The sequence below is a fragment of the Ziziphus jujuba genome, chromosome 1, assembly GCF_031755915.1.
Source record: "Ziziphus jujuba cultivar Dongzao chromosome 1, ASM3175591v1".
NCBI lineage: Eukaryota > Viridiplantae > Streptophyta > Magnoliopsida > Rosales > Rhamnaceae > Ziziphus > Ziziphus jujuba.
Genome location: NC_083379.1, coordinates 42,889,213 through 42,956,080, shown reverse-complemented (window position 1 = coordinate 42,956,080; position 66,868 = coordinate 42,889,213). Strand labels below are relative to the sequence as shown.

Below are 66,868 nucleotides of genomic sequence, written 5' to 3'. Positions count from 1 at the left end.
CTCTTCTTTCTTTTTTCTTTTTACTTTCTCTTCCACCTAAAACCTCTTCTTTCTTTTTTCTTTTTTCTTTTTATTTTATTTCTCTCTAGTTATATCTCCTAACAGTTTTGTTCTTGTTGTTGCTTCTTGTTTTTTTTCCCTCCAATGAAATGGACAAATGGATGTGTTTGGAAATGCAGATCCTAATGGTTAGTATTTTTACTCCTCCTGTTCTACTTCTGCAAATGGTTTTTCCTTTTTAATTAAATCTTAATTTAATAAAGCCTTATCTGGGTTTTGATTCTTCCTCTGTATTATCATCTGGTTTTTGATGAAATCATTGAAGAAAATCTGAAAAGGCAAGAGGAGCCCAATATTTTGGCACGTCTTAGTTCTCTTTTTCCTTTTGTTGTCTGTTTCCTAGAACCAAGTAGCCGATCACTTTTTGTTAAGATTTGCTAATTTATATTTAAACAGTATTATTATTATTATTATTTTCTCTATCCTGCTTTTGGGTTTTCTTTTTGGTTTATCCAACTTAAAATGTAAAATCTTAATCTTGCTACAGGACCAATGATTTACAAAGGACTTTACCATCTTTTCTATCAATGGAATCCAAAAGGTGCAGTTTGGGGAAACATAGTGTGGGCCCATTCAACATCAACGGATCTAGTTAACTGGATCCCACATGATCCTGCAATCTTTCCATCAGAGGAATCTGATATCAACGGTTGTTGGTCAGGCTCAGCAACAATCTTACCCGATGGTAAACCAGCAATGCTCTACACCGGAATAAACCCACAAAACCAGCAGGTTCAAAACCTAGCCACACCCAAAAGCCTCTCAGACCCATTTCTTAGAGAATGGGTTAAATCCACAGAGAACCCATTAATGATGCCCACTAAAGAAAACGGTATAAATGCAACCCAATTCAGAGACCCAACCACTGGTTGGCTTGGACATGATGGAAGATGGAGGGTCATTGTTGGTTCCAAAAGAAAACATGGTGGATTAGCTTTTCTCTACAGGAGCAAAGACTTTGTCCATTGGACAAAAGCTCAGCATCCCCTCCATTCTAATAAAGATGGTGGAATGTGGGAATGCCCTGATTTTTTCCCTGTTTCAATCAAAAGCCAAATTGGTGTTGATACTTCTTTGGTTGGTCCCTATGTTAAGCATGTTCTTAAGGTGAGTTTGGATGACACCAAGCATGATTACTACACCATAGGGACTTATAACACTGACAAGGATATCTATACCCCGGATAAAGGACATGTTCAGGATACTTCAGCTTTGAGATATGATTACGGTAAATTTTATGCTTCAAAAACTTTCTTTGACGGCCCCAAACAGAGGAGAATCTTGTGGGGTTGGATCAATGAATCTTCATCCGTTGCGGATGATGAAAAGAAAGGATGGTCTGGCGTCCAGGTAATGCTTTTGCTACTACCAAAATAATTGCTTTGCTTTGCTTTGAAATTTCAATTCATCACCGTCCAACATTATAAAAAATTAATAAAATAGAATTTATGATTGAGTTTAAATATTGGACTGGAATATTGATGATATAATTTTTTTTTAAAAAGAAATCTTAAAATAATTGAGTTGACTCGATGATTTATTTATAATAATACATATATTTTTTCCTCTCTTAGGAATCTGGGAAAATGTTATCCACCTACTTAATAATTCTAATAATAAAAGATCCATTGAAATGATAAATGATAGAAAAACCCTTTATTTTATAAATAATAAATAGAATTGGTGGAATCAATTTGCAGGCAATACCAAGGACCCTTTGGCTTGATAAATCCGGAAAACAGTTGGTGCAATGGCCGATACCAGAAATTGAAAAACTACGTGTAAACCCAGTCACCTGGCCTAGCAAAGCGCTCAAGGGGGGTTCAGTGGTTGAAGTTTCCAAAGTTACAGCAGTGCAGGTTTACTTTTTATTTTTTATTCATTTTTTAATTTTATTTTTACCTTCAGTAAATAGAAATTTATTTTTAAATAAATAGTAATTTTCACGACGACCCACTATGCCGAACATGTAATTTTATTTCTTTTGGGTGTATTTCTTTTTCCACTTTACAGGCAGATATAGAAATTTCATTCAAAATTACTGGTTTTGAGAAAGCAGAAGTTCTAGATCCTAGTTGGAAAGACCCACAAATTATCTGTAGCCAAAAAGGTGCATCAGTTAAAGGCGCTTTAGGACCTTTTGGTTTACTGGTTTTGGCTTCAAATGGCTTGGAAGAATACACAGCGGTGTTCTTTAGAATTTTCAAAGCTGACAACAAATATGTGGTGCTCTTCTGCAGTGACCAAAGCAGGTCTCTCTCTAATTCTGTTCTGTCTTTCTCTAGCCATCAATGTCTTACCATTGTTAATTCAAATTTGTCAAATATTTTGCTTTTTTCTTATCTTTTGGTCATTGGCTTATTAAATTGTAGGTCGTCTTTGAATGAAGATAATGATAAGACCACTTATGGGACTTTTCTTGATGTTGACCCTGTTCATGACAAGTTGTCACTAAGAAGCCTGGTAAGTTGAAAAAAAAAAATCGTTTACCCAAAAAAACGCAAAAAATGCTTTTGCTTTCCATGCACTGCATTCATTAAGAAACTTACAAAGAAACTCAATATATTTGTTGAAAATTCTTAATGCCCACAACCTAAAAAAAAAAAAAGAAAAAGAACTTAGTTTCCATCCTTGACATTTACCTTCCATTAGCTAAGTAAACCTCTCTACAAAAACCTTGTTTGCTAAAGGTTTAACCATTTTTGGGGCCCAAAGCTCTACATTTGTTGACATGAAATTTATATGAATGAACTAGAGCAGAAAGTCTATAAAGCAGATAGTCTACATATATATATGCTTTTTTTGGTGAAAGAGTATATAGTATATGTGCACTCATTTTTCACTTGAAAACAACATCACATATGCTATTGGATTCGAACCAACATTTGATGTGTCACTACCCTAGCCGTACTAAGAACTTGTTTGCTAAAGGTTTATCAATTTTTGGGGTCCAAAGCTCTACATTTGTTGATGTGAAATTAATACGAATGAACTTAGAGTCTATAGAGCACATAGCATAAATATATATATATATATATATTGGTGAAAGAGTACATAGTATATGTGAAAACATTTTTCACTTGAAAACAAAATCACAAATGCTATCGGATTTGAACCAACATTTGATGTACGTGTCACTACCCTAATCATATAAAGAACATGTTTGCTAAAGGTTTATCAATTTTTGTGGCCCAAAGCTCTACATTTGTTGATGTGAAATTAATATGGATGAACTAGAGTAGAGAGTCTATAGAGTACATAATATGTATATTTTTTTGGGTGAAAGAGTGCATAGTATATATATACACATTTTTCACTTGAAAACAAAATCAGATATGCTATTGGATTTGAACTAACATTTGACATATCACTACCCTAAACATGAGTAGGCATATTCTCAATTTCAGCATATTGGATTTCTTTTTCTTTTTGTACAAATGCATTTTTCAAACTTTTATATCCTGTTTTCACAGATTGATCACTCTATAGTGGAGAGTTTTGGCGGAGAAGGGAAGGCTTGCATAACAGCTAGAGTTTATCCAATAATGGCTACTGAACGTGGAGCCCATTTATATGCTTTCAACAATGGAACTGAGAATGTTCAGATTACAAAATTGAATGCATGGAGCATGAAGAAAGCAAAAATCAATTGAAGCGTGTAGAAATGAAAACAGAATAAGAGCGAGATGAAAGATGACCATAAAATCATATTAATATTATTCATAAAATGTCCTATTGGTAGGTATGCTTTTAGATCCATCATATTTATGAATGTTAATATCATTCTTATTGACAAATGATGAGAGATTTGACAATTTTTTATGAATTTTTTTTTTTTTTTGTTTTTTTTTTAGTTGGTTGTTGTTGATATGAGGATGGGGATTCGAACTCAGTGGCTTTTATTGTTGGATGATTCCCACATATGAGTATTTAGAAGGCTGCCTATGTTAAAGTGTCTTCTTAAAAAATTCTGAGTGTTCAATAAATCTAATAAAGCCAGTGTGCTCAGCCCTGGCATGTACTTGTATTAGAGTCCCAATTATGTTGTGAACCCAAAAAATTATTTTATTTTATATATAATCCTCCATTTTTTTTCTTTTTGGTTTTTTAATTTGCTGAATAGTAGCATGTTAATTCTTTGAATTTTACGGAAAAAAAAACTTACATCAAGGGGAAACAAGCATTATATAGATTAAAATCAAAATCCCAATTTGTTTACGCACAATAGTTTAGCAAAAAGTTCATTTCATATGAAACAAAAAATAATTAAGGGACAATTTAAATGATCATTGTAAAACTAATTTCATATATCTTAGAATTCCATTGACTTTGTAATATAATTTTTCTTACCTTAGTTGATTTGGTAAAACTTTACAAGCATCTACCAATTTCTTTAATATACCCTATAATTAACTTTTTTAATACTTCTTTTACTAGTATAAGCCTACATACCTTTAAGCATAATCTTTGTGAAATGGCCATGCTATTGTTAGCTATTCACATGTTAACATGTTCAGGATAATATTAATTTTATGGTCAACCCAATGTAACGTACAAATTAACTTACCAATTATTTATGAAATTTGATCGTAATTTGCTGCTTAAGGTGTGGCTAGATTTATTGCCAAAAACAACAAGGTGTGACCCGATTGAATTGAAATAATATATAGACCAAAAAAATAAATAAATAAATAAAAGAATAATTTTAAACTTGAATTTTACACTTGCCGAATCTAACATAAAATACAACCAAGCGGTAAAAGTGTCAGTCTCGGATAACTTGTATGAAAAAAAAAAAAGGCAGAAAAAAGGCTATTAAGTTAAATAATTCTATTTGAACATCATTTTAAAGATTTTCAGCTCGTCATGTTCAAAAATGGCAGTGGCAGAAATACAATTCCATTTTTGTTATATAACTTTGGACCATCACATCCAGGTCCCAATACTTATCATGTGCCATTGAGAATCTCTACTTGTTAAAAGTATATATATATATATATATATTAGTAACAAAATTTTTATAATTTTAGTTAAAGCAAAAAAAAAAAAAAAAAATTATAATTTTAGATATGAAAATATTTGTATGTTAAATTTTTGGTTTTTCATTTTATGATAATGTTAATATATTTAAGGGATTTAAGATTAATATTCACATATATATCATAACACGTATAAATTAAAATATTTTAATGCAAATGTACCAACGCAGCTGGATATGATATCTCTCTAAATACTGAAGATATCAATGTTATTGCCAAACACTTGCTGGTTTTGAAATCTTTTTTATTCTTTATTTTTTTTATTTTATCTTTTTTACATTGATTCTAATCTGAAAAATGTTTCTTAAATCAAGGGAAAAAGAAAGAAAAAAGAAAAAGAAAAAAAAGACAATGACAACTGATGGTGCTCATGCTGTTGTGCATTTCGCTGCTCGTGAATGTAGGTGTGCTTAATATGCTATTCAAAAAGTGATGATGATGACCTCCATGAATTGCATTCATGATGATGAGAATATGTATTGAAGAGAAGGAAGGTTTTCGTGTCTTTCCCACCTAGAAATTTCCATTAATCAAGAACTTCACAACCTGTCCCTTTCTCGAAGCACAACCATTAATTAGTAAACAAAAGATTCATCAAGTATAATTAGTTAGTGCTCGGTTTTTTTTTTCTTTAAAAAAAAAATAAATTTTGGTGGGTGAAAACACTTTGAAACTACGCTGAAGGTTTAGAATACACTAAGGGTGCACCCACAACCCAAAAAAAAAAGAAAAAAGAAAAGAAAAAAAAAAAAAAGGAAAAAGACAGAGCATTTGTAGTTTTCATTGTTTGGTTAGAAGGAAATTGTGGAGAAAAAAAAAAAAAAAGCACCCTTACCATGTTAAAGAAGAAGAAACATGCATATGTTCTAGGAGTTCTCATTTTCTTTACATGTATGTTGGAAATTGTTTTTCCCTTTTCTGTTTTGCCTATGAGATATCAAGCTTCAAACATCATCATACAGATTTATTAATTTAATAAATAAATAAATAAAAAGGTTTATGTGCAGTAATGATTTAATCGAATGCATCAACAAGTTCTAGTAGACTAATACCCACCATATGAGCAAGTTTTAGAAGAAAAAGGATTTGCAAACTGTTGTTCAGTGTGCATGATGTTCCATACATTCAAAATTAGTTTGTAGTTTCCAATCAACAAATGTGGTGATTCTTTTTCCCAAAAAGCTCTTAGAAACAACCCGTCTCATCATTTTGGCTTTTATTCTTATTTTTCAACCCATGTTACAGACACATATGGATAAGGGAAAACCCTTTACTTTACTGTTCTTATTTACCTTGCATTGGCTTAACATATATTGCTGATGGGGCATTCTTGTATGCTTTCAATAATGTAACTGAGACTGTCAAATCAATCACAGGGTTGAGTGCAAGGAGGATGAAGAAAGCAATATGAAAGATGGTCCTTCATGGGGATACTATATGTAGACATTAGTTTTTACTTTTTTGCTTTTTTGAGACTATAATATGTTTGTGCAAAGTGCAAACCATCTCTCTAGAAACCTGGCAAGAATTGTCTGGATTCTAGATATTTTCAGTGTGGCACGAAAGAATTATCAATAATTTCTTCAACAACAATGAACATGTACGTCAAAGTGGACAAAGTCATCATTTTATTGCCAACGCAGTCATCATTTTATTGCCAACGCCTTTTGATTTACTCATCTAGAACCAAAATTCTACCCCCCTGACACTTGGGATTTATAACCTATAAGAGCAAGTTAAGCCTAGTCCCTGAAAACCTACCCAACTATTTAATTAGTTTATTTAATTAATAATTATATAAGATTATTATTTTAACTTCTATGACCAAAATTCCAACGGCAAGGATTGAGCTTCATTCAAGGCATCAACTTAAACCCGCCCCTCACCATCTGGAAGGAACAAATGAAGATTTATCTTGTCAAGCTCTATAATTTATTGATGACAATGAAAATCTAATAACAAAAACTACCAGGTGGAAAAAGGACCACTAGTTGTAATAAAAGTCTTTTGTTGATCTGTATTATTATATATTCATTATAAAAAGGTTTCTAAACCTCGCTATCTTGAATAAAATCTTCTTCTTCTTCTTCTTCTTTTTTCCCTTTATAAATGGCGTAAGTCCAGTGGCCAAAGCAATAAAGGCCGTGTAAACTGTAATTTAAAACAGAAAAGAAACACTACATAACACGATGCATTCGCCACATATGATAAGTTTTCATTAAGAGAAACCTAAGTACACAGTTTCACAGGAAAATTCAGCACTCCGCAACCCAATATACCCCAGCAAACTACATGGCTCCTTCAAGGTAAAAAAAGGAGAAAGAAAAAATTATGGATCATGCTGAGATAATTTGCTGCAATGATTTTACCACTCATAATAACAAAGGCTGAATACAAAGACCAAAAACTTTCCACAACCGAAATGACAACTTTACAATCGCTAGCCCCTCTCCTAGGGTGTTTACTATCCGATGCTACTGTTGCTTGCAGTCAGGAGGGCGCTCAACTTGCTGAACTTCCCCAACTCTTGCTCTGCCACTTTTCTGCAGTTTCCCAGAACAATTCATATATATAGAATATTAAAAAAAGATAAGGCACTCACTAAAAATTTTGTGGTACATTTTTTTTTTTTTTTTAAAAAAAGAAAATATATATATATATATATATATATCATAGCATGGTAAATTATCCATACCTTGCGTCCAGCGGATGACTGCAATGATCAACAATAATGATGGAATTAGAACACTGAACAGTCAAAGATTGTTTAAAATGTTTATGCGATATAATAAAAGACCATAGTTCAGATGGAATCTTATTTATACCTTCTTCCTGACCTTTTCCTCCTCTTCTTCATCTTCATCATCATCCTCGTCATCCTCATCTTCATCCTCATCTTCATCCTCATTCTCATCACCATCCTCATTATCTTCTTCTAAATCTTCGAATTCATCCCCATGAACAGCCTCCCCCGTAAACCATGAAACAGCATGAGGAATTATTTTGTCCCGAATTGTTGAACTGCACACAGCACCAGATACATGTCTTTAGAAAACTAAAAACAGAGAAAATAAAACTAAAACTCACAATGCATAATGAAATTCAAGCATTTAGACATCTCAAAAAAAAACAATCATATTAAGTGGGTTTTAGGTAAATTATTTTGCTTTGATTTTCATGTACTATGTAGTATGTTGACAAAATGTTTAAATCAATTTTTAGATATTTACAAATCATTGGGATTCTTCTTGACCACTTATGTTACATCACCAAATTTTTTGGAACAACTCCACATTTAAGTTTTAAGTTGCATTAGTAGTTCATAAGATGCAATAGAAGGATAAAGAATTTCGTTCCTATCAGCAGCCTAGCCACATCCAAAGCAACTGATCAGGATCAAATCACATTCTCACCGTCATTATCATTTTAGAAAAGTATTGCTTTACTGAATTCTGTCACTTAAATGGTGTCATGCCAGAGTGCTTCTCTTACACAAGAAGAAAATTACAAAGATCAGTTCACTCTAGCAAAAGTAAATTAAAGGCTATACCCAATGTCATAGTCCTGTTCCATTTGACTCTGTAGTTCTTCAGCCTGTCAATACATTTATTAGATGGATTAAGAAACTCACTGATATCAATATTAAACTAGCTCATACATAGTAAATTGCATAGGCATCTTAAATGAAGCAAAGCTTACAGTATCTTCATCAATATCGTCATCATCCTCGGGAACCTGAGGGGGGTTAAAGAAGTTGAAGAAGCTATCACAATCTTCAGTTTTAGTGATGGGTTTCACATTTTTTGATCCCTTTCGCGGCTTCTTCTTCAAGAGTTTCTGAGTCAAGATTTTTCCAGGATACCATTCAATCTCAGTCCTACAAGGTATCCCAACATAAGACGAGGTTGTGAAAGTGTATATTTTTTTCTTATTGCAACAACAGAAATTAGACTTACCCAATAGCCTTCTCCAAAATAGGCTCATCATCATCAATCATATGATATGTTTTTGTGAGGACAGAATTTTTGAAGTAAGGATTAGGATCAAAAAAGAACTCCAGCTTGAATCCTTTGGGACTGTCAATTCTACACCATTTGATATCTTTGAGATACTTGAGAGCTCCCTCATCACGCTCTGTTATCTACTCCACGATACAGTAAATCACAGTTCACTATCAATTTGAAAAATGAAGAACAGAAAAGACAACAGTCTAGAATATTCTTACCTCTTCAGCCAGTACATCATTAGTCTTCATTGCAGTAAGCCAAAAGTCAGGCACTCCTTTCTCTGCAGTATAAGATGTAATTAATGCAATGTCAAGATCAAGGGGCAATACACATAATTCAGCAGAGCTTTGACTTCTTAGCAGGTACCTTCAGAAGCTTTATCTTCTTCTTGGTTCACTGTCGTTTCATTTGTAACCCCATCAACTTCAACCACACCGTTGACAATCTCAAATCTCTGTAGTCAATAGTCAAATAAAACAGAAAGGATATTTATGTCAGCCTTGCAAATCAACAGAACAATAAACTCACTTCATAACATCAATTATTTTCTATTCTAAACTATCATGGTGATTTCTCTAAACTGAAAAGCAATTATTTTGCAACAACAATATTTTGTAAATTAAAAAGAAGTAATTGTCTGTCGAATCATATTTACAAACCTTTGTATAAAGAGGTTCATAAAGCTTCTGGTATTTTGCTTCCAATGCAGCTCTCTCCTCGAAAAATTTAGCCTCCAAATCATCATGTTCGGTCTGCCAAAACCCAATGTGCAAGAGTATTCTTCAACTTTACATCTCAACCAAAGATGAAAACAGTTGCCAAACTCCACAGATGATGATCCTCTAATTAATTAATTCCCAGTTCATGAAAATTGAATCAAGCGACTCTTAATATTACTAAGGAATTAAGCAAATTAGGCCCATACGTAACTTAGGCTAAGTTTGAATTTCAAAACAACAGTAGTCCAATATCAAAATAAAAATACAATAAGTCCTAGCTTTCAAAAGGGAAAATCCAGGGAAATAAAAGTAGGGCATAGAAGAGATAAAGTTATTTCCCTAAAAGAGTACACTGTATTCTTCCTTCTGCAACACATCAGCAAATAACATTTAGAATAGCCAAATTTGTAAGAAACCCAAACCTGTATTTCTCTAAGAACCTCAACACGCTTTCTGACATTGGGAGTTAAATTTTCCAATACATCCGAGTGCTGTCCAGCCAAGGTCTGAAGTTTATTCTGCAAAAAGCACACCATAAAACCATATTATTAATACTCATTATAGAATAATAGGATCCCCAACTATGCTGTAAGCAGAATATAAAAGGTACATACAACACTAAGCACTTATTGAACAAAAAGGCTCATACTTTTTTTTTTTTTTTCCCTATGAAATTATTCTCAATCCATCAAGAATAGAAAACCAAAAGGAGTTTACAATCAGTAATTTGAACTTGCCTTCAAAGCATTCACAAGACCAGCACGATCCTCTGCACTAAGAGCTATACACAAAACAAACAAATCACAGTAGGTTAAAATTCCAACTAATTTCCATTTCCAATACCACAACGTTCTATGTGACAAAAACAAAACTTTGACACAGATACAAAGCATACACAACGAGAAGGTATTGTGCTTGATTAAAATATAAGGAAAAAAAAAAAATCAACCCTGGAGAGAGAGAGAGAGAGAGAGAGAGAGAAGGGGTTGGGAAGTATTACCGGCAGCAGCGGCGGGGAGCGAAGAGCCGAGGTCGGGCATATTGAAGTTGTTATCGTTGTTAGACATTGTTTGAGGGGGTGTTTGGTTGACGAGAAAATGCAAAAACCCTAGACAAAGAAACAGAGGGGAAAAAAAAAGAAAAAAAAAAAGGAAGCGAAAGCAAAGTGAGCGAGAGTGTTTGCCTCCCTCTCTCGCTCTCTCTCTCTCTCCCTCCCCCACTCGCGCCTAGCGGGTTAACCAACCTAGGCCCTTCACAAATTTACGTTATTAGACGGAGCGTGGAATACACGGACCAATGGAATGCGGAATCAGTGGGTTCGTCAGTTACTTAATATGGTTTTATTTGTTTTTTAACGTTCTCATTGATTTCTTATCTTTTTGGTTGGTCTCCTTTGGTTAAGATTTTAATGCAGATTTTCTTTCTCTTTTTTACTCATTTATTATTTATTAATTTGTGACTGCTTTTTCTTTATAAAAAAAATTTGAAAAAAAAAACAGCTAGACGACAGCTCTCATTTCTGAAAATAAACAAAAGCATATCACACAATTTATTTATTTATTTTAAAAACAATAATATCTCTTCTAAAGTATTAAAATATATGATTTTATTTATATTGTACAAGAAGATCAAGATCATGAAATTGTAGAGGCTTATTTATTTATTACCCACCATGAATCAATCATATAGAAATATGTGCCACTTAATGAAAATAATTGATTCATTAACATGAATTAACTCCAAGATATGTGTTATTGCTGCAACTTTCCTTTCAATGATTCAATGACTGCTGAAAAATCCTGGTCGCTAAGGCCATGAGATTTTGCTACTTTATATAGTTCATTTGCAGCTGCAGCAATTGGAGTGGGCTGAGAAACAGACTCTGCTAATCCCAGAGCAAGCCTCAAGTCCTGTCACCACCCACATTAACATTAACATTAACATGGTGTAAGATACAACAGCTTGTGAGGATGCATTATGTTTTTTTTTTTTTTTTTTGGCAATTCAAGGAAAAATTCACAAACCTTCTGCTGGTGCTTTAGCGGAAATGCGGTAGGATAAAGGGATTGGATCATTGATGGACCTTTCATCGAGTACATTGGTGCGCTGATCGCACCCTGTGAGACAACCTGAAATACAAAAATTCATAACTGAATCTTTCCTTGTATAATGAGAAAAGCTCAAAAACAAAACAGATGAATCAGTATGAGAAAAATCTTGAACAAAAGTCTCTCCTAGTTGATTTGAGCCTCATCTATCCTAGTTGATTTGAGCTCACTTCTATACTTCAACTTGCTTCTTATGCTTCTTAACATGTTTCCCCCATGTTGTCAGGCCTAGAACTCTTCTTATCTGATTGGTATAAAACAATTGTTCTAGACTTGATATCTAAAGATGGTGACCCTGTATTATGGCTTTATATTCCTATTTTGCAAGCCGTCATCTTAACTGAGTCTCAACTCTTAAGCACCTCAAAATTATGAGGTTGAATATTTTGGCATCCCGTTTAAGCAATTTAAGAAACATAGAGATAACAAATATATACACATTTACATTATAGTCCCACTGAAAGAAAAATAATACTAGCTCATGAAAAGAATGGTATAGTAACATATGAGATGCTCTGGACTGGAGGATACCTCAACTAGTACACTTGGGTCCAGTCCCACTTTCTCACTGAGAAGTAATCCTTCAGAGAATGATGCCATCATACTAGAAATTGGTGACAAGTGTTAAAATGAACAATCAGGATAGTCATCAACACAAGTATGGAAAATAGAAATAAGTAGATTGAAATTTTGCAGCACCTTCCCATAATCATGTTGACAACAAGTTTCATAGCAGCCCCATTTCCAATGTCCCCGAGGTAAAATCTTGACTGGATGAAAGCATAAACATAAGCATCAAGGGAAACTAGTAACAAAAATGCTAGACCGGAGAAAACATCTGCACCAAAGAAGACATAATACCTTCCCCATAATGTCCAAGAGAGGAGCAACCGTATCATAAAGAGATTTATCTCCTGTTAGATTCGATCATGGAATTGAATCCTGTTAGAGTCCCTTAACTCACTAGTTATAAAACAAAGAACTTTAATGGGTAAGAAAAAGATAACTTTGAACAATGGATGAAATAAGATATTTGAATTTAAAGATGTAATGCTTAATAACAAATACAATCTTCTTAGTGCCGCTCATAATGGACACCAAAGCAACCATGTATTCATAATCCTGCAGTACTTTTTTACAAGAAAGCAAAAAGATTGCTTACCTGCAGTAAGAAATATCAATTGCCCATCTTCTGCTGGCTTTTTTGAACCTGAAACTGGAGCCTAAAGGAAAAATACAAAAAGCTTAAACTAGTTATAATTTAAGAACACAGCAACAGCCAAAGTGTCTTGTACTTTAATAACATTAGAAAGATCTAGAAAAGAACTTGTTACCTCCAAAGATAATGCCCCAGTTGCTTTAATACGTCCATAAATCAATTTGGAAGTTTCACCATCAACAGTTGAAACATCCACATACCTGAAGATGTCCAGCATGGGTAACATATGTGCTGTTCAGTGGCTTAGGAATAAAAGGCAAAAGAACTGATACACCAAATGGTGAGGGTGTGTGCATAGAACTGTCAATCAGAAAGCATTTAGACTTTGGTATAAAGGTTAATTCTATGCTTAAAGTTACATAAGGAAACAGATCTTAAAAAGTCATTAGAAAGATTTATTGTTTACATAAGCCTTCTACTTGTGCTGATTGTTAAGGTCACTGACTTGAAACTTGTAATTTTGAAATAAAAATTCCTTCTTGTAGAGAATGTGAGGAAATACCCTTTTCCTGGACTCATACCATTTGCAGCACCATGCTTTCCACAAGCAACATCAACCTGGAATATAGCAGATATAAGTTGCCATACTGGTAGAAATTAGCAAAGAAAACCTTTAATTAAAACATACGCACTGCACTTTCAGGATCAGCAAGCATGGAAAATGTGACATCACAAGATGCGGCTACTTCCTCAGGAAATGATTTATATCTGCAAAATCATCATGATAATTGAGACGTTCCAGAATGAATTGTTTACATTTTACGGCTTTTCAAAATTTTAGATCAAAGCTCCAAGAACCGTCAACATAGAAAATAATCTGGTAAGTAAAATACGGTAAGCAACGTGTATCCATAAATCAAATCTAGACATGGCAATACTATGAGTGATACTGTTAGAGAATATGATATATCTTCTCAGAATTGCTTTTACTAAAATAGCACTAGAAATATAATTCTCAACAAGATAATCTTTATAAAAGATATGCAGCTTATGGACATAAAATGACCACATACAATGATCATAGATTTTTTTCTTTTTAAGGTAAAAATAACAAAATGTGTATCTCAAGATTCAAAGATGCACATATCAGGTGTACGAAATTCCCTTACAATTATTGACTAATTTTTTTTTTTTCAATTTTTCTTTTAGAGACCCATGAACTGACAATGCTAGGATGCACTTAAATGCTGCATGTTTACTTTTCCTGAGCAAGGTCATAATACAAGAATACCATTTATCCAAGTATAGTCAACAAAATCAACAAACCTGACCAAAGGTCCAAAGTTTAAGTATGTCAAAGTGTGAAGCTGAGGCTCTCATAAATCGCTTCAAATCTCATCAAAGTTCAAGCTCTCTAGGACATTAAAAATGTGAAATATAAAATTTTATTTGGAAGCAGTATACCAAGAACTTACTTTGCACCTAAGCTTATGAGGGGCTCACATTTGCTCTTGGTCCTGTTCCAAACAGTCACATCACACCTGCAATGCGCCAAACACGTGTTTAAAGTTCATACTCCCGTTTCCGAAAGGTATCCTTCAAACTACTATGAAACAAAAGTCATTCATTCATAATTAAGTAAACTTTGGTCCAAATAGTTTTTCACCGAACATTTCAAAGACAATCACGTCAGTTCAATCAAATTTTGATACCAAGATCACATATCTCAACGAATTACCAAAATAAAAATCATCAATGCTGTGCTGGTTTTTCTATCAGTAGTAGAAAGTAAAGACCGATTCATACCCAGCTTTTATGAGATTCTGTGCCATTGGAAAGCCCATAATTCCAATACCAAGAAAACCAATTCGTGCTGGCAATTGGTCTTCTGAAAATGTAAGAAATTGTACAAAATGTCACGAGATATACTTTTAACATTTCACGGATGGCAAAGCCCAAGTCCCAAAACCATTAAGAAGCTCTGTACAAACTTTCCAGTCCATGAGCATAAAAAAAAATACAAAATTATCGGGAAACATGACAAAATTACCTTTGATGTTCGCTTGAGAAGTGAAAGCCTTGAAAGGAACAGAAAACGGTTGTCTTGAAGGGAAAGAGGAAATGGGTCTCCCTCTAAATTGGTTAGGAATCTGAGGACAGAAGCTTGAGCACATTGCCATGGCAGTTGATGCTACGTTGTGACTGTAACTGGTCTTGACTAAGGAGGACATGCCCAACAAAAAAATCACGGTTGGTCGTTGTTGTTGAGTTTCAACGGCTGTAAGAAAAGCCCGCAATTCTATGGGAGTCCGGTTGTTTGGATAGACACATAAGTGGAGAGACCAATATTTTGGACACGGTATCAGACTTGACCGATACAATGCTATTCTCACACCGGACAAGTCTAATCCCAATTTGGAACTCCATTTGCTCACTTTATTGGCAGGTTTCTTTGATTTTTTTTTTTTTTTTTCAAATCACTCGACAGATTATGTTATTTTCCACTTTGATGTTGAATTTATTTACAGATTTAAAGACTAAAATGTTTTCCTATTTCACTCCCGAAAAATATATAAAGATGATTTAAAGATTAATATATGATATGGATTATACAACAGAACCCAAAGTTCATTTAGGAATATTTTTTTATTCATCTCCGATCCCAAATTTGCCCCGTTTTAATACAATGAACTTTAGCAGTTACATAATGTGTTGGTAACACATCTTGAAAAGGAAGACTTATAAGACCAAGTAAAGCAAATTCAATAATTAAAGCTTCTTTTTCTTCTTCTTCTTCTTCTTTTTTTTTTTTTTTTTTTTTCTTTACAATTTAGAGAAATTCTAAGCAATACACATCTACTGAAAGGTGGGTATTTTCCAAGAGAGTAACCTAGAAGCTGACACTGAAGTATGAAAGTCAACAAAGATTTTCCTCACTTAAGGTAAGGATGATATCTTCCATTCATATAAACATCGCTCCTATCGTATCCTTTACCAGTATCAAAACCGCCATTGCCAGCACCACTATTATGGTCAACAAAACCATTTCCATACCCTCTACCGTTATTGCCACCATATGCAGTCACTCCAATGTAACCACCAGGAATGCCATAACCATTGCCTCCGAAACCAGCACTGCCATACATGGTTCCTCCATATCCAAATCCATATGGATATCCACCATAAAAACCAACATAGCTGCCACCGTAGTCTCCCACATAATTGCCATAAACGTCATAGGCACTGTACCCATCATAGCCCCTTCCCATTTTTCCATTATACCAATTTCCAGAATTATAACCACCATATCTACCTGCAGCACTATCAAAACCACCATGAGACTTAACAGCATTGCCATTGTAATCACCACCCTTTCTAGGCTCAGCCCTTTTTATTTCCACCTACAAATAATTTAAAGTGCACGGTTATAAACTTTTCAGAGTTAAAAAGCATACCGGGATAAAGTTCATTTTTCTTTGGACTTTTGGCATACCTGTTTGCCTCCTAGTTCATGAATTTTTCCCTCCAAAAATATTTTTTCAACAGCATCTTCATTTTCGAATGTAATAAACCCAAATCCTCTAGAACGCCCAGTTTTATAGTCTAGCATGATCTGATAATCAACAATGCTACCATATAAAGAGAAATATTCCCTCAATTCATCTGCAATGTTTTATCAATAGTCAAAAGGAGAAAACTATTTAATAGCCTTATAACATAAAATCAAAAGGGAAGGTTCCACCACAACACCATTGGTCAAAGATGCTGGTAAGCCACCAACAAAGATTTTCTTTGTCTTTATTATGCCCCTAACCTCCATATCCTCCCTGGGGACAGTCCTCTTCACTTCCACCTGATAAAAGAATATAATTATTACCATACTAGGTGCTTAGATATTACCATACTAGGTGCTTAGACAGACAAAGGCACTGATATCCATATTGGAAATTTGGCAAAATTTGGTTATGTTACAATTAAGTATTTAAGCAGAAATTTTACCGCTCGACTGTCTAAGACATGGTCTTCTTCCAAAACCTTATCAGCAACTGCAGGATCAGCAAATGTCACAAATCCAAAACCCCTTGGCCTCCCAGAATGTTTGTCAATCATTATAACAGAATCAATTATCTCTCCATACTTGCTGAAGTAATCAGCAAAGCTTTCTGCAAACAAAATCACCATAAAGTCAGATGAACAGTGGAAATGAATTTAAGCAAGAAAATAAAACATTAGGATCTCTTCTTAGATAAATTACCACCTTGGGTGGTTTTTAAAAAATACAAATTTACAAGGAAGTGATTCAGCCCTTTCCAGACCTAACCTATTTAATTCAAAAATTTACAGAACACTAGACCAACTGACACTTGAAAAGACAAGATGCATATTATAGAACTGGTCTTACAAACAAGCAGCTATATTACTAGTCGCGATGATTCACATAACAAATTGAGAATACAGTAATAAGCATACATGACAACCCTTGTTGATATTTCCCACCAAATTATTTTAACATCCACAACCATGAATCTACGATAACCACGAGAAATAGTCATATCCCATTACAGAAACAAATCCTTCTATTTATAGAGGCTGTTAATTCAAGTAGTGCAATTCATGAGCTGAATAAGAGCAAAACATAAAACATGCCCATCTGCAAACCCAAAAAAAAAGAAAAAAGAAAACTCTGTTTTCCACTAATTTCAAGTCAACGTTATGATTATCAAAATCTTAACCATGTACCTTCAGTAGTCTCCCAAGCAACCCCTCCAACGAAAAGTTTTCTACCATATAAAACCAAAATAAATATATAAATAAAATCCAATATTTCAATACCAGAAATTCAAAAAACTGCCTTGCTCTGTTCTAAAACCAGATAATCTAAAATTTTTAAATAAAAAAAATGCTAACTTACCCTGAAGCTGAATCACGGTGACCACCAATTGAATCCCTCATTGCGAAACCAAGCCCTGAATCATGTTGCTGCTCTCTCTGTTCAAATTCCTTGTGAAATTCTTGGTCATTGTAATGCATTGTATCATCTCCATATTGACCCTGTTCTGAAAAACCATCCATTGGCCTCAAAGATGTTTCCTTTCCAGCTTTTAAGACCACTATACCTGCGAATGAATAAATATTGAGTGCATGACAAGCCCTACAGCCCTACTTTGTATTTCTGACACATCTTTGAGCCCTAAAAATAGCACTTTGATAAACCCTAAGTTACAATATTTAATTTTGGGGGAAATTACCTTTTTTGGTGGGAACGGGAAGGGAATGGATACACGAATTTAATTTAATTTTGATATACTTGTGCTTTCAGAAACCCTAGCGCGAGAACCGGATGTGAATTTGAAATTTCAATCTTTAGCATTTTGAGATTTTTTGCGTAAGCCGAAGTTACCCATTTAAACGATATGTCGTTCTTGAAGCTTTTCTTATCCTTTCCCTAATATTTTTATTATTATTATTATTAAAATCCAACTGTAAATTTGGTAGGATAAGAGAAATCCAAAATCCAAAATTATTTTTAAACTCACAAATAGAAAATGATAAAGCTCCAAAATCTCATTTCTTTTCCCGTTGCATTATCATAAAAACAAAACATCTTTTGTATTCGTAAGTTTAAATAAAGAATATATATGTTTTTTTTTTTTTTTATGTGTATCTTAAAGGGGGAAAAAAAATTTAAACCAATTAATATTTATAATGCGAAATTGAAAATTTTATTTTATATTTAAAGTTTGAAATTCATTAGAAAAATAAGATATTTTAAAAATTTAAATCCTTACGTTTGTTTATAGAAACATAAAAATTTCTAATATACAGGCACTTAGTTACCATTTTCAACTCTTTTTGTTTTCTTGATAACTTTCTAATTAAAGAAAACTAAATTATTTATACTATTCCTACTCGAAATAGTTACTTTCAATTATTGGCAAATACTTTTTGCTTCCTATTACCTGTAAAATCATTTTAAAATACCATATTATTTTGAACTTCAAACAATGTAATTTCCACAACACCAATAATTATAATTCTACACAGCAACTAAATTAGAAGGTTTAGAGTCTATCTTCTTTTTATCATATAGTTCACTGAATAGCATATAAGGAAAAATCAAATTGCAACATATCTTTGGGTATTTTCATGATTTTTCATAAGAGGCCCCTCTCTCCAAGCATGGTCAATTTCTTCCTTTAATTTCTGATGTTGGTGAGGTAGTAAGTTAACATCAAATCAACAAATCCTAATTTCATTTCTTTTTTCATAGTCTTGGAGATAAATGTTCAAAATAACAGAAGTCTATCCAAAACAAGAGGGAAAAAGGGCACAAAATTTATAACATTATACACATAATATGACTTACAAGGCAAAAGAAATAAACTCCGCTACTCATTACACTTCTATTAGAATTAATCATCTAATTCATCATCGTCATCTTCCACAAACTCTTCTTCTTCTTCTTCTTCTTCATCATTAGTTTCTTCTTGGTCCACCTCATCATCACCAACAACAAATCCTCCAAGTGTTTCTTGATCTTCATCTTCATCTGCAACATAAGTTTTCTTCTGTTTAGAAATTTTACTACTTTTTTTATACTTCTGAGGCTCATCACGATCTTTTGATCTAGTAGAATATTTTGGCCTATTAACTTTTTTCATATTCACAACAAGCTCCTTATCATCTTCACTCTCACCGGTCCATTCATCATCATCATCATTTCCTTCATCCTTTCTCTTCTTTCTTTTCCCTGTCGTCCTCACTTTCTTCTCAAACTTCTCATCGTCGCCTTCGCTCTCTTTCCTAGGTTCTTCAAGGAACCAATCCCAGCTCTTCATATTACGGATCTTATGTTTGGGATAGAGGTCGAACTCATGCCCCATCACAACAAAACCAAACTCTGCATTTTTGCAAAAGAAGATATCACAGTCATCAGAAGCATAAAACTGGCCGCTAAAATGTAATTCAACAAAACTATGCCTTTCAAATATTCATCATTTACCAAACAATTTAATTGCCACAAAACCTACAAGTTAGCTTCATCATGGAATAACAAGTTCTTTTAGGAAAAAAAAAAATGGTAAATCAAGTTAAAAGGCAGAATAATATAAATGAAAATGAAGGAAATCTTATGAATTGTGGACCTCTTGTAATCCTGCAGGAGTTTCCCGCCAAAAAGGAAGAAGAAGAAGAAGAAGAAGGATTTCTTCATTCTTAGGAGATGTCAGTCAGCAGTTTTTAAACGTATTTTTCAACAAACTAAATTGAGCAACATTGCCAACATCCCAAAGCAAACAAACCATTCCAAAATGCTTAGCAGTCAATGTTTTTGGGAAGTAAAGGCATGAAATGTGATATCTCATAGACCCAAACAACATTCTCTATGCTATATTTAAATTCAAATAAATTTTTTACCGTTATAGTAAGTGAACTACTTAAAAAACACAGCCCAAAACAACATAAATCACAATTTTAAGGAAACCAATTTCCTTTACATTTACCAAGGCATAGTGTTGAGACAATATTTGAAAGATTCTAAATTATAAGGCAAAAATAAAAATAAAAAAAAAAAAAAAATCATTCTCGTGATCAAAAAAACACAAATCTCAAAACAATAAGATTGAATTTTTATTTAGTTTAGAGACAAACCTTTAACAGGGTCAATGCCGGAAACATCAAAATCCTCAAAACTCTCAGCCAATTCACCTTCAACCGCCAAAGCTCTCGTTTCTCCTTCTTCAACTTCAACTTCATCCCCAACTCCAACTTTTCTCAGAGAAAACCATGTGGGTCTATTTCCAGAAACACAGAACGAATCCCCTGGCACCATCTCACCCTTCTCCAACCTCCTAAAAACCCTAACTTCCCCATCTGTTCTGCTCCTAACCCAAATGGGGTTCTTCCCCAAAACCTCAAATGAAACTCTGGGCTCAGTCTGTGAACCTCCTGCTTCGTCATAAACTTCCAACTCAACGTGGCGACGAGAAACTGTTCGATCGTCGGTGTTGAACCCAAATCCTCTTCCAAACACGACCTTAACACCGTTTGGTATTGCAATTTTTGCCCCGTCTTCGTCCACAATCTCCATAGTCCACACCACACAGTAAAAATTGAGTTACAATAGGTGTTTTTACAGATTTACCCAGTTTTGGGTGTGCACGTGATATGCACGTGTGGATCTTGCTTCCCTAAACCAGACCGAAACCGACACTGTTCTTGCTGTCCTATTCATTGTCGTTGGCCAATTTTCAGAATCGCAACGGTACCGTATTACTGAAGTTTAAGTAAAAATAAAAGAAAAAAAAATAAAAAATTTTTGAGATCTCTGGAGTTTATCCACTGGGCTCTCTACGACCTCCAAAACTGAATCGCATCGGAGCACACGACAACTCCATTGTCGTCGTTTCGAAGGTTTCATCGTCTTGTTCAAGGTCGTTAGACTTCCGATACTTTCCCGAAATTCAGCTCTGCTTTTTCTGGTAAGTGTATTATTTTATTTATTAAGCTGTTATTTTAGGTTATTTTTAGGTTTTATTTATTTATTTTTTCTTTATAGGGTTTTCTGTTTGATTCGTGGGAAAATGTGCGAAATAGCATTCAAGATAAAGATAAAAACTTTTTGACTGAGAAAGTTTTGTTCTTTATGTCAAAAAGTAATTGCACCAGTTGTGGCTCAAATTTTCCCCAATTTTTGGGATCATATTGGGCTTTCAACTTTTATGTTCACTAGCAGACTTGATCTCTGATATGATAATGTTCTGTTTCCAATTTTGATGTCAGTGAGGAAAATTTATTTTTGCTGCCCCTGAATTTTTGTCCAAAGGAATTATTTTTCTTCACTAGCAAAGTGCAAATTATGTTGACAAGGAGAAGAAAATGAAAACCTGGTCTAAGAAGGAAACTTATAGAAAAACAAAAAAATTGCAATTCAGATCTGCTTGAACAGTTCAAGAAATGCTTTCTTTAGGAACAATTTAGAGCTAAAAGGGAGAGTAATCACATTGACAAAATTTAGTGACTTTTATCAATATTCTTAACTATCCGGTCTTGTTGGTAAAAACACACTGATACTTTTTTGAGTGGTTGCATCTGTGTGTTTCAATGCGGCCTAACTCATGCATTCAGAATGCAAGGCAATAAGGTATTTTGTTGGATCCTTTATTGCATATCCTTCGACTTAGTCATCTTAAGCTGAATTACGGTTAACTTGTCTTTGTGGTTCAAGCTAATTAGTCTTCAACCTTAGCCAAGCCACTTAAAGTTTCTATACTTACTACCCTTAAACTCAATACAATTGTTATCCGTTGATTACAGAGAATTTGCGCTGTTATATCTCTTAATGCAAAGCCATTGAGATAATTTGTGGATCTAATTTTTATTTTGTTTTCTTTCCTTTGTATTTTGAATTGCTTTTGTTAGCTGCTCAAATGGCGTCTAACGTAGATCCTGGTCCAGTTGATAAGTCTGTACTTTATGATCAAGATAGCCATGTCTCTTCAGCAGTTTGGGATGGACAGGTTGGATGAGATTTCTGTCTTTATTTATTTTCCTTGTATTTGTAAGAAAATTTTCCAGTATCTGGAAACTATTTATGGTCATAATCTCACTACCACATGTTTAGGAGCGAGGTGTGCTTAGATGTCATGAACACACATCGATGCTTGAGCAGTGGAAGCTCACACCTAAACAAGTTGAGTTGGTTGAGAAGGCTGGTTTTGGATACTTCAGATTGATTCCCACAATTTATCTAGACAATTCACTCATATCAGCACTAGTTGAAAGGTGGAGGAGAGAAACAAATACTTTCCACTTGCCCGTTGGAGAAATGACAATAACCCTTGAAGATGTTGGACTCTTACTTGGGCTACCAATTGATGGAAAACCTGTTATAGGTGTGACATCAAAGACACCAAGCTCAGTTTGTGAAAACCTATTAGGGAAAGTACCAGAGGACCTAAATGGTGGAATGTTGAAGCTAACTTGGTTGAAAGAGTGCTTTTCTAAATGTCCTGAAGATGCACCGATTGAAAAACTTGAGCGCCATACCCGTGCTTACCTCCTATATCTTGTAGGCAGTACAATATTTTCTACAACAACTGGGAACAAAGTATCTGTCATGTATCTTCCATTGTTTGAAAATTTCGATGAAGCTGGAAAATTTGCATGGGGAGCTGCTGCATTGGCATTTCTCTACAGAGCTCTTGGTAACGCCTCCCTCAAATCTCAAAGCACTATTAGTGGCTCTTTGACATTATTGCAGGTAACAGACACATTGTTTTTTTCTTCTTCTCTTTTGCCTCACTCTTTCTCTCTTTTCTGTCTATTTGCTTTCAATTAAAATTTTCCCTTTGATGATGTATTGCTTCCTGTAGTGTTGGAGTTATTATCGCCTGAAGGTTGGCCAACCAAAGATGAATCAAGAGCCGAACCACGGTTCATTTCCCTATGCACTCAGGTGGAAAGGAAGACAAAGTGGATCGAGATCAAACTCTAATATAGTGTCCTACCGCAAGGCATTAGATTCCCTTAAACCTTGTGATGTAAGTCCAAATACATGATTGCTTGACATATATGATTATACATTGATCTGAAGATAACAAATTGTGTATGTTGTTAACAACTGAACATACAGGTTCAATGGCTTCCATATACAGATTTAGACTGTACAGTTATACCGGAAGATATAAAGAATCATTTAAATTTGCGGACATCAAAGACTATGTTAGTATGCTTTGACAAGGCAGAAAGACACCTGCCAGACCGTTGCCTAAGGCAGTTTGGCATGCCCCAACCTATCCCAAAGGATGTCCAGCGATGGGAAAGAAAGATTCGTGCACTTGATCAAGGGGTAGACTTGACGAAGGATGTGCAATCAGAAGCCAAAGGGAAAGTGCAGTCAGAGCTTAGGGAGTGGTTGGAGCGTGAGCTTTATATCATGGTAGGTGAAGATGGTGTTGATGAAAGCAATTACATGGAATGGTATGGGAGAATTACGCGCAAATTTGTGGGAAGACCTGAATCATTGGAGTCTGAGTTTCAGAGGACGGTAAGTCAATATGCATAATCAGTCAACTGATGTTTATAAGTCATTACAAATACATTTTGGGTTATATATCTAGTTACCATTGTTTACAGGTTGCTGCTATGAGAGAAATTGCAAACATAGCAGATTCATTTTCAACTGATAGGATGGATTGTCGAGATAAGAAGTTACTTGACGAAGTGAAGAATGCAGTGAATGAATGTTTAATGGATGTAGTTGGAGAAGCACGAAAGATTAGAAGAAAAGGTTCTTCAAAACGGAAAAGGCTAGATGACTTGAGTAACACGGATGACTTAAATGTAATGCAGTGATGATAGTGAGGCAGGTCAGGTCCATTCTCATGATATTATGCACTTCTTATTCTTTGTAGCAAATGTGTAAGTTGTAAAGAAGTGCTGTCGCTAATTGAAGACATTAATGACAAAAGACTTTTGTCATATTCTAGGTTGCAACACAAGCTTTTGATCATATAAATAACCACCAAAAAAAAAAAAGTTTCAAAAGCAATGCAATTGCTCAAATTAGGATTTTTATCAGTCGGTATCAAAAACTGTTAATTCTGTTTAGGGGGCACGTTGATGAGAAAGTCCAAAATTTAACTGAGTCCAAAATTTAACTGCTTAAGCTGACATTGAAGGTAAAGAGAAAATAGAGGCAGTGTAGCCAAAAAAAGGGAAATGGGAAAAAAATAAGAAGACCAGGCAAGCTGTGAGAATGGCTGCAATGTTGTAGTTTTCTTTTATGGTAATTAATATAAAATTTTACCGACAAAACAGCTGCGGAAGATTGCGTACGCGACAATCTGTTACTTTTTGATTTAAGCCAGCATCGAAGATGGGTCAAAAAGCATATCACAATCACTTGGGATGACAATAGATTTTAATTGTTTAACAAAATTTGATTATTTATACAGCTTCGAATGTTATTTTTTAACAGATAAATAATTCAAGATGTCTAACGCAATCTATCCGGTCAGCATTGTAAAAATCTTTCTAAAAAACCAGACTTTGTTGGAATTGATGACAGTCTTTCTATTGCCTGGTAATTTGCATTCTAATCACATGAACCAAAAATTTTCTATACAAACAAATCTTACTTCGTCGTATTTTTTTTTTATTTTTTTTAAAACAGCACCAATACCAATGATTGTATGTTTGGTAGTTTAATGGCATGTTTTCATGTACACTACACTATCTTCAAGTTCACCTAATTTTGTCGCCTCTGTACAAATGACTCGCAGTTCCCTTTCTCAATCACCTGGTCCAAAAAAGAAAGAAAATAAAAAAAAATAATAATAATAATCTTAATATATAATTGAAAGAGAGATTAAAATGAAAGGAACAGCATCAGCAACTCACTCTTGTCGAAAGCATATGCTTCAGGGCAGCTATAAGCTCCAAGAAGTACTCATATGCAGCCTTGTGAGGCTCCTGCATTCAAACACCTAGAGTATTTTAGATTGATAATAATAAAAGATAGAATGACCAACCCAAAAACAAAATGTTATCACCTGCAAGTTGGAAGACAGAGGCAGTCCTTCCACCACCGGAGCCTTTGGAACTTCGACAACTTGGGTGCCACCTGTATCATCTGTCAATAAAACACTCCACGAAGGGGGATTTGAAATGCCCAATGCCTCAAAGTCAATTCTAGAGCTCATCCCAGCTGGAACTCTCATCTGAGACGAACAGATTGCATCAGTTGCAGATAGCACATGCGTATACAAAAAGCAAATAGATACCCATTAGGATTATTCATGTTCAAAAGACATGCATTTAACAATATTTCATCAAAGTTGTCATTTCCTCTATCAAGTTTACAACTATTGGAGTGCTCTTCACCAAGTTTAGTTGCATATTCACAATAGATTACATATAAGTTTATAACTTGAAATTAGGTGGTCTCTCCCATAAAACAATAAAATATTGGTGTGTGAATGACGCCTGTTTGAATGACCAATTGAAGAAATCAAGTTTCAAGGTTTGGTGTCGACCCTAATCACATGTTTACTTCCAAAACCTAAGAAGTTGAAGCTGGTCCAATAGAATGTTTATAATCTTAATTTTGCAACCTCGCATGTCTTTTCCTTATGTACAACAAAGATTTGGTGAAGTTGGATTATTTTGATTTAACCCAGCAGTAATACAATGTTCAAAGAATGTATAAAATATGTTCAACATAGGAAGAAAAAAAAAGGTTAAAAGCAAATGAAAAAGGAAAATATGTATAAAAAAGCAAACTTTCTTGAGCAAGCAAAACAACTTACCATTGAAGTCCATTCCCGTTCACCGGTATAGGTTACGTCTTCAATATCCACAGCAACAAAAGGATCCACCTGTGAAGTACACATAATTAAATGCTTGTGTTGCACACATGCAGCGTTAACCAGAGTCAAAGGCACAAAACAAGCTTCTGAAGGGACCATCTCTGTGTGATATTTTAACTGTAGAAAGTTTAAATGCATTTCACTGAGCTAGGTGTCAACCCCATAATTTTTTGTTTTTAGTTTCCTTTAATCTAATTTTTTGTCCATAAGATCTTTTCTCCCGTCTCACTTTCTACCCACGACAAAAGCAAAAGAAATGTTTTTGTGTTTTATATGATGAAAACATTTACTTACCTTTGGTCTTTCTACGGCTTTGAATGAGTGGAAAGAAGGATTTTCGAAATGAGGGGGCTTCAATACAGCATATGCTCCATCATTATTATACCTCTTTTCACCAAACTGCATTAAATAAACCAAGTCTAAGATAAATTACAAATCTTTGGTAGGATTAACATCTATTAAATATGAACATTAATTGGTTTCATCGCTATAAAGTGTAGCAAAAGACATAAATTTAGTCTCACGTAAATTTGTACAGGACATAGTAAATTCAGTTGCATAAAGAATTAGCATAGACCTCAGAAATTACTTGAAACAAAGTAATTTAAAAGATGCAAGCTAGAGAAAGGAACCAAAACCTGTGGGTAATCTGGCGCACTAAACAAAGTGTATAGTTTCCCTGATTCTCCAACATGATCTGTGCTGTACCCACATAGCATATCTCCAAAATCATCCTGACCAGCCCTTGCGTCGGGGCCTTCATGTGATCTTATGATCAACTATTATGACAACAAAAAGCAAGGTTAACTTATCATCACAACTCATTAGTTGGTTACTAAGCAGAATAAACCATTCACAATGTCACATAATGGAGAAATCACAAATGACTAAACCAAAATATCATGGACACCTAAACAGAAGTCCTTTGAAAGGCACAATAAAAATAATAAAGCAATATTGACAAACAAATTTCAATATATTAACATAGTGCATAACAATTGCTACATACTTTTATAAGCTATCTGTCCAGATAACTTCATTCAACTCATTATGCAAACAGACAAATGTGCATGCGACAATTATATGTTTCACCGACATATCATTTTGCTATGTTATAAATATTATTACCTTTAACTTGGATTGTTTTAAAAAAGCCTCAGTGCAATCAGGACCCCACCACAAACCCAATCCTTCATCTGCATTCTCTGCTAGACCATCTTCCTTTGATGGATCTGACCACAGTATATCAGTCAATACTACATGCGAACCTCTACTCGGAGCATCTATAAAAGATCTTTTTATTATAGACAAGTCTTCCAATGAACCGAGTTCCAGCTTTTGTGTCCTCTTCCTCTTCGACCTTTGGAAAGAGGCAGAGTGTACACTTCGGAAAGGCCCTCCATGAGTAGTGTATACACAACTTGCTATTACAGAGGCCAAAGGGAGCTCTTTAAAGCATTCCAGGCACTTATTGTAAACATATTCACCTTGATCACCAAATTTGGCCCTGACCTCTTGCTCAAAACCATATCTTGACGTGCAATGTTTGGACTCGTGATTTCCACGTAGTAGACATACTGTAGAAGGCATCAAAACCTAAAATAAAATAAAAACAATTAAAAAAAAAAAAAGAAATTCTAGTTGGAAAATCATAGATGGGATAACCGTAAGTAGACTATCTTCATATAGAAAATAAAACATAATAGGCAAAATTCCTTTTCAGTATTCTCCCCTCCCCCCAAGAAAAAACACCTCTAAGTCAATGGGCAGTTATAAAAGAGATAACTGAATCCCAAAAATAAAAATAATAATAATAATAATAATAATAATAATAATAATAGTAATAGTAATAGTAATTGTAATTGTAATAGTAACAATAGAATAGCAATAGGAATAGGAATAGGCATATGAATAGGAATAACAATAGGAATAGGAATAGGAATAGCAATAGGAATAGGAATACCAATTACCAATCGCAATAGCAATACCAATAGCAACAGCAATAATAGGAATAGGAATAGGAATAGCAATAGTAATAGCAATAGTAATATCAATAGTAATAATAATAGGAATAGGAATAGGAATAGTACCAATAGAAATAGTAATAATAATAGGAATAGGAATAGCAATACCAATTACCAATCGCAATAACAACACCAATAGCAATATCAATAATCGGAATAGGAATAGCAATACCAATTGCAATATCAATAGGAATAGGAATAGCAATAATAGGTATAGGAATAGCAATACCAATAGCAATACCAATAGCAATACCAATAACAATACCAATAGCAAGTACGGTACCAATACCAACAATACCAATACCAATACCAATACTATTAGCATGCCACTTGCCTGGACGAACAGGAACTAGAGAGTATAGAAAGACCAAGATAAAACAGCATAACGACGCAACAAAGGGTACCCGACACAAGTATCACTATCTTCATCTTACCTTCCAAGCCAACAAGACAGTGAAAACCTCCAATCCCCATGCTCCTTTATCTACATAATTTCCATTGAAAACATAAAATTGGTTCTCAGAGGGCAATCCAGCAAGTTTAAAGAGATTGAGTAGATCATGAAACTGTCCATGAATATCACCAACTACAACAACTCTCGAATCTTCTCCGTCACAACCAACTTCCACACAGTTTGGTTCCATGATTAGAATACTTGAAGCAGTATTAATTAATTTATCAACCACATCAAGTGGCATGACAGACGAAAATTCTGATGGTGAGTCCTCCTTTGTGAACTGCTCGAGGGTGGACATCATGTCCTTTACCCACTCTAACGTTATCCTGCCACCGGGAGGCCAGGCAAGAGAGCGCCGAAGGGATGACGGTAACAACAATTGAGCCACCTCATTCTTACAATCTCCATTTTTCAATTCATCTTCTACATCCTGTGGCTCATATTTGACACCTTTTATCTGCGCATTCTCATTGCATGTTTGAGATGCCCCACAAAGCAGGCTGTCTTGCAGCTCATTCTGACCGTCTTCAGTTCTGAACTCAGCCTCCACCACCAGTTGCTCATCCTCAAACATCATCCCTTCTACTTGTCCAATCTGCACTTCATCACGAGCATCTCTTTCCCCACTAGCGAAGCTTTCCTGGAGCTCATTTTGACCATCTGCATTTCTTGAAATAGTATCCACCTCTAGATGTATGTCTCCAAGCATCATCCCTTCTGCCCCTTCAATCTGGACATCCCCATTGACTGTATTTGTTTCTTCACCCACAATGCTTCTGTTATCCTCATTCTGACCATCATTGTGATTTAACTTTGATTCCTCCTCCAGCAGTTCATCTGCAAACGTTATTCTTTGTACTTCTCCAATGTCAACATCTTTGATGCTCATTACCCCATTTTCCTCATTCTCTACAATCTGTAAATCAGTTCCATCAACCTGTAAATTTTTACCGTATCACTTTTGTTCTTTTTTCTTTCTTTCTTTTTTTCCCAAAAAAAAAAAAAAAAAAATGCATGTTGTACTAAAAAAAATAGATAAATGACATTCTGGCTTGCAACCATACCAATTCTCCATGTTCACGATGCTCGGTTGTTGCCACTTTAGCTCGTTTATTAACAATCCCCAATGCAATTTCTTTCATCTGCATTAATGATTGCAATTGCTGGTCATCCAAGCCTTCACAGGACATCCTACTTAGAATGCCAATGACATCCCTGCACGAACCTACCTGCACAACTATCTTCAATCAGACAAACAATACCATCCAAAATAACAATGACAACACATTACTTACCATCTTCTCGATACTCGAGGACAATGCCCTTTTCACATCACTCTTAGTAACCTGTAAAAAGAATAATCAAAACAATCACAAGAGTAATCCACCTGATACAACCCAAAAAAATAAAGTGAAACTATAAGTTCCCACATGCTGTACTCTCTCCCTTTACCTTTTCAACTCGGTTATGGACAACTCCACGAGCTATTTCCCTCATCATCACGAGTGATTGCACTCGTTGATCATCTAGATTTACAAATGACATTGAGTTTATGCTATCCATAATCTTTTTACATTCATTTTTCATCCTCTCTTTTCGACGGTCCATATCTGCATCCCAATAGTGCAATCCATTAAGCCAAAAACCAGGACATATACACATTGCTCGTCAAAGAATATATGAAATTCAGGCAAAAAATGCTTCCAAAAAAAAAAAAAAAAAACATTGCATTTCAGCTGAAATATAAATTTCCAATAAGCCTCGAATTCATTCCACACACAAACCACTCCAATTTTCCTTTTGTTTCTAAATTTTTCATCCTTCAGACCACTCCTTTAGCTACTAAAATTCCATTTCTTCTCTGTAACAACAAGTCCCAAAAACTGGTTTTTTTTTTTTTTAATAAATACAGAATTATAATTCAAAATCATATGGGACTGTATTATGATAATGAAATCGAAAAAAAAGGATAAAAATTATTAAAAGAAAAAAGAAAAGAAAAATCGAACATAGCAGTCGAAAATCAAAGTAAAGAGAAAAAGAAAATTGAAATTTTGTTGATGCGAAAAAATGGCGGAAAAAAGAGTGAATTGCAGTGAGCCCTAACCTTCCCCTGGCATGGCGTGAGCGGGAGATGAAGAGTTTTTAACAATTTTGGGATTTGGGTGACACACTCACACAGGCTTTGCTGGTACACTCTCCCCCCAACCCAACGCCTCGACGGACCTAAAATCCTTTGCTCTTCGAGGAAGCCACTGCGAAACGATGTCGTTCAATGGATTGAACAGAAAAAGTAAAAATAAAATAATATATACAAAGAGGTTGATTCATGGGCCTCAAAATGGTTCTGGATCATTTCGATGGGCTTGTGTAGTTAACAATTTACCCAATTTAGGTCCATTTGGGTCATATTTTTAGTTTGCGGGAAATTTTTTTTTTTTTTCCATTTTTTGTTTTTAGTATTTAAAAAGTGTTCAAATTTTCAACCTTTTTTTGGAAAAGAAATTTCCATATCTTTAATAAGTCACTAAAGTAAAACAATATGTTTAGTAAAAGTCATAATAATCTAATAAACATTTTTGTTTATTGATGTGGTGTTGTTTTTTCTAACAAAATAGGTAGTTACATAAATGGAATAAAACTATCAATTGAATAATGTTACTAAGGAGAGTGGTAATAATACATAAACTAAAAAAATACAAGAGAAAAAAAAAGAAACATGGATGGAGACTACTAAATAGATGTTTGATTGTCACATTAAGGTTTGAAATTTAATTGGCTTGAATATGAATATGATTATGATATTCAACTACCACCTTCCACTGCCCACTTTAATTTATTTTCAACTAACAAATTCAGCCACTCATTCATTGGCAGCTTCTTTTTCTTCTATTAATTTTAATAGCTTTATGTTGTTAAATTAGATCCATTCATTAATATATATAATTTGTTATGGTGAGATAACATATTGTTTGATTTTTTTTTTTTCAAGCAACATATTGTTTAACGACATATACAAATTAAAACTTACAAATGCTTACACCATGAAAATATAACACACACACACACACACACGTATATATATATATATATATATATATAAATAATATTTTAATACTTGAAAATTATAAGCGTTTGCAAAAACAAAAAACAATAAATAAATAAATAAATGATTATACACACACCACTCAAACTCAAACCCATTGTTTTTGTTGTCAAACTGGTCAACATTTTAAACACCATATATCCATTTTTGTATGATTTTTATATATAATTATTTTGATTTATATCTTATCGAAATTCTGTAAAAACCAGAATGTATACAACAGTAGCAGTAGAATTAATCTATACATCTGTTAGAATTAATCTATACATCTGTTTGATATAATTTTTTTTTTCCATCCAAAAGCGCAAGAATAATTTAAAATATATTTAATAACGGTCGACAAATATTTATTTGTAAAAAAAAAAAAATTTAAATTGTTTTTAAAAAATTAAAAATTTAAGTTTTTTTTTAGAAAAAAATTTATTTGTTAACTTATATGAAAAATCCAAAAATCTAAAACCAAATACATATTAACTTTTTTAACAAAAATTATTTTTTAAGAAGTTTTATTATGAAAAATTTTATACAGAAAAGTTCTACTTTCATAATACAACTAATCCGATGAAGAATACGAAAAGAATAGAAGATAATGAACTCCAAAGGTCATTAGATTCCAACAACGTGGCAGCCACAGTTTTTCTCTTCCAATAGGGTCCACATTGGTTAATTAAAATTATTATTTTTTGTTTGTAATTACAATTAATCAAAATCATGAGTGGGGGGAATCTACAACTCAAACTTAGGAAAATCTGATTTCTTTTTTTCTCAATCATGGTATAGATCTTTGAGGAATAAGGGGGGGCAAGTTGGGTATAAATTACTTTTATTTTATTTAATTTTATTTATAAATTTTAAGGAAATATATATATATGTATATATATATATTTAAAATAAATAAATAATAAGAAAAAGGGGATGAAATTAAAAAGAGAAAGGAAAACAGGTATACCAACTAAGAGACTCATAAATCCCACACCCTCAGATTTCTCTGCTTTCAAATGCAAGAGCTAGAAAGAGGGGAGGGCCATGGTGGCATGCAAATCCTTTCATTTCACTAGGTTTATCATGCCAAATGGTGAGACGCCACGTGTACGTTAAGGGCTTCAAGTAGAAGTTACCATCTTTGGAGAGACAGCTAGCTAAGGTCATAAAAGTCATCGTCTAATAATAGATGGTGACGTAATTTTGTTTTTATTATAATGACATTTCCAAATCTAATTTACCCACAAAAAAAAAAAATAAAATAAAGAAATAAATACAATGCTGCTTCCTTTCAATTCATATCACATCCTTTGACTTATCCCATTTAGACTCTGACTGTGTCTAACCATTTGATCATTTTTTTTTTCTTTTTTCTTCACAATAAATTATTTTGCCTTTGTTTTTTTAATATATTTATCCATTTCATTCATAAACTATGAGTGTATGAAATTGAAATTACTTTAAAAATATAAATTGATAATTTAAAAATATAAAGATCTAAACTATCTGTATTGATTAAACTTGGAAATTGATTTTGTTTATTCTTATATGTATATATATATATGTATATAGTATATATGTCCTCATCTCACCTGATCCACAAAATCATATATGCCATAATTAAATTATAAATTTTAAAGTTGGAGAATAAATTAATTGACTTAATCTATGATCTATTAGCATCAGATGGAGCATTAATTACCATGATACACATGGTTATATATATAAACTAGTATACTTATTTATCACATCTATAGCTCTCCCTTCAATTAAATTCCAAGCTTATTAAATTAAAGCTTGCCTTATTTTCTTACTTTGATTTAAATACAATAAAACTTTAGCTTTTCATGTCAATCAAATAGGAATTATAAAAAAAAAAAAGAGTTTTTTTTTCTTTTTTGAATTGTCCATTATTTATAAAAAGGCAAAAGTAAAACAAAAAATTGAAAATAATAAAAAAATAAAAAATCCACATACTTTTTAATTCAATTATTAGGAAAAAAAAAAAAAAGAAAAGAAAAAAAAGAGAAACAAAAGCAGATGTCTGAGAAAGGAAGAGGGCCAAAAATAAAGGAAAGAGCGTTAGAAGCGGTCCATCTATCCACATTCCACACAATCATAAAATCAAACACATTACCTTCACAACACAACGCAACACAGTACTCAGAAATTTCTCTTCTCTACCCCCTTTTCATTTTCACCTCTTTTTTGCCTTCCTTTTCTTTTCCCTTCTCTATCTATCTATTTCTCTGTTTCCGTTTAGGGTTTGATTTTGATTTTTCTTTTTTTCCACTTATCCAAACACCAGAGCTATCCAAGAAAATTTTTCTCTTTCTTTCATTTTTTTTTTTTTTTTATAATTTCTTTTTGTAATCTGTATTTATGACTTCGACTTCTGTGAAGAACAACTTCTTGCCTCCGGGTTTGGTCTCTAATCTACAAGAGGTTCTTCTTAGCAGGAAGGCTGGTGAAGAAGGAGGGGGAGGAGGAAACCAATCCAAGGACGCTGATGACTCCACCCAACAACCCCCCTCTTCTTCTACTTCTTCTGCTGAAGTTGTAGATGCCAATGATACTTCTAAGCCTATTATCCTCATCACCAATGGTGATGGGATTGACTCCCCTGGTCTTACCTCCCTTGTTGAAGCTCTTGTTTCTCAAGGCCTGTACAATGTCCATGTCTGCGCTCCTCAATCGTGGGTTCTTTGCAATTCTTGATTTTTTTTTTTCATTTTTTTCTTTGTAATTTCTAGTTTATTTGCCATTTGGGTTTGTGGAAATTACTATTATTGTTGTTGTTGTTGTTGAATTTTTTTTTTTTTTGCCCCCTTTTTAGATGTTTTCCTTTTTACGTTTTGGCATATGGGTGTTGGTTTTCTTGCATTTGTGGTATCGAATCTGTGAATATTTTGTAACTTTTTCCATACGTGAAATTGGTTTCTCTAGGGACAAATCGGTCTCGGGTCATTCTGTGACTCTCCGAGAAACGGTTGCTGTGAATTCCGCTGAAATTGTTGGTGCCACGGCTTATGAAGTTTCAGGTAGAATCACATCTCCCATACACTTCATCATGCGGTGTTTACCCCCCATGAAATTCTAATTTGCTGCCAGTGTTTCATGATTTTGCATTACGAATTGTTGCTATTATCATGCGTTGGTGAAATCTGGCCACCTTTAGTTAAATTTTGTGTATAATTGAAGCTGTTTTAGCTTATAAGATTTGGCATATGTCATGTGGCTTTTGTTATTAACATAATTTACTTCTGCAAGGAACCATCAAATCTGTAATCTCTATGTGAAGCCATTATAGTTATTTGTTATGTGTGATTTATTTGATATTTATAGTATGTCATATATGTCTGAAGGATTGTGCGCTTTTGATGCATGGTCTGGGTTTTGGTTGTGGTCATTTGATAGTAATAGGTTTGTGATGATTCTTTTTATCAGGGACACCTGTGGATTGTGTTTCATTAGCACTATCTGGGGCACTGTTTTCTTGGTCAAAACCTTGGCTGGTTAGCATTTGTGCTGTCATTTTTTAGATGCTAGATAATTTTTGGTATCGATTATTTCCTGGGTATTCTTATGCAATATGATTTCAGGTAATTAGCGGTATTAATCGGGGCTCAAGCTGTGGCCATCATGGGTAAGTTGTGATGTGTTCACCTGTATGTAATTCCTGCTTAATAATATTTTAATTCGTCTATTGAAGTTTTTTAAAGCTAATATTTATTTCAAATCTGAACACATACCAGATTTTACTCTGGTGTTGTTGCGGGAGCTAGAGAGGCATTATTATGTGGTATACCATCTTTGTCAATATCCCTGAATTGGTGAGTTGGTAATCCTTTCCCATATGGAGTTCGTTTACTTTCACTTACTACTGCCGGTAATGAATCTTTGGTCTGGTAATCTATTGTAGGAAGAAGGATGAAAGTCAGGAAAGTGATTTCAAAGATGCAGTTGCTGTCTGTTTGCCTTTGATCAGTGCAGTTATTAGGGATATTGAAAAGGGAACTTTTCCCCAGAGTTGCTTTCTGAATGTAGAAATTCCAACATCACCGCCATCAAATAAGGTTTGTGTTTATAAAGTATCATATTTGCTTTCTAATAAAACATTATCGTGATATATTGTTAGAATGCAAACTGATTAAAGACTACAGTTTATACAAAATTTAACAATTTCAGAATGCAAAAGGCTTTCTTTATTTAAATTAAATCTTTTTCATTGACAGTTGTGGTTATCCTTCAATTCACATCTTAATAGCTGTCTTAAGAATTTTTCTTGTAAGCGCTGAGATAATTGTATACACATATGCAATCTTATTTTCAAAACCAAAAAGGTGATATTATTTCTTTTTCTTTATCTTGGTTGATGATACAAAAGTTTGTAAAGTGGGTACCATTTTTAGGGATGATTTGAGCGTTATAGTGCTTCTTTGATTATACAGGTATTAAGCTTTACCTGTGAATGTGTTAGAAGCACTCTTTTTGGTGCTCTTTCACTGTTAATTTCAACTTTCTTTTGGTATGAAATTTGTTTGTAATCTCTGAAGTACCAAAGAGTTCTAGCAATGCATTTTGAGTGAGATATTCTGACCATTAATCATGCATTACGGTTAAATACTTGAGGGATTTTGGGAGATGGTTGAAACTTGGGGAGTTTCAGTTTAATACTCCCCATTGTAGTTTGATAATACCTAATTTTCTTTTCTTACGTGGAATCGCCAGTGTAACTTAGGATTAGCTTCATTTGTATTTGGTTCCTCTTAATCGAAGTTTGCTATTTATTTCAGTGCCTTTTAACTTCTACATGTACATTTTTTTCTTCTTCCCTACATAGAATTAGCAAACCTGATTGTCTAACTTTTTTCCTTCTTGCCCCAGTGAACATCTAGTCTAACTTTTGTTGGACCACCTCCCATTTAATGAGAAAGAAGTGGGCCTACATCTATTTTTCTGTTAAATTACTCTTTTGTGTGTGTGTGTGTGTGTGTGTGTGTGTGTGGTTGTTTTCTCTCCAGTAAATCTTCATCAGTTATCGTGACAGTGTCAGGATATGACTATCTTGTTTGGATATCATGTGTCTTTCTTCCAATATGTATTGGTAAATACTTTTTTTTTTTTCTTTCCTCAACAGGGGTTTAAACTAACCAAGCAAAGTATGTGGCGATCCACTCCTAACTGGCAAGCTGTTTCGGCAAATCGATATCCTGCTGGACATTTCATGTCTAATCAACAGAGTCTTGGTTTGCAGCTTGCACAGCTTGGTCGAGATGCCTCAGCTGCTGTGAGTAGCCCCTTTTTAAACTGCTGACATTGTTGTCTATTATCTATGAATTTCATTTTTTCTTCTTTCTTTCTTTCTTTCCTTTTTCTTTTCTTTCTGTATTTATTTATTTTTATTTGGGCATGAACTATTTTCCAGTAGTAAGAATTGTTGTGCACTTTTTGTGACTTTCTTTTTAAGATTTTCCTCAGGGTGCAGCTCGCCGCTTGACCACGCAAAAGAAGAATGTTGTGGAGATTGAATCTGTTGGAGCTGCAGGAAAACCTAACTCGGAGCGGGTGAAAAAGTACTTCCGACTAGAGGTAAAGGAAAATAAGTTTTGGACTTGCTGTGAAACAATTTCTCTGAGTAGTAGTTAGTTTCCTCTTAGTTGCTTATAACATATCTTTTAGAAATTTTACTTTTAGATCTATAATTTCACTTATTCTTGTTGGTTTGTTTGTTTGGATTGCCCTTGCTGTTTTGAATTTCTGGTAACTTTTAGAATTTTCATAAACTTTATGTATACAGTTTCTGGATAAGGAGCAAAGTGACACAGACGAGGATCTGGATTTCAGAGCACTTGAAAATGGATTTGTAAGTTTGAAGCGTCAGAAATATTTTCATTAGTAATCTCATTAGTCTTAGGGGAATTAAATTTCTATATAAAAATTGTTAATGATGGTTGGTTGCTTCCCTTGAGAGTTGAAACTCCATCTTATGTTACAGGATCGGATCTGAAGAATTTATTTTAAAACCATAATCTAAACAAAACAAGCCGCTACTGATTTCTTAATAATGAAACCAGATGTCGTAAAAGACTCGAATTTTACTGTGTCATTGCTCATGATGTTTTGCCATCATGGATTGAGGTTCAAATAATATTTCCAATTACTTCTCTTGGTGGCTGATTCTTGAATTATTTTGAGTTGTAGGTTTCAGTAACTCCATTCTCTCTTTCTCCACATGTTGAGTCGGAAATTCATAAAGCAGCATCAGACTGGATTTCCTCTGCACTTCAGCAAGAGCAATAGGCATCCTTAGTCCACAGCATGATATCGTGTACATTTTAAAGTGCTGACATTTTTTTTGTTTGTTGTTTTTTTTTTTCTTCTTCTTTCTTTTGGGTCTGCAGTTCTGATATTTAGTTGCCAATGAAGAGTTGATAACGATTTCTGTAATTTTGCTTTTTACTAGTAGCTGGTTTTATTTTTCCATTGTTTCTTTGTTTAAAGTCTTCTATTTCAATTGTGGAGCAAATGCTTCCTGTAATCCATTTGGCACGTTTTAAAAATGCCAGTTTGTCTTCTTTATCGTTACTAGCAAAAACTTGAAAGAGCTTGTAACTTAGTGGATGCTTTATATATTTGGCTTAATTTTAATATAGGTTGAATTGGGTTGGTTTCTTGCTATTTGTTACAGTCTTTTAACTTTTATTTTTTAACACCCCCCAAATGAAATCTTTATTGATTTAGGCGACCTAAAGAGGTTTTTCTAATTAGCTAGGAAAACAATAACTTTATAAATATGAAAATAGTAAAAGAAAAAAGAAAAACCGTCACAAAAATAGAAAAAAGGAAAAACGTTTCTTGGTATGTTATCTCTGGGAATGTTACACTCTGGGAATTTAATTCAAAAAATTTACTCTTTTGTTTTTGTCATCATATTGAAGTGTAAATAAAACCTCTTCTAAGTTTATTTTTGCCTTTTGCAATTATGAGTTATCATTTAAAAATGGCCCCCACTTACTTAAGAGAGTATCAACTAGACCCGTATAGGCTGTAAGCTAATAAATCAATTTTGATAAAAATAAAAATAAAAATAATATATATACATATTTATATATAATGATGAAAATATAAAACAATTGTAATGATCAATAATTTAATTATATTTTTTATTTTTGCAAAAATAAATAAACACAAAAAACTGGTGTTTTGCAAATGTCGTTCTCCATGAAATTGTTGTCGTTTTTATAGATTTGGAGGAAACATTGGATAAGGAGGTCGTCTTCCAGTTGTAAAAGGGTTTTAGCAGAGACAGAGAGAGAGAGAGAGAGAGAGAGAGAGAAGTGGAGGTTATTTTCTTCAAAAGAAAAAATGGCGTCCAAAACCCTAATTCGAACTGGAGCTTCTCTGATGAACCGGTTATTATCCAAACCATTGGTTCACCAGAACCCGAATTCGACTTCGCCTTTCGTATCGAACGGCATCGAGATCACACGGAAGCTGCAGTTCCCATCATCGCTCTCTAACTTCCAACAGACCTCCATTCATTTGCAGCAGACTGATGCCCAATCCCTCACTAAGCTCGATTCCCAAGGGTTTCTTTACCCTTGTGGCCTCCCATCTCTCCCTTTCTTCTTGCCGGACGGTACTTCCTCTCTCTCTGTTTCTTTTCTTTTTTTTTTTTGCCATTTTCTTTCTGTCCTGTTTGGCTCCCCGTAAAATGTAGGGAAATAATGCTCTTATCGCTCATTGGTTGCCTAGAAATGCGACAAAATAATTGAATTTGCGTTTTAATCTACCAAGGATGAGAATGTTTTGGGTCATAGAGTTGTGTGGAAAATCATATATTTGATCATGCCCTGCGCTATTTTTGGGCCTGAGAAGTGAAGAATCGGCAACGATTAAGCTTTGTTTAAACTGGGCTTTAGAATTTCGAGCTCTCCATTTGCTGCTATTCCAGAATGCATATCTTCTTGATAGCTGAGCACTTGAATTTGTTATTTTTAGGTTGTACAAGATTTGAATCTCGATTTTTATCACTTGTATTTGCTTTTACGATCTGTTTCGAGAATTTTTCTGATTCGTATCCCTTATCTTATTAACTACTAGTTGATATTATAGATTCTTAAACTCTATTTGGCAAGAACCAACTTCATTAAGAAAATGAAGAAATGGATACCAAAATTAGTTAATTTCTATATGTCATAAAAAAATTAAAAGAAAAGAAGTGATTCTTATGTTTCTAAACAGATAACAAAAACTAACCTGGAAATCTGAGTTTAATGTTTGGGTATTGAAATGTAGTTTAATTGATACCTGAAGATGGGTTCCTTGGTGGATAAAATGGACTTATATGGCTTTTATTTGTGATATTCTAAGCTGAAGTTGGATGGACTATGGTTATTGCTGGTGATTTTTGAAAAAACTAAAGATATTATATAGTATCGATGTAACCGAAGAGTGAAGCCAGTATTATCTTATAAAATCATAATGGAATTTTGGGAAAGTGCCATGTAACAATCTCATTCTGTTGTTTACCTCAATGTTGGGATACCATAATTTGCTTCTTTATAAACCAAACATGTCCTTAACAATGTTTAATATGAAATAATCATGAAATTTGGGTATTCAGGTTTTTCTGTTATAATTCATGCGGCTTTCTGCTAAAAGAATGCTCATTATTATGAGCCAATGTCAATGTTTTTATTTTTGTTCGCTAAAACCTCCTATTGTGTTGTAGCTTTTATTGTCGAGGAAATATTCATTTGTATTTTATCAACTTCCATAGGGGAAATTGAACAATTATGAAAAAATTGCTTCCCATTAATGGTCATTCCTATTTTTTGTGATTTCTCTTTTATTTCTGTCTGTCCTTCAGCAAATGACTCTTCATCAGAACCAATGCTCTTATTTCCAAAACGGACATTCCAACCTAGCACCATTCGGCGAAAGAGGAACCATGGATTCTTTGCTCGGTATCCCCCTCTCTCCCTCAATGTAGAATATTCTGCTTACTCAAATATAATAATTTATGATTTGCTTTTGGCTTTGTTTTTGTCTTACTGCCATACAAATTTATAATGTACTAGTACATTTAAGTTTGCAAATTTAGGATATTTGCCACAAAGTAACTAAGTTAACCTATTATTACTTGTCTACCTTCTGGATCTTGCTTCCTAATACTTATGATCCTTGACCAATTAGAAGTAATTGAACTCCTACGTTAAGGTTTAGTGTTAGTTTTAAATTGGGAATTAGGTTAGTAGCTAGTCGACTGGAAGGCACATTTTGTCTTTAATATCCTTTTTGGATTTATATCGTAGGGCCTTTTAGTGCTTTCGCTTTTTTCTGATATTTAATTTCTTATAAAATGATCTATATACCGTATATATTTATCATGCCTAACTGTTTCACTAATTCACATAAACAGCAAGGCAACCAAGGGTGGCAGGAGGGTAATTGCTCGAAGAATTGCTAAAGGTCGATCAAGGATTACGGCTTAGCGTCTGTGTCTATGGTCATCTCGTTTATTTTAAGATGAATCAAAAGTGTAGAAGCTTGCCTTAGATGGTGACCAAGTGTAGGACTTGGCAAACCAAGATGAACTTATTGTTTCCATTTTGGTTTAATGTACCCTTGATAACCTTCTGGGGCCTTTTTATACTGGTGGAACACAAATTCGTTTTATTCCTTGAGGATAACCTTGAAGTTTTGAATTTCAGATTATGATGTTACATATATATGCTTTGGGAAGGAAAAAAATAATAATAATAATAATAAATATAAAGATGTTAATGGTGATTTCAAATAGGATGTTGATTATTTGGGATGGGTAAGTTTCCAAACGTACATCCACTGCGGATGAAACGTGGACAATTACAGGAGATTTCTGTGTGAATTGTAGTCCATGTCGAATTGGATCTTTGTGAATGGGCCGACTCTGTACTCACTCTTTTGGCAGTATTGATGATGGGTCTGACTTGGTTCATGATAAATACTTAAATAATAAAATTATTCTTTTGCAGATTTTTTTTTTATTTGCCTTTTGCAATATTCTTTTATAAATATTTAAATAATTTATAATCTATCTGGAAAATTTTTATGTACTTAATTATAGTTTTACATCATCTAATACGTAATCATATTACGCAAGGGAAAGAAAAAAAACAAAACGAAGTCATTTTATATAAAAAAAAGATTCTGTGTTTTGGAAAATTGTTCAAATGCGTAATATACAAGGGATAAAATAAGCATATGATAATTAATTAGTTGGCACGTGAATTTATATGGTCGGTACAAAATTGGTGTACAACTTGTTGTTGTATTTTAATTGGTGATGCAATTACTTTCAGTGACAAGGATGATGAAAAAGTTAAGAAAAATAAAAAGGTGTCATAAATAAAAAATGTGTTAGATAAAGAAATGAGATCATGTATTTTGAAAGGAAATGTCTGCAAATGGAAACAAATTAATATATAAAAGATGGAATTGACCCTAGATATTTATACGATTATTTTATTAATTGTTTCAACGGATTTATTTTATTTTATTTATTATTTTTATGATTTTTACGCGTGTAATAATTCGGGAATCTCACAAGCTGTAAAGTGGAAAAAGCATGTCAATGGCACCGTGACTAGTGGTACGGATTAACAAAGGTTGTATATTATCATGTCCAATTTTTCTTAATGTCTTTTTAGTGAAAATGATGAAAAATAACGATCCAATATAATACTAAATCTATCTATACAAATTATGTGAATACTCCCTCTCTCTCTCTCTCTCTACAATTAAGTTGTTCATCATCATATCTAATATATATACATATATATATATATTTTTTCTTTTTTTTGGTATTGACGAGGTTAGGATATGTTTAGGCAGCTTACGTACAATTATATTAGTCTCTCTCCATGCGACCTTAAAGGTACACTTTCCCACTTCAATTTGGTGCATTTAAAAGTTAGAAAACTCCAAAGTGCTCTCTATAAAAATTAAACTCTATCTTGATTGACAAAGAAAGGAAGCACCTCCCCTTAGCAAATGGACCAACCGATATGGGTATTTGTTGTAATTTGGTTGGGTTCTACTTACATGATAGATCTTATAGGCTTTCATCTATATAAGCTAGTGGAAGTGACCTCTAATTAATTAATCTCCTCCCCTTCTCTTTTGGTTTAAATTAATTTTAATTTCTGAAAGTTGACAATTGATCAAAGTGCATAGAAATTAAATTTGCTTTTGTTTGATATGAATGTCTTACTCACATAAATTTATATTAATAAAATTAAAAGGAAACTTGAAAGAGAGATAAAGAGAAAGATTCCTGACCATGAAAAAAAAAATATATATATATATATATAGTAATATTAAAAGCAGTAAGCATACTATAGAGTACACCATTTGGGGCGAAAATGCACATATATATATAAATATATGCACTAGTACTTGAAATGGGAAATATAAAAAATATATAAATATGTTTGGAAGAGATTAACATGTGAATAAAGCTACATATTTATGGAATTTCACCCAGAAACTACTCACTGAAGAGCCTGAAACTAGCAACATTTAGGTTTTCCAATTTTGGGCATTGCATTTAACTTATGAAAACTTCAAGAAATAAATGCAAACCACACATATAACAAATATCTTATCTTTTTTTTTTTTTTTTTCAAATATATATATATATATATATATATATGAATACAATCCATACATGATATACCTTCATCAAGTAACCATTTCTAGGCATCCCATCTTGATGGAATTAGCAGATTAGGGTTTGAAAAGAATTGGCAGCTGCTTGGTAAATGTGACAATGCCGATGACGACGACGATGAAGAAGAAGACGTTGAAGACGATGACGACGACGGTAATGATGACACGATGGCTTCAATGTAGTCCATTTGATTATTATTGGTGTTTGGCACAAACGAATCTTGCAAATAAGAGCCGGTGGATGGAATATTACATGGTGGGTCAAGTTGATGATGATCATGTGATGGAGTACATGATGAATAGGCTGTCATGACCTTGCAGTTATTACCATCCATGATCGAAGCAGCCATTAATGGATTCTCACAAGATGAAAATGCAACACTTGGAATATCCATCATCTCTTTATCGCCTCCTCCGCCGCCGACATAATTCGGAGGTGAAGCTTCATTATTAATGCAGAAGAAATTTTGATGGTGATCTTGTTGAATGGGAGTAGGTAGTTGACATCCCAAAGTTGACCATGAAGAACTAAAGGGATTGGAGGAAGAATTTGATAATGAAGGTGCAAATTGAAGCTGATCATTCGCATCATCATTATTAATATTCTGACATAATAATCCTTGGTGTTGAGGATTAATGTTGCGGAGAGTTTGATTAATGGATAAGTAAAGCTGTTGTTGATCTTGCAATTGATGATGAGATGAGGTGAGATTGATGAAATCAGGGTGGTTTGGATTGAAAGTGAAGAAAGCAGCTGCCGCAGCTTCATGATGATCAGAACAACTAGGGTTGTGAATATGATCAGAAATGGAAGCTGCAGCTAAAGATGGAACAAGATGATGATGAGCTGCTTCATGAGCCATGAGCTTCTTCTTTATGCTTGAGTTCCAAAAATTCTTCACCTCATTATCTGTTCTTCCTGGTAGATGTTTGGCTATCTGTGCCCATCTGCAGCAATTGCACGGAAATATGATATGAATAAAACAATGATCATGATGATCATGATGCATATACATATATATACATATAGATATCGACCTGTTTCCTAGAATGCTATGGAGTTCAATGATGAGGGCAGCTTCTTGGGGAGAGAAGCTCCCACGTTTTAAGTCTGGCCTAAGATAATTTATCCATCTTAGTCTGCAACTCTTTCCACATCTCTGGAGCCCTGCAAATTAAGTTCAAATTCAACAAAGAAATAAGCTATAATGGTTAAATTATTATTAATTTCAAGCAATTAATAATAACAAACTGATTAAATAAAAGAACAAAAAAAAAAGAAAAATGAAAAAGAGAGGGATTATGAGAGATTAATGAACTATATATATAATAAACCTGCAAGTTTGGGAACAGAGCTCCAACAGCCGTGGCCATAGGTAGAGATGTAGTTGATGAGCTTCTCATCTTCCTCTGGTGACCATAATCCCCTCTTCACCTTCTGTTTGTTGCAGCATGAGTGGTGTCCCATTTCTCTCTTTACTCTCAGAACTGGGATAAGTACTACTGGATGTGTTTGTGTATTTATATATATATATATATATATAATTATATTGCAAAGAAAATTGAAAAGAGAAAATGAAGAGAATTGAAGAGAAAGATCAAAATGGAAGCTGTAATTAAATTTCTAGGGTATATACACAGTAGGTTTATAGGGAAATTAAGGGTATTAGAAGAGAGAAGAGAGAAGAGAGAAGAAGTAGAAGAAGAAGAAAGAAGATATGGAAGTGGGGGAGTAGAGAGACAGAGGGGTTGAGGTGGTGAATTTAATGAGTGGGGGGAGAGAGGAGGTGCTGATGAAACTCCAAACCACAGTGGTGGTGAATTTGGGGTGATGGTGGCCCAGTTAGGGTTTTGTGGCAAAGGGCTGAAAGTTGCAGTATTTCTCTGTAAGAAGTGTATGGCCTATAATGGACATCTCTTGCTGGATCAACTGAATTTTACACGTGTCATACATGCAGGCTATGTGGGGTCCTCTATGTTTTTAATAGGCCCCACTTTGAACTTATCAGAAACCCAAATTATATCATAAACTATAATGTTATTTTAATTAATCAATTTCTTATACATAATTTGGAGGGACCAATCAGGTTGTTATGGCAGCTTGGTAGTATGCTTTTCACATTTACGTTTTTGAAATCGTGATTTGATTTATGCCTTTTTTTTTTCTTTTTTTTTTTTCTTTTCCCCTTTTAAAAGTAGAAAATTATTGTAACTCTAATAAATAAATTAAAAAAACAGCTTAATTTTGAGGAATCTAGTGATCAAACGGTTGAAATTAATTGCTTCCATGGATTTTGACTGCATGATGATGGCAAGCTAAAAAAAAGTTGTCATTTTCCTTTTTCTGGTATTTTTTTAATAAAATTTTAAATAATAATAAATGAAAGTTTTGCATATATAATTTGCTACATTTCATTACTTTGCCACTTTAAGTTAAAGAAGCACTTTTTTGTTTCTCAATTGTACAAATAATATTTTGGCTACTTGTTTTTTAAAACGTAAACTCAATGCTTCTTTTACTGTCCAAAATAATAATAACAATAATAATAACTCAGTGCTTTTTTTAGTTATGAAAATCACTAATTGATCGTGCGGTGGGGTTTTGTTCCTATTTCCGGGAACTTCGCACACTGAAAGGTTCAGATTTTGCAAATCAATTAACTTTTGCTATTTATTTATTTATTTCAAAAAACAAAAATCTTTTGCAATATGAGTTATAGCATCTATATGCCCCACTCTAAAAGCTGTAATCATCTCTTTTAAAAGCAAGTTTTTCCATTAAAATATTGTGAAAATTTTGATCCTCAAACGATAAATTTGTTATTCTTTTATTTTATTATTTTTACTCTTAGCTGCATGTTGTTATGTTTTTGGGGATAAAATGAAACAAAATTAAAATTTGAGAGGACTGTTTTGTAATTTACTTTATAATCTTCCTTTACTATGTTTATTTGATGTTTTATATAAAGATAAATATTAAAATTTTCCCTTTTAGTTTTTAAATAGTTAAAATTTAAAATTATATTTTTTATTATCGGATTTTGATTGATTTATTTTCATTTTAATAAGTTACTAAATTCATGTTTAATTATTTTTTAAATTTTAAATTTTAATTTTTGATGAGATGTAATAATTGTCAAAAGTAGATATTAATTTAATAAAAATAAATAAAACTTATTTAAGATTACTTGTATATATATAGATACATATATTGAGGAAAAAATATACTAATATTTTTGTTTTTTTTTTTGGTTTTTAATTTCCAAGAAACGATCCTTTTAAATTACTTGTCTTTACTCATCCATTTTTTTTATATGTAATTTATTAGAATTTTCACATGCACACAAATTGAACAGTGCATACAAGGATTTACAAATTTTAGTTGCAGCTTATCTGTCTGCATTTATATAAAAATAATTTTTTATCCAAATTGCAATTTCTTAAAATAAAAAAATCAAAACAAAAAACTTAGCTTTACTTCATACTTTTAAGGGGGGGCATTTTTTTTTTTTAACTTTAATAAAAAAAAAATTCTCAGTGTGAGGTTAAAAATTAAAGATGATTAATGTACTTGTCAAGAAGCCAAAATGATTACCCATGATTATATTTTTTTTGACTTTGAGAGACTTAAAATTGCATAGTATCACAGAAGAGTTAACAGAATATTATGTACCAAAAAGCATGTTTTCATTTTTTATTTTGGTAATTGTACCAAAAAGCATGTTGATAGGATTAAACAAGGGCGTGTTTCATGCTTAGATGCGATTAGGAAATATAAACACGTATTAGGAACAACATACGAAGACTAATCGATCAATTAATTGAGTCCCTTCCTTAATTGCTTCAATAGCTACTTATCTACTACTTCAATTAATCATTGTATCCCCGAAACTTACCCACCTATAAAATATAATCAAATCCTTGATTCCAATAAAAATGGGATATGTAATAGAATTAATGGTACGGATATCATTGATATTATCAAGGAATTTACATGAATGTTTCCAAAACAAATTAGAGATATTTTTGTTGAACATACTCTCACCCTTTATAATAATTAATAAATGTGTCTAACCGTAGAATAACTTCAATAAAAATTACCTTGATTGATCTAATTATGTAATATATTAATCAGAAGCTTTATTAGGTAAGATATGCAAAAAAAAGCTGTAATTAGAAGAGTTCTCAGACTCAAATTAATTATTCTTTCATAACCCCATGTAATTAGAGTAAGAAATAAACATATTTAATCACTTGATTGAACAACTCAAACACATTTTTCAACAAGGGTTAAAGGTGGATGTATATTCTTGACTTTGTCCCACTAAGATTCAGTTTTACCCTGGAAAGAGGTACCAAAAACAAAAATTATTACTTTTTTCTTCAAGAATATGTTGGAGAAGAATTGAACTTGCTTAAATTATAAGATGTCCCTACGATTCTTGAAACTTTTCCATCATGTAATGTCCATGTATCATGCTTTAGATATCTAACTTTTTTTTTTTTTTTTGGGAATGAAGTAGAAAGTAACTGGATGCAACTAAGTTGATTGCTTTTCTTATAGTTTAAGAAAATGACAGGTTAAATTGATTAAGCTATTTTCCCCAAAAAACTAAGTAATTTGAATTGTAATTAATGTTAGGGCTTGTTTGATATGCAATATAAATATAGTTATTCTATAATATTAATTTTTTTCTATATATTTTTAAATAAAGGAATAGTTATTTTCAAGGAAATAAATAATATATATATTTTTAAATAAAGAAATAGTTATTTTAAGGAAATAAATAATCTTTCATTTGAAAGAATAATTATTCTTTTTTTAAAACCAGAATTGCTATTTCTATTTTATTAATATAAGCTTTAAATAATTTTTTACCATATTTGTAATATATTTAAATTTAGATAATTTATCACATTTAAAAATATATAAATAAATATAAAAGTTAATTTTTTTTATTGATTTTAATCAAATTTAGTGTTTTTAAATGCTAAACTTTGAATCTAAGAACATGTTTGGTTTATGAAATAAACATAGAAAGATAATTTATATTTCATAGATTGTGTTTTTCCTATGTTCGGTAAGTTTTTAAATTTGGCATTAGTTATTCTATAGGAATAAATATGCCTTTGTTTGAAGAAATAACAATTCCTTTTAAAACCTCAAAATTCTTGTTTTTATATTTTAATTTAGATAAACTTTGCAATATCATTATCATAATTAAATTTAAATTGATTATCACATATTAAAAATATATAAATAAATATGAAATTTAATTTTTAATTAATTTTGACCAAATTTGAATATTTTTTGAAAATTTTTTTTATAAAGACTAAACCTTGATTTTAAGTCAATATTTTTATCAAACATATAAATAAAAATTATCAATTTTTTTTTCATTTTCTATTCCTATGAATAGTTATTTCTATATTTAGAGGAATAATTAATCTGTATACTACATGTAGCCTAATTCTTTATTAATACTAGACATATAAATAAGAAGCATTATTTCATATTTTCCTTATGAATAGTTATTCCCATTTTAACCTTTCTGCAAACCAAACAAAACTTTAGAGTTCATAGGAATACTTCCTTAAATTATAGCATTTGAATCTGCACCAAATGCTTAGTACTCGAAATTTGGAAAAAGAAAATTAAATGACCAATTATGCTTGGTATATTAAATAATTTTACAAATGATGTGATATTATTTTATTAATTTATATTGAATTACAATTAATTTTTTAAGGTTTTACCCATCCATATCTTTTTTTTTTTCTTTGTGCGTAGATTCAATCATCCTTATATAAGTTATATTTATTTATTAATTAATAAAATAATGACATATTATTTTTACCACATTATTTAGTAAATACTTTGATAAACCATTTGGTGCCTTGTAGCACTATTGTTGTGAAATGAAAATTTCTTAAATATTAGGGTTTTTAATTATTAGAAATGACATGTTAAGTGACTTATGAAGAGAAATTATGAAAAATTATGAAAGACAACATTTACAGCAATTAGATTACATGATTTTTGTGATATGACAACTCGGATGACTGTTTCTCATAGTCTCTCTTCATAAATCTCTTACCATGTCAAAACCGTTCTAATTAATCTATATGTTATGCATATATAATAAAGTTTTTAATATGTAATTTCCCATCTATTTTGTCTTGGAAAAGCGAAGTAAACGAAGATAGTTTTAAAGTATTGCCAATGATGCTTTTTATTTAAAAAAAAAAACGTAATTGTCAAAATATAAAGAATCTTAAAGAATTTTAAAGAATAAAGAGTAAGATTTTCTTTTTCCAACTCTAATGGTAGTAAGATTTTTTTTTTCCAACTCTAATGGTAATCTATATAACAAGTCTTTAATTTGCATAGTCCCTTAAATAATTATGATTTACGTTCTTTTCATTTTTTTTTTAATCTCCCAACATAACAGTAGTATTTAAAAATATTAAAATATGAAATTATAATTAATAAATTAATTAAAATTGTGCATAAGAAATTGTAAAGCTATAACTACATTATTAAATATTTTCTATAAAGGATGAATTTAACTTTCTATATTTGGAGAGTGAAGCTCTACTTTTATTTTAAATTTTTGTAATTTAGAAAGTTTATTATAATTATGAAAATGAAATATAATTATTTAAAATAGGAAAATTGAAGCTTTTCAAAAGTTGATGAAAATGCTCTCGCTATAACGATCATTTAGTACTTGTAATAGCTCTTAGTTTCACTTTTAATATTCTGAAAAACCTTAAAATTTTCCATATGGTACTGATATAATCAAGGCCTACATAACCTATTTTTTCTTTTACGCTTTCTTTTTACTTTTTCTTTTACTACTTTTGACAGCAATCAATCATTCTACCAATATAATTCCTGGATTTTATCCAAAAAAAAAAAATTAAAAATCCTGGATATTACTTAGAGTTATATATGATTCACTACTACCTAGTTTAACATAAGGTAATTTATATATAAAGAGTAATATTATCGGCATCAAAATATTTAAAAAAAAAAAATTGTTTGCCATATGAGATTTTTTTAGTAATTTGTTTACCACATAAGATGGCAAAATAATATATCAATATTTAATGGGTTAATAATGCATTGCATTCGTCTTTTTAAATATTTATTTTTATTTTTATTTAAATTATATTAATTTTTAAATAATAAAATAATAACATATGCATCATTTGCCAAACAATTTGATCCCCTATGGTGATGTGTATGTATTATATAAAAGTCATGCTTACATCGAATAATTCTAATAATTTTAATGGCAAATCTTTCTTTGTTAGTTTTTGAATTGTTTCATAGATTAAATTTAAAAATTAATTAATGATATGATATAAATTTATTAACATTTTAAAATTTTATTTGAAAAAATTAAATTTGTAGGAATTGTATAAATCATAAATGTATTTTTTAACTTTTAATTTTTTTCCAATGGTTTAATAAAGGATTTTGATGACAAAACCGTGAGAACATGGTTGATCATATAATTAATGCATAAAGATAATCTGTGAGTGTTGGTGATTGGGAGGGATTGGTAAATACATAATGAATTAAATCAGCCGCAATGACATCAGCTTATAAAGCCGGGTTAATGTAAAACGTGTTTCATCGGGGATAGAAAAGAAAAAAGCAGTTTAATTTTTAAAAGCTGGTAATGGGGAAAAGAGAGAATCTGATTATATGCCAAAGCTTGGAGGTTACGTTTAATTTATTTGTTACAAACCATGAACAGAAAAAAAAAAAAAAAAAAATAGGATAGCTATATATATGGCCCTGCTAGCTATCCCTTTTACATTCTGTTTAGAGATTCCTTTTTTGAGATGATATGTATAGTAGAATAATATTATGAAATTGGTTTTTTTTTTTTTTTTTGGTAAGATAATGATTTTGTTTATGTCAAAAATTTTTTTTTGTCATATTTGTAAAAAAAGCAATTATTTAATAAACTTTATCAATGGATTTGTCTAAATATTATCGGCAAGGAAAAAATATATATATATATATATATTATAAGAGTAACCTTCTATTTTTTTAATGTTTAACAGTTTAAACATTCTAAAATTTCATTTTTTAAAAAAAAAATTAACTAATTAAATTTTATAAATACTTTTTATGTACATTGTTATTGAAAAATAATTTTACAATCAACGATAAATTTATATCATTTAAATTTAAATAGTATTAATCTCTATACTACATATTATGTCATATATAAAGTAATCTATATTTATTATTGAAAATATTTTAAATTTTAATGGATATGTACTATCAAAGGTGGAATATTATACCCAACAAAAAAAAGAAAAAAGAAGGTGGAATATTATATTCAACCAAATTCCCTTCTTTATTGCACTTTGTAATTGGGATATTCAATAGTCACGAATATGACATTTTATTCGGTCGGCGAAACTAAGAATGCAAACAAAATCCAATAATTAAGCTCTTTTAGGTTAATAAAGAGGAGTATGTATATATATATATATGATTAAAATCTAAGCTATATAGCTAGCTATGACTATTTATATAGGCTAGCTAGCTACATGCTTCTTTACTTAAGATTTAATCCAATTTTTAATAAACATATACATAAGTCAAGCCTTTGTTTCTTTACAGCAAGCAGTACTACTTGTTCTGCTATTAGCCATATATACATCCCTGAAAGATTTGGTACTTTTGAATTTATAATATATATATATATATATATATATATATATTTTTTTTTTTAATTGAAAACTTTTAAGCAATTTATAAGAGTTATGTATTCTATATGTAATTAGAAATTAAGAAAATCATAGCCCCATTTAGTAATTAATCAAACTTTTCCATTTTGTATATAGAGCATGTCAATTTTTTACTTCATTCGTTTCTAATTAGTATATAGTTTCCTTAAAACAATTTTTTTTTTTTTTTTTTGGGTACTAAACATTTATGTGAGTTTAATGCAAATATATTATGTTATTGAAACCCCCCATATGAATCGATTATATTTAACAAATATAAGTTTGTTTTATACATACATATATAGAGATGGAAATTAATTTGAAGGGTAGAAGAACCTTAAAGCAAGGCTTTGTTGTGGTGAAGCAGCTAATACTAGTACAATTGGTATTGTTTTGTTGGTTGTGAAATAAAAGTTATGAGAGAGTTTGGATTTTAGAATGCTTATGATGGAAGATATAGGACGAAACAAGATTCTAGATTTATTGTTTGCACATGCAAGAATTAATTGCAACAGACCCTTTTGCTTTATTTGTTGAGCCATCAGAGGACACTAGCTGTAAGTGTATTTTGTTTTTTTCCCCTGCTTATTCAGGAATCAATTGTAAGTACATGAAAGAATGCCTAGTTAATTCTTGTCCTCTATTGAAAGGAAATATGATTTTGGTATGGGTCACTTTCACTCTCTTTTTTTAAATATAAAAAAAAAATAAAAAATATTCCACATAGATAAGTCAAATATTGAACCAGTAAAATCAATTTTCATATTCTTCTCTTTAACTGGCTGACATTGATTTCTTTGTGTTTGATTTACACCAAGCTATGTATTGCTTATTATTAAAAATTCTTGCTCAATCTAGATGAGGAATTTATAAAATTCTCCTTACATATATATATATATATATATATATATATTAGCTTTACCGAAATTCGTTGTTTTCAAAATATATATAATTAAAACTTGCATACCCTGCTTTATGAGCAAATAATATTCCTTGAACAAACAATTGCTTTCTTTTTGTTTTTTGGGCAACCTAACCCCTAAAGAATAAGGTGGGATGTGAAAGGGAAAGAACAGAAAGGAAAAGGAACAAAACAATTAGATGTCATAATTTTACATGTAAGATGCTTAGTAAAGATCAAAGCTCTATCAACAACTTCCCCTTTGGTCCACTACGTACACATAGATCTGTTGAATAGGGAAAAACAATGACATAAATTAGGATTCTCATTCTACAGTTCACTTAGCACCCAGATATTTATTAAATTATATGGATAAAACTTAGTTTGTAATCAAACGTTTGGATTTGTGCTAATCATGATTTTTTAAGCTTAAAAGATGGTAGATCTTATACATTTGATTGGGCCTCCAAGAGTAGCTTATGATAGAAATTTGTTGCTAGAAATATGTATATATATATATATATATACAATGAGACTTTTGCAGTATTTTTAATTAGAGTACAAAAGCGTCCTATTAACACGCTAATCAGTTCCATATATTGGAGAATTTATAATTTATATGTATATATATATATATATATACACGGGTACAAATTGACTTCATCTTGCTTGCACACATAGTTCCATACTCCAAAGAGACACGCTGTATATAGCATGGAAGTGAAGGTGAAAATGATTAAATAACAGTTCAATCCTATCTCATTAAAGATATTCTTTTCTTTTGTTTTCTTTTCTTTTTTTTAAAAAGAAATTAACAACATTTTAAATATATAAATATACAATAATGCTATCGTAAAGACATGTCTTACTCTTATAATATGTGCGAATATGTGCGTTCTATTTACATGTATATTTTTTAAAGCATAAGTGGGTAAAGAATTTACATAAATTATCCTTTAAAACATATGTGTATATATATATATATATAAATATTTTAAACACTTTTATATAGGCGTCTTTGATAGTAAATTTTTTTATAAATATATATATATATATATGCATACAGCTATGCTATAAAAACCGTATATCTTATTCTATAATATATGCATCTAAACATTTATACATTTATTTTTTAAAAAATACCCATATAAGTTTTTATGGTACCTATAAACAGATATTTTTTTATTGCCAAATCTTACATGCATATAGATACATCAATAATTGCATTGCATTGACAAACATAAAATAGATCAGCACCTTTAACAGACAGCCACCAAAAAAATTAAAAAAATTTTAAAAAAATTTTTTTTTTTAAAAAAAAAGGAGGGGAAGAACAGAAAATAAAGGCAGATTTTCAGATTCTTCTTTTCTTGAAATCAATCTCAGTCACCCAATGATTTCAGTTTCAAATATATGTTTGGGAGACATCAGTAGTCTCAATCAATAGACGGCAGCCCAATGGAAGATGAAGTAGCTAATAAAATATATGTATATATTTATATATCAAATAATCAATCAAACTTTTCATCATGATCTATACAGTAGTGTGCAATAAATCAGAAGTAAATATTAATTAATAATGTGAACCACAGAAAAAAGAAACTTATATGTATAACAGTATAACCATACAAATATTATAAATCAAGACCCCACAGTCCCCACATAGCCTCTTCCTTCTCTTCATGGCAACCTCCCCATGAAAGTAAAGTTCACAAATTCACTCAAAAGTAAATTAGAAAAGCTTCTCATGCCCTCTTTCCTTTTATGTAGATATTTTCAAATTTCTAATTTCTTTTATTTCATTTGAGATGACATGCATGTAAATATTTTTAGAGCTTTTGGGAGCATCCTGATTTGTTGCCATTGTTAGCGCAAACTCTCACGTCAAAAGGCCATGGACGAATCCTTCTGAACCATCTCAAGCACGTAGGCTTTGGCTTTGCACTACACCCGCAAGTCAAAACTTTAACGAATTTGAGATACTGTCTATACGCTTCTAAATCTGTACTGTTTTCTCACTTCTGAAACTGACCCATTAACCATTTCTTTTGTGTGTGGTCTATTTGAAAACCGTAAAATTCATTTTTATTTTTTTATTTTTTTCTTCAAGATTGATAGATTATTAAGTTATGATTCGAATATGAGGATGATGGTCAGAAGTACGATATTGTGGTCCTTTAATTTTCAGCGATATGTGCATATATATATATATATATACACATACATATTGGGACCATGTAGAAGAAAAATTAAACGTGTTTACTATAACATTAATTAGTATATACTGTCATTGTAAATATGACTTCTTTATCACTAAGAAGTTTTAGTTACACATTTTATTTCGCTGTTGCTGCATGAACATGTTTATGTTTATCTCATCTTTTTTTTCTTTTTTTTTTTTTTTTTTTTGAGTTTTCTGTATAATTATATTCTATTCTAATACAAACACACAGCATTAAATCATATCTTCCATGTCCCTTAAACGAGTTTAGAAAGCATATTCTTGATAAACATGATCGAAAAAAATAAATAAATAAAATAGATACTTGTCGTAAAAGGAAATTGATTGAAACAGGTCAACGGAAAATTATCAATTGTGGGGGTGATTTGATCTGTGCTGGTCCAGAAATATATATATATATATATATATATATATATTGGACCTTTGGTAAATCTGTTTTTCAGCGTTGAACAATTAAATGTGAACACAATAATGCACCATGCAGATATATTAATCCTCCATATGTGTTCTTTATGAGTTAAGTAGCATCTTTGAATAGCCTTTATATATAAAATGGAAAAGAAAAAAAGATTAAATTTATTGGCAATTATGGATCTTGAGGTCTATGCTGGAACAAAAAATCTTTTGGCAATCTCTTCTTTATGTTTGTAATTATGCATCTTGATTTTAAAAGTTGAAGTTGGGAGCAATTTCGGAATCAAAGTAGGGTCAGCCTGAAGATGGAAAACAAAAAAATTGTAAATTAAAAGTTGAAGATGGAAAACAAAAACTTGTAAATTAAAAGTTAAAACCCGATAAATATATAGCATAATAGTAATATGAAGAGTTTCATATGGATTACAGGCTACAACCTAGTTTGTATATATACATGGGCTAATAATTCAGAAACAACTTGTATAGCACTTTTGAAAAAGATATGGGTAATGGATTGTTACTAAAGCCTGATAATTTTTCAAAATATTTTCTGAAATGAAAACCTTGCCATGGATTTGGAGTAGCAGTGTGTGGGTACAGGGTATTAAGGAAGCAATTTTTAATGTGTGTTTTGGTAAAGCTAGATAAATTCTGCTTTGTTTTGAAACACTATTCCGTTTGGGCTATTCACATGAAAATGTGGATGGCAATGTTGCCCAATTTGACTTCACAAGAATTTAGTTTCTCCCTGTCCTTTCTTCCTTATTTTGTTTTATTTGTTGATGGCGGAGATGGTTGAAAAGTCTCAGTTCTTCCCCCCAACTCCTACCATTTTCCAGGAAAGAAAAAAGATAAAAAGCCTAGACCACGTACTTAGAAGTCCCATTTGGATGGAAAAATGTGAAGCGCATATAGAAGGATGTTCTGACAATATATATAATCATTGTTAAGAGACCAGGGTACACTTGAGTTGGTTGATAACAGATGTTTCTACAAGTCTTCAAGAAAAATGCCTCAACATAAGAAATCAGAAAGTACTTTTAGATGACTTCCCACTCGCTTATTCAATCTTCTATACCCATGGAAAAACTTTTGGGGTTAAGATTATATGTTGATTTATTAAATAAAAGAAACAATAAATATTTCAAATGGAACTCAGTATTTTTTTTACTCCCCCTGTGTCATTTCGATTTTAAGAACAATAAAAGAAAAGAAATATATGGAAAATGCTCTCACAAATATTAAACATTTCAGATACAAACACACACACACACACACACACACAAAACACACAAATAAAAAAAAAAAAAAAAGGAAGAAAAACTTGTTAAAGTACAATATTTAATATGATACTTCTTTTGGGTCTTAGACATTAGGCATAGGCCTTGGTGGCCATCAAATGAGTACGGTAACAAGCTGTTGAACCTCATATTGGATTTAATTACAAAAGGAAAAAAAAAAAAAAAAAAAAGAAGCACATATTGGACCTTGAATATCAACTTTTTGATCTCCCTTACTGTCTTCTATATCTGAAACAGTCATGCCTGCCTTTTGACGTTGGAGGATATAGCTCTTTGCTGAAATTAACTGAAGGGTGGTTAGAACCAGCACTGCTCCTTGTATCTCCATTGGAAAGTTCCATTGACTTGTAATGAAACTGAAACTCCTCAACAGAAAATCTCTGCATATTCTGAGAAGAAAAGTTGCAAGCTCTCTGCTTTGCTTTAATAGATTGTGTGGGATTCATGTAGCTTGGTTTGCAGAGATTGATTTCCTCCGATCCTTCCATCTTGGGAGTGTTGCTGCTAGATACTAGCGTCGGTGATGCAGAAGTAGAAGTTGAAGCAGAGCTTTCGTCATAAAGTGATTCGGAATTTGGAGAAGAAGAAGATGAACAACGAGCTAGTTGATTTAATACTACTGCATTATTATTATTATTATGAGGTCTAGCTGAAATCCTGGTTGTGATATTGTTCTTTCTAATTTTCACCGAGTCCTGTTCTGAAGAACATGAAAAATCTTCATTTTTCCTTGAAAATGGATTCATTTCCGATGGTGGGGTGGTGCTATTAACCTCTTCCATAAGCCTGCTTTCCCATGGCTTGGCTGCCATCCAACGTTCCAACCAGCTCCATCCTGCAGAATTGTTCTTATCAAGCCTGTTCCGCTGTGCATGCTGGTTTTTAGCTGATTTTGGGCTGGCATTTCCTCTCAATCTCTGACAACAAAGAAATTTATGCACACTATGAATCATAGAGTTATTTAAACAAGTCATATCTAATAGCTTTTATAAATAAAATGAATATACAAGGAAAAGGAAAGAATAACTAATTTACTTGTTGAGAGACGGAGTATGCCATTGCTCTTTCCCTCTTGATAGCTCCATTCTTTTTCAAATGTAGCTTCCCTCTAACTTCACTCACAGTACCAGGACTATCACACCAACCTTGCTGAAAAGTGTCGCAGAAAAAACAATGATTGATATAGAACAATACAATGACCAAGGAGGACAATATATATGTATATATATATAGAAAAGTTTTTTGGAAATTTACCTCTGCCTGCTTAATTGGATCAGTTTGGTAGCGTTGTTCATCCAATAATTTTTGCACAGCTTCGCCTTCAGGAGACGTCCTCACAGAACGTGCTCTTACTCGAGCCTGTACCCGAACAAGAGCCTGCATGCACCTCAATGTAACAACAGCTTGCTTCCTTACCTGCCGGCCTCTAAATATAGCTTGAATTCTTACCACTGCCCTCAACGCCCTCAACGCCCGCCTTGCCTGCCATTTATCACATCTAACTATGCTTAATTTATTCCTTAGAATACACGGAAAAAAGAAAACTTGAAGTATTCTAACTTGGGACATTATTCAGTCATGTAGCAGGTGCGCAAGTAAATTTTTTTTTTAAAACCAGTCAAACTGATCAAATCGGTTACTTCAGAATTTTTTATTTTTGATCTCTAGCATTACATTATCTATAAGTAAGTAAAAGGGTTTTTAAAAATTTATCCGAATTTTCAAAAATTTGGACGCTCAGGGATCCAGATCTGGAACTTTTTGGCAACGATTTAACTCGATTTTACTAGAAACCTAAATAGAAATTAATGGCGACACTAGAAACGTAAAATTGTATAAAATTGAAAGAAAACCAGTACTGCAAACAAAAATAAATAAATAAATAAGTAAATAAAAACAGAGAGAATTGAACATATCTATATGTTAAAGACAAGTGGAAACAACAAATGCATGAAAAAGATTAATTTTACCAGGAAGCCACGAAACACTGTCTGGATTCGAATGGCGGCCCATTCTTGCTTGATCATCATGAAATCTTTAGGTGGAGCTCGGACAACAGCAGCCATGGCGGCAGTAAATGCCTCATAATCCGCGAAAGACGAATTATGCGCCTCCGATCTCTTCATAGCCGCCGACCCTTCTGATGAACTCCTCCATAGCCTCCACTTCTTCTTGCTCTTATCCCCCACCTTCTCCTAAAGATCCCCATAATAACAAACAAACGAAAAAAAACAAATAACACAAATAAAAAAGGGGGTAAAAGAAAAATACAGAGAGAAACATATAAACCAAAAGCAGAGTGTGATGAAAAGAAATGTGAGTTACATGGTCGTTTGGAGGGAGCTTTTTGAGAGTGATAAGTGATTTTAGCCATTTTCCTGAAGCACCCATTAGAGCTGAAAAAAGAAAGAAAAAACAAAAGAAGCAAACTTTCAAATGGGTCTCTAAAAATTTCGGGAAATTGATTTGAGATTCAGTTTCTTTCTTCCGGAAGATTGTTCTCTGAGAGAAACAGAGCTTTTTCCTTTCTCTTTTTTTTTCGATGGGTGGGTTTGGTTTTGGGTTTGGTTTTTGGGTTTGGGGGTTTTACAAGTCGTATTGTATTTAATTAAAGATTTGAAAGCGAAGCTTCTTGTTCGGTGATGAATTTTGTGTTGGCCATTGCGACTTGCGAGCGAGAGAAAGAGACGTTTAAATTTTGAATTTCGAAAAGAAAAAGGTTTCGTGTAACGGCTACTACATTTGACTTTTCTTTTTATTATTAAGGTTATTTATTAATATAATATATAATAAAGCCGCTCCGTGTCGTTTTAATTTATGCCGCGGACCCGGGCTTCGGTTGTGCGTGTGGGTCATGTTCAGTGGGCCTCACCCTCCAAAGCCTACATACATTCAATTTCCTCACTGGTTTCCTTTCTTTTCTTTTTTTTTTTTTTCTTTTTTTCTTTTTTTTGTAATTTTTAATTTTTAGTTTTTTTCTAATACAATAACAATTCTGTCATCCCGACTATTCTTGAAGAAAAAACAATTAGTAAAACAGAGAAATAATCTCATTCAAATGTGAATACAATATAACATAATCTACGAGGGTAGATAATAATGAAAAAAATTTCTTCCTCTTATTTGCCTATGAATACATCATGAAATTTTACAAAGAAGAAAATTACCCAACAGTGAAAATTTGTGTATATATATATATGTGTGTATATATATATATATATATATATATAACAGATTTAGATTAATCCCTTTATTTCTCATCACTTGTTTGCATTCATCATTTTGCTGTTATAAAATCTCCTATTTACCACATAGGTTTTGTAAAGATGGACTAGGAAGTCCAATATAAGCAACTTTAGGTGATAAGTGAAACTTTGGACTAGGTCTAGGAGAAGGAATTGGAGCATTGTTGTTAATGGTAGCACAGAACCTTGGTGATAGATTGACTTGTTCAAGTGCCTTAGATTGGAGCTCTGTTGGGTACTCTCTCAAACAACCTATCCTGGGACCAGCTCCAGTGCTCCATTTGCATGAAAATGACTTTCTCAATTCCAATTTTGGTGGTGCTTCTCCATTGCTTTCATTATCTTTCTGGCCATTTTCATCACTATCTTTTGTAATTGTAATGACCTTATTTTCATTGGCTGCTACTTCAAGTGATAGTGTTTTATCTTTGATGAGGTTGTCTTTCATGGAACTTGACTTCTTTTTCTCTTTCTTATTAGGTGGAACATCATCATCAATTGGAAATTTCTGCAGCACATGAGAGTTGGATAAGAAGAAGAACATTAGAAATTTCTTTTTTTACTTGGTAGATAGCTTTAAGGCCAATTTTATAGCAATTTAACATAACAAGACCAAAATGAATAATTTGATTCAATATTTACCTTAACATTTAATTTGATTCAATATTTACCTTAACATTTGTCAGGTCCATTTGCTGTTCTTCTAAGAAGCTAATGAGCTCAGTGAAACTCTCCTCCGTTGGCCGATAATGACCACTGTAACTCCATATAGCCTGAGCATTAAAATATATGAGAATCAAATGCCAAGAGAATCAGGAGAAAGAATAAACAAAAAAAACAAAGGGCTTGTTTGGCTTAACACATGAAATCGCTCAAATGGTCAAATATCCGCAACCATCTGAACAAGTCAAGCATCTTGTAACACTATAATCGGCTTGAAATCCTATATTGCCAAATGTCCTTTATTGTAAAAAGTATTTTTTGTTCTCTATTTTGAAAACAATGTCTCAAAAATAGGAAATAGAAAACAGACCTCAAGAACCCCATTGCTTGCAACAAATCTCCCTGCTGCAATGATAGCACCTCCTGCTACAAAACTGGAGTGTTGGAAAAGACCTTTCTTCTTCTCACCAGCATACATGGTCCTCGACGTACTGAGAACAAAGATCCACTTTTTACCCGCAGCTGCATCAGTATCCACCAAAAGTCCACTTTGTTTGTAAACCAGCTTCCCATTCTCCACTTTCACTTCATATGCTTCCCTCTCTTTCTGCAAAACCAAAATCAGCGTTTGATTAAAATCTGACTCTATCAGCATCTGTACACGCATAACATATTGAGTGTTCAATTTGCAAATGGCATTTTTTCTGTCCATGTCTGCCAATAGGGGTTAGAGTGATTGTAGTTTTTGTTAACATCAAGAAAGTTTAGTTCTGTTATGCAAGGACGAGATCATGCAATATTTAGTACTCAAATATAGGAACTATGCTGATATATATAGAATCATGCAGTATCTTTCAGAAGATTCTTACAAGTCCAAGGTATTTGATGCATTGATGCTGTAGATCAGTCCTCGAGCATTTCTCAAGATTTACTTCTTTCCCATCTCCAATGTCCAACCTTAAATATCAACATCAGAGCAACTGAGAAAAATGATAAAAAAAAAAAAAAAAAAAAAAAGAAGAAGAAGAAGAAGAAGAAGAAGAAGAAAGAAAAAGAAAAAGAAAAACTTTTGGTTTCCATGTGAAGTTTACCAGTAGAAGAAAGGTTGGGAGCTCTCACTGCTAAACCAGACATCATAATACAAATGCAGATTGTGCCCATAACGATGGCGTGGATCAATCTGTGAAGGACGAGAAGAAGATAAGTATGCTTTATACGTCTACCATGGTTCACTGCTTATATTCAGTCACAGTAGTATATCCCAATTAAACAGTAGTATTTTTTTTTGATCAAGTACAAAAAGAATTAAAAAAATTTAGAAATTTGACATTTTCCCATTGTTTTTATTAGCGAGTCTACAATGGTCAATACCCCAGTAGGGTATATTCATCAAATTTTACGAAAAATAGACAACCTTAGGTGAACCTGGATAAAGTAAAAAAAGGGGCAAAAAACAAAGAATATTCTAAATGTGGGCTTACTGCTTCAAGCCAGTGTCTTAGCGCTAATTGTTGAGCCTTCTCATCCTTTGACAAACCTTTTCCGAGCTACAAATCAACCATTGAACTTCATCAATATTCAATCATAAACAAGTCAAAACCTTTTGGCAAGAAAACTGTAACGAATAGCCACCGGTTTTTTCAAAGTCAAAAGGCAGAACAAGAAAATATGGTTCAAAATTCTTCTTAAGGCCATGTTTTTTGTATGTGGAAAATGGTCCAACTAACTTAATTTATGGAAGTAGAAAAGTTCACCTTGGCTGCCCTTGTCCTAGCCCTTGCCCATCTTGAAACAGCAGTTTCTGATTTAACAGAGTCAAAGAATGACACAGAGCTCTGCCTAAGAGCAGCAAAGTCTAATGCTTTCCACCTACGAGAAATCAAGAAAAAATAACCAAGTAAATAAAACATCAAACTGAAGACCAAAAGCATCAATATAGAAAATAGGCCATTGAACACAAACCATAGCTCCTCAACCACAACAGCGGAATCAGCAAGGTTACGTCTGGTTCGGTAACTCTTGTACACTTTCTGCACCTTGATTGCAGCTGCAACGGGCTCACTCGAAAGCATTGAAGAAATGATATTCTCCGGCTTCAACGAAGTTATCGTGGGCTTTAATTCTTTGAAAGAAATATCACCATTGCTTTCCACTTCATTGTTCTCAACATCCAGAACTGGATTCTTGAATGAAACAGCTGTCTGGAGCTTTAGCTCTCCTATTTTCCTTTTTGTTGATCTTAGAGATTCTTCAATAATCATTTTATGTAGACCTTCAGAGTTATCAGACTTGTTCAAGTTGCTTTTCTTGAAGCTAACCGTTCTCAATGTTGTCTCCCTTTTCTGGGATTCATAATCAATGGATCTTACTGTAAGCATTTTTGCCGTCATCTGTCAACCACAAAGCCTCAAGTCAGTAATTTTTTTGAAGATGACAACAGTTAAAAAAAAAAAAAAAAAAAAAAAAAACAGAGATATCTCCATTTATTTCTAAGCAGTGGTACTTCAATATGGTTAGTATAGTAGCATAGTTACATACTTTTTATACAACAGACATTCTCAATTAGAAATTCTATTTCATAGTTTTGCAACGTATAAAAAAATCCTTAGGAGAGAGAACAATATGCTTGCAGCATAGTGGGAATCCATTTCATATGAGGACTTCTGAAAATTCCCAATTTCTGCATACTGACCCATCAAAGTAATTCATCTCACTTAGTAGAAAACAATCCACATTTTGAAAATTTACCATGATTGATTTATAAATAACATTAATGATCAAACTCAATCAATATGAATAAGACTTGGACAGAAAGAAAAAGAAGTGGACTAGAACTAGCCATTTTGATGAACTTGGGTATATTCAGAATCTCAAAACTAAACCCTCCACTCATTCCATTTATAATTTGAATTCAAAAAACAAAGAAAAAAGAAAAAATTGAAGCATATTGAGATAACTACACAACCTCCATAAAACAGACATAAAGAGGACAAACAGATAAATAAAGGTTTCTCTCACCTGAATATAAAAAGAAAAAAAAAAAATGTCTCCACAATCTCAACTATCTCAAACGATGGCTTGATTTTAGTTGCATCTGCTTCCTAATTTATATACAAAAACCTCTTGAAAAATGACGAACAAAATATGGTTAGCTTGAATGACTTGAATACGTGGTGGACAAAAAATGCAAGGAAAAAATAGCATTTCGTTGAAAACCTGCCCAAGATTGGGGGTAGTTTGAACAGAAAGGGAGGATGGTATGACTTAGAAATACCACGAGGCTTTTGAACCTTGAAGTGTTCAAAGGATTTTCATTTATATATGTACATTTGCTTTCTCTTTGGAAAGAAAATGGTGATAAATTTCACTTTTTTTATTTTTTATTTTTTGGGTGTAATAGGGTGATAAATTTCACGTCTACTTTATAGAAATATCTATTCGTTTAAAACCGCATGCTTGAGAGACAAGCTAAGGTGAGTGTTTATTATCTGCTATGACCATTCCAAGAAGCATCGGGCTTAGAAAAGTGTAGATTAACAGAACAAAAAGACAGCTAAAGGAAGACTATTGACTCAAGACCAAATTGTTCATACAAAAATAAACACTAATATTTATACTTATATATATATATATATATGTATATATAGATAGATAGATATATATTCTGCCCTGATATGTTTGAACGGACGGTTCAAAATCAACCTGTTTAATTTATATTTTGCATTTTGCCTTCTCCATATTCTCATTTTCTTTGCGCTTTCTACTGATTTATATATATATATATATACAATCCGTTTATGGTGTGAATGGTTCTCATACGGACCACAATATTGGTGACGATTTTTTATAATATTGATGATGATTTTTTAAGAAATCGTTATTAATATTATAAAAAACCGTCACTAATATTACGATCCTCATGCGGACCGTCCTTACCGTAGATTATATATATATATATATATGCAATACCAAACAGACTAGACAAGAAAGCTATATAAGGACACAACACGTGAGTTTCTTTTGATATGTTCTTTCAACAAACTAAATTAAAAACCGTAAAATGTTTCCTGTAACCCCTGCAAATCAGTTTCTAGATATTTTCTTTCACTTCTTATAGAAAATGGTGGAAGTTGAAATTTGGTATTTGAAAATTTGGCACTTGTTTCCACACGTGTTGATGGACTAAGACAAGTTTGGTTTCATGGTTTTGCCGAGTGAAGACGTATTATGATAGTTACTTTTGACCTGCTACTTTATGCGGCACTGTGGATATTTGTGGGTCAGCCTTGTGTCCGGAGGCTTTCATGCATTGAAGGGGCAAGATTAAAAATATGAAATTATCGAATTTTGGATATGAAAAGTTTCAAAATTTTGGATATGAAAATATTGAATATTTAAAATATGAAATTATTTATATAAATATTGAAAATTATCGAATATTAAAAAAATTAATGAAAATTTATTTTTAAAAATTAAAATTTTTTTATTAAAATTTTAGAATTAAATTATTTATTAAATTGATTATTAAAATTATAAAAATATTAAATGGATATTATAGTTCTTCTAACCAATAGATTTATAATAAATATTAATAGTTAAAAATATTCTATTATTAATAAAAAATAAAAACTACATATTTAATAAAATTATTTATTAAATAAGATATATAAAATAATTATTATAGTTATATTATATTTTATAAATATCATTCCAATATTATAAAAAATTCTTGGACGGTTGAGAATTTTTTATATTTACCTCATTCTTTTTTAAAATGTGAAATATAATAAATAATTATTAAAAAATATATATCTTTGATAATTTTGCATGTAATTGTTAATATACCATAGATATCAAAATTTTGAATTTTTGTTTGTAGAAAATATATTTCCCATATATTTTTCAATTTTTATCTACATTCTAATTTTTATTTATTTTATAATATTTATACAAATAATAAATTTATTATTGTAAAAAATAATAATAGGTAGGTAAATTTGTAACTTGTGATATTAATTTTCTATAAGAATATGATAGATAAACTTGTTTAATGTAATTTTGGATATTGTTTGTTAAATATGATTTTTTTTCTTTTTATTTGCCTAATTATTGGAAGAAAAATAAAAAATAAAAAAATATATCAATAATATTAATTTGGTAAAAAGTTTTACTAAACATTAATAATATTTATAAAAAAATTTAATAAAAAAATAATAAATATTTTTAAAATTTCTGTGAAAATTTTGAAATTTCCATGAAAATTATGGATTTTTCAACCAAATGGTAAATGATTTGATGTGGATATTATAATAAAAAGTTCTATGAAAATTATGGAAAAATATTAAAATTTTCAATAAATATTATAAAAATTATATCTATTTCTACTGAAAAGCTAAATTTCTATTAATATGTTTAAAAATAAAAATTTTACAGAAAGTTCAAGGAAAATTTGATATTTGAACCATGCGTGTGATGTAGGGTATCCATTAAGCATTTTGAAATTTTTTTTTTCTTTTTGTTTCAACAAATTTAAATGGATCTTTTTGTCCTTGCAGGGGTAATTTAATATTATTATCCATACTCTTCTGTATAAAAT

General features: G+C 32.1%; 12 protein-coding genes across 21 annotated transcripts in view; 4 read left to right on the top strand and 8 right to left on the bottom strand.

Annotated features, from left to right (window-relative positions):
- The window catches only part of LOC107425264 (beta-fructofuranosidase, insoluble isoenzyme CWINV1), a 4,409-nt gene extending 253 nt beyond the window's left edge, over positions 1-4,156 (top strand). The window contains exons 1-7 of one of the 3 annotated variants that reach the window (XR_009635388.1): positions 1-188; positions 548-1,410; positions 1,761-1,919; positions 2,074-2,312; positions 2,433-2,523; positions 3,534-3,802; positions 3,915-4,156. The exon at positions 1-188 is cut by the window's left edge and continues 253 nt beyond it. Coding sequence is in view for 1 of the 3 variants with exons in the window: in XM_016035228.4 (XP_015890714.3) it covers positions 158-188; positions 548-1,410; positions 1,761-1,919; positions 2,074-2,312; positions 2,433-2,523; positions 3,534-3,713 (1,563 nt within the window). In the remaining 2 variants the exon portion in view is untranslated. Of the gene's footprint in view, positions 189-547; positions 1,411-1,760; positions 1,920-2,073; positions 2,313-2,432; positions 2,524-3,533 lie in introns of all 3 variants that reach the window. The other 2 variants (XR_001582097.4, XM_016035228.4) reach the window with 2 other exon arrangements.
- A 3,137-nt stretch (positions 4,157-7,293) lies between these two features.
- Positions 7,294-11,031, bottom strand: LOC107425215 (nucleosome assembly protein 1;4). The gene is made up of 12 exons (XM_016035168.4): positions 10,826-11,031; positions 10,563-10,606; positions 10,248-10,343; positions 9,766-9,858; positions 9,473-9,560; positions 9,325-9,386; positions 9,056-9,240; positions 8,799-8,976; positions 8,650-8,693; positions 7,925-8,120; positions 7,795-7,812; positions 7,294-7,642 (listed from the first exon to the last, which is right to left on the bottom strand). The coding sequence occupies exons 1-12, from the start codon at positions 10,890-10,892 to the stop codon at positions 7,574-7,576; spliced, it is 1,140 nt and encodes a 379-aa protein (XP_015890654.3). The 5' UTR covers positions 10,893-11,031; the 3' UTR covers positions 7,294-7,573.
- A 334-nt stretch (positions 11,032-11,365) lies between these two features.
- On the bottom strand, positions 11,366-15,512 carry LOC107425230 (glyoxylate/succinic semialdehyde reductase 2, chloroplastic). 2 transcript variants are annotated; one of them, XM_016035184.4, is made up of 12 exons: positions 15,143-15,512; positions 14,899-14,977; positions 14,568-14,633; positions 13,785-13,860; positions 13,655-13,710; positions 13,268-13,352; positions 13,096-13,156; positions 12,795-12,847; positions 12,633-12,703; positions 12,465-12,537; positions 11,850-11,954; positions 11,366-11,735 (listed from the first exon to the last, which is right to left on the bottom strand). In XM_016035184.4, the coding sequence occupies exons 1-12, from the start codon at positions 15,321-15,323 to the stop codon at positions 11,577-11,579; spliced, it is 1,065 nt and encodes a 354-aa protein (XP_015890670.3). In that variant the 5' UTR covers positions 15,324-15,512; the 3' UTR covers positions 11,366-11,576. The 2 variants fall into 2 exon arrangements, with proteins under 2 accessions (XP_015890670.3, XP_015890669.3); XM_016035183.4 differs by having other exon boundaries at positions 14,899-14,980; positions 15,143-15,508.
- Positions 15,513-15,889: 377 nt separating this feature from the next.
- LOC107425209 (heterogeneous nuclear ribonucleoprotein 1) lies at positions 15,890-18,513 on the bottom strand. Of its 3 annotated transcripts, none has more exons than XM_060818042.1 (7): positions 18,005-18,513; positions 17,833-17,873; positions 17,092-17,255; positions 16,843-16,945; positions 16,586-16,755; positions 16,430-16,493; positions 15,890-16,399 (listed from the first exon to the last, which is right to left on the bottom strand). In XM_060818042.1, the coding sequence occupies exons 1-7, from the start codon at positions 18,163-18,165 to the stop codon at positions 16,026-16,028; spliced, it is 1,077 nt and encodes a 358-aa protein (XP_060674025.1). In that variant the 5' UTR covers positions 18,166-18,513; the 3' UTR covers positions 15,890-16,025. The 3 variants fall into 3 exon arrangements, with proteins under 3 accessions (XP_060674025.1, XP_024931979.3, XP_024931978.3); XM_025076211.3 differs by having other exon boundaries at positions 15,890-16,493; positions 18,005-18,209; positions 18,342-18,507; XM_025076210.3 differs by having other exon boundaries at positions 15,890-16,493; positions 18,005-18,509.
- An 814-nt stretch (positions 18,514-19,327) lies between these two features.
- On the bottom strand, positions 19,328-21,330 carry LOC107425256 (chromatin modification-related protein EAF7). Its single transcript, XM_016035213.4, has 2 exons — positions 20,743-21,330; positions 19,328-19,993 (listed from the first exon to the last, which is right to left on the bottom strand). The coding sequence occupies exons 1-2, from the start codon at positions 21,179-21,181 to the stop codon at positions 19,506-19,508; spliced, it is 927 nt and encodes a 308-aa protein (XP_015890699.1). The 5' UTR covers positions 21,182-21,330; the 3' UTR covers positions 19,328-19,505.
- Positions 21,331-21,418: 88 nt separating this feature from the next.
- Positions 21,419-25,264, top strand: LOC107425252 (protein MAIN-LIKE 2). 2 transcript variants are annotated; one of them, XM_048474765.2, is made up of 7 exons: positions 21,428-21,572; positions 21,650-22,234; positions 22,513-22,610; positions 22,715-23,353; positions 23,466-23,633; positions 23,726-24,139; positions 24,229-25,264. In XM_048474765.2, exons 3-7 carry the CDS (start codon positions 22,521-22,523, stop codon positions 24,445-24,447), a joined length of 1,530 nt encoding a protein of 509 aa, XP_048330722.1. In that variant the 5' UTR covers positions 21,428-21,572; positions 21,650-22,234; positions 22,513-22,520; the 3' UTR covers positions 24,448-25,264. The 2 variants fall into 2 exon arrangements, with proteins under 2 accessions (XP_015890695.2, XP_048330722.1); XM_016035209.4 differs by lacking the exon at positions 21,650-22,234 and having other exon boundaries at positions 21,419-21,572.
- LOC107425251 (serine/threonine-protein phosphatase 7-like) lies at positions 25,143-31,212 on the bottom strand. 3 transcript variants are annotated; one of them, XM_016035208.4, is made up of 12 exons: positions 31,051-31,212; positions 30,396-30,553; positions 30,239-30,289; positions 30,008-30,172; positions 28,921-29,859; positions 27,591-28,058; positions 27,101-27,241; positions 26,757-26,861; positions 26,403-26,471; positions 25,647-25,814; positions 25,495-25,566; positions 25,143-25,393 (listed from the first exon to the last, which is right to left on the bottom strand). In XM_016035208.4, exons 1-12 carry the CDS (start codon positions 31,061-31,063, stop codon positions 25,343-25,345), a joined length of 2,400 nt encoding a protein of 799 aa, XP_015890694.3. In that variant the 5' UTR covers positions 31,064-31,212; the 3' UTR covers positions 25,143-25,342. The 3 variants fall into 3 exon arrangements, with proteins under 3 accessions (XP_015890694.3, XP_015890693.3, XP_024931976.3); XM_016035207.4 differs by having other exon boundaries at positions 28,921-29,880; positions 31,051-31,211; XM_025076208.3 differs by lacking the exon at positions 31,051-31,212 and having other exon boundaries at positions 28,921-29,880; positions 30,008-30,168; positions 30,396-30,469.
- Positions 31,213-34,098: 2,886 nt separating this feature from the next.
- Positions 34,099-38,712, top strand: LOC107425255 (uncharacterized). The gene is made up of 10 exons (XM_016035212.4): positions 34,099-34,727; positions 34,978-35,072; positions 35,479-35,546; positions 35,634-35,677; positions 35,787-35,864; positions 35,954-36,107; positions 37,172-37,321; positions 37,513-37,623; positions 37,832-37,897; positions 38,236-38,712. Exons 1-10 carry the CDS (start codon positions 34,414-34,416, stop codon positions 38,332-38,334), a joined length of 1,179 nt encoding a protein of 392 aa, XP_015890698.2. The 5' UTR covers positions 34,099-34,413; the 3' UTR covers positions 38,335-38,712.
- A 553-nt stretch (positions 38,713-39,265) lies between these two features.
- LOC107425257 (large ribosomal subunit protein bL34m) lies at positions 39,266-41,823 on the top strand. 2 transcript variants are annotated; one of them, XM_048478938.2, is made up of 3 exons: positions 39,266-39,673; positions 40,907-41,025; positions 41,459-41,823. In XM_048478938.2, exons 1-3 carry the CDS (start codon positions 39,400-39,402, stop codon positions 41,504-41,506), a joined length of 441 nt encoding a protein of 146 aa, XP_048334895.1. In that variant the 5' UTR covers positions 39,266-39,399; the 3' UTR covers positions 41,507-41,823. The 2 variants fall into 2 exon arrangements, with proteins under 2 accessions (XP_048334895.1, XP_015890701.1); XM_016035215.4 differs by having other exon boundaries at positions 39,279-39,673; positions 40,907-41,003.
- A 1,653-nt stretch (positions 41,824-43,476) lies between these two features.
- On the bottom strand, positions 43,477-45,608 carry LOC107425254 (transcription factor MYB26). The gene is made up of 3 exons (XM_016035211.4): positions 45,085-45,608; positions 44,788-44,917; positions 43,477-44,697 (listed from the first exon to the last, which is right to left on the bottom strand). Exons 1-3 carry the CDS (start codon positions 45,215-45,217, stop codon positions 43,776-43,778), a joined length of 1,185 nt encoding a protein of 394 aa, XP_015890697.1. The 5' UTR covers positions 45,218-45,608; the 3' UTR covers positions 43,477-43,775.
- Positions 45,609-57,387: 11,779 nt separating this feature from the next.
- Positions 57,388-60,026, bottom strand: LOC107425253 (protein IQ-DOMAIN 6-like). The gene is made up of 5 exons (XM_016035210.4): positions 59,690-60,026; positions 59,335-59,559; positions 58,619-58,846; positions 58,400-58,513; positions 57,388-58,281 (listed from the first exon to the last, which is right to left on the bottom strand). The coding sequence occupies exons 1-5, from the start codon at positions 59,753-59,755 to the stop codon at positions 57,577-57,579; spliced, it is 1,338 nt and encodes a 445-aa protein (XP_015890696.2). The 5' UTR covers positions 59,756-60,026; the 3' UTR covers positions 57,388-57,576.
- Positions 60,027-60,536: 510 nt separating this feature from the next.
- Positions 60,537-64,516, bottom strand: LOC107425210 (IQ domain-containing protein IQM1-like). Its single transcript, XM_060813359.1, has 9 exons — positions 64,291-64,516; positions 63,235-63,662; positions 63,027-63,141; positions 62,754-62,819; positions 62,364-62,452; positions 62,142-62,229; positions 61,643-61,879; positions 61,281-61,382; positions 60,537-61,117 (listed from the first exon to the last, which is right to left on the bottom strand). Exons 2-9 carry the CDS (start codon positions 63,660-63,662, stop codon positions 60,665-60,667), a joined length of 1,578 nt encoding a protein of 525 aa, XP_060669342.1. The 5' UTR covers positions 64,291-64,516; the 3' UTR covers positions 60,537-60,664.
- Positions 64,517-66,868: the final 2,352 nt, after the last annotated feature.

Excerpts from the sequence above, each read along its gene's own strand:
- LOC107425215 (XM_016035168.4), bottom strand. The coding sequence starts at position 10,892 with ATGTCTAACAACGATAACAACTTCAATATGCCCGACCTCGGCTCTTCG. Across the intron at positions 10,607-10,825 it reads GCTCCCCGCCGCTGCTGCCG|CTCTTAGTGCAGAGGATCGT; the intron begins GTAATACTTCCC and ends TTTTGTGTATAG. Across the intron at positions 8,121-8,649 it reads GAACAGGACTATGACATTGG|TTCAACAATTCGGGACAAAA; the intron begins GTATAGCCTTTA and ends TGCTGTGTGCAG.
- LOC107425230 (XM_016035183.4), bottom strand. The coding sequence starts at position 15,323 with ATGTCCTCCTTAGTCAAGACCAGTTACAGTCACAACGTAGCATCAACT. Across the intron at positions 13,861-14,567 it reads CTCATAAGCTTAGGTGCAAA|ATATAAATCATTTCCTGAGG; the intron begins GTAAGTTCTTGG and ends ATGATTTTGCAG. Across the intron at positions 11,736-11,849 it reads CGCTAAAGCACCAGCAGAAG|GACTTGAGGCTTGCTCTGGG; the intron begins GTTTGTGAATTT and ends GGGTGGTGACAG.
- LOC107425209 (XM_025076210.3), bottom strand. The coding sequence starts at position 18,165 with ATGGATGGTTTTTCAGAACAGGGTCAATATGGAGATGATACAATGCAT. Across the intron at positions 16,946-17,091 it reads ATGTCTTAGACAGTCGAGCG|GTGGAAGTGAAGAGGACTGT; the intron begins GTAAAATTTCTG and ends TTCTTTTATCAG. Across the intron at positions 16,494-16,585 it reads ATGAACTAGGAGGCAAACAG|GTGGAAATAAAAAGGGCTGA; the intron begins GTATGCCAAAAG and ends AATTATTTGTAG.
- LOC107425256 (XM_016035213.4), bottom strand. The coding sequence starts at position 21,181 with ATGGAGATTGTGGACGAAGACGGGGCAAAAATTGCAATACCAAACGGT. Across the intron at positions 19,994-20,742 it reads CGGCATTGACCCTGTTAAAG|AGTTTGGTTTTGTTGTGATG; the intron begins GTTTGTCTCTAA and ends GCAAAAATGCAG.
- LOC107425252 (XM_016035209.4), top strand. The coding sequence starts at position 22,521 with ATGGCGTCTAACGTAGATCCTGGTCCAGTTGATAAGTCTGTACTTTAT. Across the intron at positions 22,611-22,714 it reads CAGCAGTTTGGGATGGACAG|GAGCGAGGTGTGCTTAGATG; the intron begins GTTGGATGAGAT and ends CCACATGTTTAG. Across the intron at positions 24,140-24,228 it reads AGTCTGAGTTTCAGAGGACG|GTTGCTGCTATGAGAGAAAT; the intron begins GTAAGTCAATAT and ends CATTGTTTACAG.
- LOC107425251 (XM_016035207.4), bottom strand. Across the intron at positions 26,472-26,756 it reads AAGCCGTAGAAAGACCAAAG|GTGGATCCTTTTGTTGCTGT; the intron begins GTAAGTAAATGT and ends TGTACTTCACAG. Across the intron at positions 25,394-25,494 it reads AGCATATGCTTTCGACAAGA|GTGATTGAGAAAGGGAACTG; the intron begins GTGAGTTGCTGA and ends TTTTTGGACCAG.
- LOC107425255 (XM_016035212.4), top strand. The coding sequence starts at position 34,414 with ATGACTTCGACTTCTGTGAAGAACAACTTCTTGCCTCCGGGTTTGGTC. Across the intron at positions 35,073-35,478 it reads CACGGCTTATGAAGTTTCAG|GGACACCTGTGGATTGTGTT; the intron begins GTAGAATCACAT and ends TCTTTTTATCAG. Across the intron at positions 36,108-37,171 it reads CATCACCGCCATCAAATAAG|GGGTTTAAACTAACCAAGCA; the intron begins GTTTGTGTTTAT and ends TTTCCTCAACAG.
- LOC107425257 (XM_016035215.4), top strand. The coding sequence starts at position 39,400 with ATGGCGTCCAAAACCCTAATTCGAACTGGAGCTTCTCTGATGAACCGG. Across the intron at positions 39,674-40,906 it reads CCCTTTCTTCTTGCCGGACG|CAAATGACTCTTCATCAGAA; the intron begins GTACTTCCTCTC and ends TCTGTCCTTCAG. Across the intron at positions 41,004-41,458 it reads AACCATGGATTCTTTGCTCG|CAAGGCAACCAAGGGTGGCA; the intron begins GTATCCCCCTCT and ends TCACATAAACAG.
- LOC107425254 (XM_016035211.4), bottom strand. The coding sequence starts at position 45,217 with ATGGGACACCACTCATGCTGCAACAAACAGAAGGTGAAGAGGGGATTA. Across the intron at positions 44,918-45,084 it reads CTCTGTTCCCAAACTTGCAG|GGCTCCAGAGATGTGGAAAG; the intron begins GTTTATTATATA and ends CTTAATTTGCAG. Across the intron at positions 44,698-44,787 it reads CATAGCATTCTAGGAAACAG|ATGGGCACAGATAGCCAAAC; the intron begins GTCGATATCTAT and ends CAATTGCTGCAG.
- LOC107425253 (XM_016035210.4), bottom strand. The coding sequence starts at position 59,755 with ATGGGTGCTTCAGGAAAATGGCTAAAATCACTTATCACTCTCAAAAAG. Across the intron at positions 59,560-59,689 it reads AGCTCCCTCCAAACGACCAT|GAGAAGGTGGGGGATAAGAG; the intron begins GTAACTCACATT and ends GGGGATCTTTAG. Across the intron at positions 58,847-59,334 it reads CAGTGTTTCGTGGCTTCCTG|GCAAGGCGGGCGTTGAGGGC; the intron begins GTAAAATTAATC and ends GATAAATGGCAG.
- LOC107425210 (XM_060813359.1), bottom strand. The coding sequence starts at position 63,662 with ATGACGGCAAAAATGCTTACAGTAAGATCCATTGATTATGAATCCCAG. Across the intron at positions 63,142-63,234 it reads GTTGTGGTTGAGGAGCTATG|GTGGAAAGCATTAGACTTTG; the intron begins GTTTGTGTTCAA and ends GATTTCTCGTAG. Across the intron at positions 62,453-62,753 it reads TAAGACACTGGCTTGAAGCA|ATTGATCCACGCCATCGTTA; the intron begins GTAAGCCCACAT and ends CGTCCTTCACAG.